The sequence below is a fragment of the Phyllostomus discolor genome, chromosome 6 (genome assembly GCF_004126475.2).
Source record: "Phyllostomus discolor isolate MPI-MPIP mPhyDis1 chromosome 6, mPhyDis1.pri.v3, whole genome shotgun sequence".
Lineage (NCBI taxonomy): Eukaryota > Metazoa > Chordata > Mammalia > Chiroptera > Phyllostomidae > Phyllostomus > Phyllostomus discolor.
The window spans coordinates 63,422,511-63,494,050 of NC_040908.2; the positions used below are offsets into that span (position 1 = coordinate 63,422,511).

Genomic DNA, 71,540 nt, shown 5'->3' on the forward strand with positions numbered 1-71,540 from the left:
CCTGTTCCATTCCATCTCATTTTTGAGTCAGTCAATGGATGACAAAGACTGTCCAAGAGATCGCATCTTCCAGGGACCTCCTGAGAGGAAGCAAGGGAGAGGTAGAACAGACTGATGAAACAGGGATTAGTCAAGATCATAATGGACATCCTACTCACTGGTCTGTTGAAAAATTCCTACTAAAAGGACTCACATTCTAGGGCTATGGGCAACCTCTCAATTTCTACTTCCCTTCCTCACAGAAATCCTTCTATGATGTAAGCTATAACCCACTTCCCAAGGACTGCATGGATAAATTCATGTTTCTGAGCACCTCTGAGACCTCTAAAACATCCCAGCTTACCTTCAAGGAGAGTGTGGTGGTGGTAGCAGCCAATGGGAAGGTTCTGAAGAAGAGACGGCTAAGTTTTAACCAGTTCATCACTGATGATGACCTGGAAGCCATCACCAATGATCCAGAAGAAGGTAGGGGGATCAAGTACAATAATATCCTTGTGTTCCTTTTTTAAGCAAATAGGGACAATAGAGCATAGGGGCAAATAAAGCCTAGGGTCAAAGTAACAAAAGCACAACCAGACATTAAACTGGTATCCATAAGTAAGGAAAGCAGCAGTGGCCTGAGTCTAAAATATGTGCTCACATGTTCATTTCCTGGCCATAATGTGAAGATCCTGGTGACTTTCAGCGCTTTGGCAGAAAGCATGTAAATACTAATAGTGGGTAATAATTTATAAGCTATGTCCCACCACATGCTAACCATGCCTCCTTGGCCAAGTTACTTGACCTTTCCATGCTCCAGTTTCCTCTACTGTAAAGTGGAGATGATCAGAGCCCCTACTTGTTGTGAAGATTAAATGTGTTAATACTTGCAAGCTTCTGGACTAGAATAATGTCTGGCATGCAGCAAATACCCAGTAAATGCCAGCTATTGCTGTTGTTGTTCTGATTACTATTACTACTGATGCTACTACCTTTGTTAATACTGCCAACAATACCATGTTATTAAGGGCTACATTATCTGTAAACTTTGAAACCAACTTGCATTTCCACTTTACATATGAGGAAACTGAGCTCAATGAAATAGTCACCTGCCCAATGTCACACAATGTTTAAATGGGAAAGCTGCAAACAAAATTCAGTTCTGACTATAAAAATCATGACTTTTCTCTCATGCCTCTACTCTCCAACCCACTATGTGAAACATAAACTCAGTATTTTTAAGGTCACAGCTAAACACTAATACATGTTCACCTAGAAAATTAAGAGATACAAGAAAATGTAAGAAAGAAAATAAAAGTACTTATACTACCACTAAGAGTTTACCACTGCCAACACTATAATATGTTCCTTAAAGTTGTTTCTATGTACTTACACACGTATGAACATGTTAGGATTTTACTATACACAATTTTATATATGGCTTTTTTTCATTTAGCAATATATAAAGGGCATTTTAGAATGCCAATTTTTCACCATCATAAGTAATGCAAAATGAACATCCATATCCATAAACCTTCATTTCTGTCACCATTGACTTCCTAGAATACACATCTAGAAGTAGAATTATGTAGAGCCATGAAAATTCATGAAGCTATTGATTTACATCACTGTTCAGAGGCATGACAGACATTTAGACCTGCTCCCTTAGTAAAGTACACAATTCTTAATGTATTTATTTCTTTTCTCAGAGTGCATTCATTTGAAGGTGTAAGTAGGGAATACTAGGAATCTTCCTGGTTACTTAGAAACCGCCAAACAACCAAAAGTGAGAAATTTGTACAACTAATCTCTTTTCTATAAAAATACTGAAGCCTCAAAGTTTAAAAAGAATAAGTTGCCACAGTAATGATCCAAGAACTCACTCTGCTACTGTTCAGTGATTCCACTTCTCTGTTTCCTCACCTGAACTGGAGTATTCTGAATCCCTTCCATAGCTACTTTCTGTGCTTGTGTTACAGTAGATATGTCATGTGTTCTCATCAAGACAATTAACTTCAACTTGTGCTAATGGTTGTAGAAATCATCCAGCCCAGGTTCGCAACTAACAGCTTCCAGAACAACATGAAGTACACCTTCAGTAGGGTCATCAAACACCGATGCACCCTGAATGACACCCTCCATCAAAGTATCACTCTAGACACGTCGGGCAAATACCTCATGGCCACTGCATTAAATAATCTGGACCAAGAAGGTAAATGGGCAACTCAGTCATCCTCCTCTCCTCTTATTTCTGTATTTTTTTCAAGTGTTCTGCTTTCAAAATATATACCTCTCCAGATTCCTGGCTTTGCACAATTCTTCTAAAATAGAATGATACACATCACCTTGCTAAAAAATCCCAGGCAAGGACAGGAGCCTCAGCTAAACCTGACAACCCCCCAAGAGAAACATTGACCCTGTCAATGAGAGACTAAGATCAGTATGAAGCTTTCTGATATAGTTTCTCCTTTGGTTCTCTCAGTCTTATCCTCTATTTTAAATTTGAGGAAGCTGAGATTCAAAAATATTAAATGACTCACCCCAATTTACCTAGAATCAATGAGGAGCCATCACGCTTCATTAGAAAACCTGCCAATCAAATTTAAAAATAACACAAAACTAGAAAGAATCATTATCACAATTATATAACAACTACATATAGGTAATTATATATTTATATGTGTATATATAATATATATTTTTATATATTTTGTGTGTGTGTGTGTGTATATATATATATATAGAGAGAGAGAGAGAGAGAGTCAAGTTTTCTCTAAGTAATTCTGTTGCAAATATCTTTGTATTCCTATGAGGTTATTTCTTTAGAAAATATCTCAAAAGTGAGACTCCTAAGCTACTAAGCATATATCATTTGACAACTTTTATTAAGCATTGTTCTCTAAGGAAAACTAAATACTTGTCACTGTCACTACCAACATAGGTGTCAGCTTTCCTAAACTCCTCCATTTTAGGTCATTATGAACTCATGACCTCACAAATTTCGGGGTCTTATCCCACTAACATAATTCAAGAGATTTAATACTCAACCCCTTAAACATTCATTCAACATAGAAAATTCTAAAGACATTAATCAAGTATCTACCTGCCTAGTGAGTGTGTCAGACATTGTGAAGCACACAAAGATGTGCCAAATTCCATCTCTAGTGTTTCTACCGTAGCCAGAGACCTGACTCACACGCACAGGGTGTCTGCATAAACACTTCATTTTATATAAACACAATGGATTTACTTTCTTTTTGGCTTTCCTCTTCCCCAGTGAAATTTGACATGGGTGCTTATAAGTCAAATGAAGAAACTAAATTTCCTGTGACCCTAAGAATCTCAGAAACACGGCTGTTTGTGAGTGCCCAAAGTGAAAACGTTCCTGTATTACTAAAGGTCAGTTGTCCTCAGACTCTAACTTACCTTCGTTACATCCCACACATTTGTCAATGACCCCAATAGAAAGACACCCCTAGCAGGGTGAACGGTCCTCTTCTCTTCCTACCACAGTCCCCACCTGCTCACCTGCCCCCATCCTGCTTCTCACTCAACCCCAGAGGTAGTACTAGGCAGGATCTGTGAGAGAGTAAAATGGAGATGCAAGAATATATAAAAGGTAAATTGCCATCATCCTTCTTTTACCTTTCCCTGCCTGATCCTGTTCACCTCCCATCCCAGGACACCCATTTATACCATCCATCTTTGATCCTTAATGACACCTACTAATTGACCTACGTGATAGTAAGAATTAGGATGATGGACTTGTCTCTGAGAAACTCAAACAAGTCCTTTAGATCAGAGAGAATTAATCATGTGCCAGAAGGCACAAAGCAAAAAGCTAGAGCCAAGACTCAAACGCTGGCCTTCTGACTCTAGTGCCTCTCTCTCCATTTGTCCCAGCATTATCCCTCATCCCAGCTCCATCTCCACTCCACTGTCCCCCACAAATATGCAAACACACACACACCCACTGTTGTCTTAAATGTTTTCTCCACTGATAAGTAGGTGACTTTTATTCAGTAGATGTATAATCCAGCCCCCCGCCCTACCTGTGTTTCTCTACCTAGATCAAGTGAAAGGAAAGTGGTGTCTGCAGAGTAGGGCAGTAACTTCATTCATGAATTCATTCAGTAAGTGTTACTTACTGAGAGTCTCTGTCTGTCAAGCACAGTGCAATAGCTGTGTAGATAGTGGTGTGCCAAAGTCCCTAGCCTTATAGAATTTAGTCTTCTGGGGGATACAGACAATAGACAAGTCAAACAGCCAGCCCAGTGTGCAAGATGCTGCAGAGCAAGTGAATAGGATGCTGCGATAGAGAAAAGTTGGAAAGTGTTGTTTAGGTAAAGGAGATGAAAGTTGCTGATGGGAGGGAGGGAGCGAGCCTGCCATCATGCAGGGGGTTGGATGGGAATAGGATATTCTAAACAGAGGGGTTTGACTGCTCCCAGGCTGTAGATCTTTAAGAGCTTAAAAGCCAGCTTCAAAGATCAGAACACTCTAGAAGCTGGGTACTGTGGGGAGGAGGGAAGATAGGCTGAGGCTAGTGTTGGTGAAGCCCTGCATTTGGATTTCATCTGAGGTACAATTTTTAAAAAACCATTAAAAGGGGTTCACTTGTATTTTCTAAAATGAAGAGTGGATCAGAAGGAAGGCAGTAGAGGAAGCAGAGGCCCAGGCGGGAGGGGATGACAGCAGTCATGGTATGGAAAGTGCTGAGACAGGTAGAATGCAGTACACAGAACCTCAGTACACTTTTTTTATTTTATTTATTTATTTCTAGAGAGAGGAGAAGGGAAGGAGAATAGAGGGAGAGAAACATCAATGTGCAGCTGCCTCTTGAGTGCCCCAAGCAGGGATCTGGCCCACAACCCAGGCATGTGCCCTGACCAGGAATCAAACCAGCGACCCTTTGGTTCATAGGCCCACACTCAATCCACTGAGCTACACCAGCCAGGGCAGAATCTCATTACATTTTGAAGATAGAACCAAAAAGAGCATGAGGAAAAACTCAGGTGAGAAAAATTAGGAGAGGAATAGGTTTAGGAAATAAAATCCTTATTAACATTGAAAATTCCAAGGAAATCTCAAGAGGATATTTAGTTGCTTTAGACTAAAGAAGAAGCCTCTCGAGTTGGAATTTGAATTTTACTTTTCCATGGAAGTATTGTTAGATTCTATTTATATCCACAGGAAGAATAGAGTCTAAAGAGGTCACAATTGTCACCCTGGCTGGTGTGGCTCAGTGGATTGAGTGTCAGTCTGTGAACCAAAGGGTCCCCTGTTCAATTCCCAGTCAGGTCACATGCTTGGGTTGCAAGCCAGGTACCCAGTTGGAGGAAGAGAAGAGGCAACCACACATTGAGGTTTCCCTCCTTCTCTTTCTCCCTCCCTTCCCCTCTCTCTAAAAATAAATAAAATCTGGTAAAAAGAGAGAGAGAGAAAGAGAGAGATCATAATTGTCAACAATTGTATTGAAAAGATTCAGTTGCTAATATACCTGGGAAGTGGGGGTGTGTGTTGGGGTTTTTTTAACTTTCAATCATTGACTTAATATGGACATAAGCATCTCCAAATTATAAATTACTTTCCCAAAGGTATGATTTGCATGCTTACCGATCAAAATCCTTAGATATCTTAGAATAACTAATACTTGGATTTGATGCAAAATACCCTATGCCTGTGTTGGAAGCAGAACAAGAATGAAGTTTGACCCCACCAGCCAGGATACAGGGAGACACTGGAGTCACTGGCAGTCTTCATAACTAATTTGGATTTCTCTCCAGTTAACCAAGGAAATCAACTATTAAAAAATGGGGCCATACATCTAATAGGCATGTGATAAATGCTTGCTGAATGAACAAGTGAACAAAGAACCTGCATCACATCAGAGTCATAATCCTGAAGTGCTGTGTTTCTCACAAAGGCTGCATGCCAAGGGATTGAACATCAGTTCTTGCTCTAGCATCTTATTCTCTAACACCTCTGTTCTCCTTATCCTAGGAGATGCCTGAGACACCCAAAACCATCAGAGATGAGACCAACCTCCTCTTCTTCTGGGAACATCATGGCACTAAGGACTACTTTGAGTCAGTTGCCTATCCGAAGTTGTTTATTGCCACAAAGCAAGATGGCCTGGTGCACATGGCAAGTGGGCAACCTTCTATCACTGACTTTCAGATAGTGGAAAACCAGTCTTGACTCTGGAGTCTGCTTACTTGTGAAATGTTGACAGTTGTATGTACCATGTACATGAAGAAGTCAAATCCTTTACTCTTAGTCACTCATTGAGCATGTGCTGAGCCTTTGTAATTCTAAATGAATGTTTGCTCTCTTTGTAAGAGAGGGAGTAAGGTCTAGTGAACCAACACTAAATATAATGTTGCTTGTTATTTAAGGAACACCCTATACTATGCAAACTACCAATCATTTTAATTATTCTTCATAACAATCTTGGGAGCACCAGGGCTCCTGACTATTAAAAAAACTCTACCCATATTACATGTGGGTTAACTAAGGCATAAGAAAACTAAGAAATTCTCGCAATGGCAGCTGGAATGAGAAGCGATAGACCCAGGATTTCATTCCAACTGTTTTGCCTTCTGCCTTTAAGTTGCTGATTAACCCTTAATCAAATACTGTAAAGTTTCTGGGACTTTAATTTGGTTGTCTTCAAAATGGAGGGAATGACACTTAAGTCCTTTCTGCCTCAGCAGTATTTTGTAACAGTCATTTCAGTAAAATGCTTCTTGAAGCTGAGCCTCAAGAATAAGGCAATGCATGGAATGTTATTTTAAGTTATTGTTTATATTTATTTATAAATATAATTTAAGATAATTATAACATATTAGTATATTTATGGCAATTGTTTGCAATCTTTGCATGTGACCGGGAATCCTCAACAACACACAATATTTTCCAGGCTGAGTGAATTTGATGTAATTACATTAAGGCACTTTGGTCCAAGCTGTGCTTTTTCCATTACCATGAGGCTCTGTGTTCTAATGTCTGGGATCCCTGTAATTATAATAATAAATTTATATTATTTACTTTGTTTGTTTGAGCTGATAATTGGCCAAAATCTTCCCCTCCTCTGTCTTTAAACTTGCTTTGTCACTCATGTGCCATTCAATTCCACCTTATCAAATCCTGCTAGCTAAAATGGAATGAACTTAACTTTGGCAACTGCGGAACAAATGTTATCTAAACTTTCTTTTTCAGAACATAAGTAATGTTCCTTCTAGGTTCTAAAAATTGAAATCAAACCATAATGTTACATCACTGTCAACAATGAAGATATACATTACCAATCACAACTGAATACAATCACAAAAAAAGTAAATCTGACACATAATTACTTATTGTCTGAATCATTATTTTACTGCATAGTAACTAGGAGCAATGATAAAAGTTCACATAAATAACTGTAGTATTACTTTACAAAACCAAACCAAGGTTTTATGGTTTTTCTCTCCCTTTTATTAGCTAGCCAGTGTCATAAATGGCAATAAGAATGATAATGTCCTTAGTAGCTCACATTATGCTCTTACAACACGTGCATAAATGTATAGTATCCACCTAAATTCACACATACACAGCCACATTAATAAGTAATCAATGCATTTAGAAGGCATGGACACAAGACATGTTGAATAGGAAAAAGTTAAAATCAAGGTAACTTGGAATTAGAGGTGGAAAATAATGGAAAAAGAATAGTCTTAGATCACACTCAGTTTCCTGGTACTGGAGAATGGGTGAGTGATTCTGTCAATCAGTACTTTTGGTAGAAATAAGTTCTTCTCACTACCAGGATGCTGTATGAGGAGTACCGTTTTAGACATGTATTTGAGCTATTGGCAGGATGCCCAAGTACACATGTGGAATAGGCAGATGATAATGTATCTGCCCAACTCAAGAGAAGTTAGAAGTAGATATAGATTTGGAAGACAGCAGGTGTATAGTAGGTAAAATCCTAAAAGTGACATCAGAGAAAGAGGAGAAGCACATGGTGAACACTGTGTTTGTCCATGCAGTTGTCATCTCCCCTGCCTGAAGGGTAAGAAGCTCACCATGATAGGGTTGAACAGTGTAGGCACTGAACTTTCTGGAGTCTGTTTCTTTTATGATGGTCTTTATACATCACTTTCCAAAATGATGAGAGGAAAGACAAATCTCCCCTTTTTAAGTATATTTTATTGATTATGCTATTACAGTTGTCCCATTTTTCCCCTTTTATGCCCCTTCACCCTGCACACCCCTCCCACCTGAACTCCCCTCTCCCCATTTAGTTCATGTCCATGGCACCTACACATAAGTTCTTTGTCTTCTACATTTCCTATACTACTCTTAGCCTACCCCTATTTTGTACCTACCATTTGTGTTTCCTATTCCCTGTACCTTTTACCCCATTCTCCACCTCCTCTCTACTTTCCTCGCTGATAACTCCCCATGTGATAATCTCCATTTCTGTGATGCTGTTCCTGTTCTAGTTGTTGGCTTAGTTGGTTTTTGTTTTTTTTAGATTCAGTTGCTGATAGTTATGAGTTTGTTGCCATTTTACTGTTCATATTTTTTATCTTCTTTTTCTTAGATAAGTCCCTTTAATACTTCATGTAATAAGGCTTGGTGATAATGAACTCCTTTAACTTGACCTTATCTGGGAAGCACTTTATCTGTCCTCCCATTTTAAATGATAGCTTTCCTGGACAGAGTAATGTTAGATGTAGGTCCTTGCCTTTCATGGCTTCAAATACTTCTTTCCAGCCCCTTCTCACCTATAAGGATTCTTTGGAGAAATCAGCTGACACTCTTCTGGGAACTCCTTTATAGGTAACTGTCTCCTTTTCTCTTACTGCTTTTAAGATTCTCTCCTTACCTTTAATCTTGGCTAAGGTAATTATGGTGTGCCTTGGTGAGTTCCTCCTTGGGTTCAACTTCTTAGGGACTCTCTGAGCTTCCTGGGCTCCCTGGAAGTCTATTTCCTTTGCCAAATTGGGAAAGTTCTCCTTCATTATTTACTCAAATAAGGTTTCAATTTCTTGCTCTTCCTCTTTTTCTTCTGGCACCCCTATGATTTGGATGTTGGATCATTTAAAGTTTTCCTGGAGGTTCCTAAGCCTCCCCTCATTTTATTGAATTCTTGTTTCCTCATTCTATTCTGGTTGAATGTTTATTTCTTCCTTCTGGTCCAAACTGTTGAGTCCTGGTTTCCTTCTCTTCACTGTTGGTTCCCTGTACATTTTCCTTTACTTCACTTTTCATAGCCTTAACTTTTTCCTGTGTTTTGTGACCATACTCAAACATATCTGCAGGCATCCTGATTACCAGTGTTTTGAACTGTGCATCTGATAGGCTGGCTATCTCTCCATTGTTTAGTTGTATTTTTTCTGGAACTTTGATCTATTCTTTCATTTGGGCCATTTTTTTTGTCTCAGTGTACCTGTTATGTAGTAAGGGATGGAGCCTTAGGTATTTGCCAGGGCAGGGCAACCCATGTGGCCGTGTTGTGGTACTGTATGTGGGGGAGTCCAAGAGGGAACAATTCTGCTTGTTCAGCTCTCTGTTGGTTTTCACTCAATTCTGCTGCTACCCAAAAGCAAATTTGGCTGTTCTGGTGCTTATTTCCCAGGGGCTGGTGGTTTGTGTCCATTCTAGGACCCTGTGGTTCTCTCCAGTGAACTCTCCTGTGAGGCTGGGAGTCCCTGCCACTACCTCAACACTCACAGGTTTTTCCAGTCAGAGATTTTGAGGCTTTATTTCCCCGCACTGGAACCCTTTGTTGCATGGTCTGTCTCGCTCCCCAATTGTTCCTTCTGGTTTACCCACATGCAAATGTGGGACCACCAGGTCCACCAGCCACTGCCTCGCCCACCCCAGTCCTCCAGGCACCACCTTCCACCAGTCCTTTCCACCCTGGCTGCACATCTCCACCTCTCCTACCTGTCTGGATGGATGTTTCTTCTTTAACTCCTTGATTGTCAGACTTCCATAGAGTTCAATTTTCTGGCAGTTCTGGTTATTTTTTGTCCTTAAATTCATTGTTATCCTCCTTTTGTTTGTGCAAGGAGGCAAAATGCATCTAACTATGCCTCCATCATGGCCAGAAGTCCAAATCTGTATAGTCGTGTTATAACCACATACTTTTGTCAAAATTGTCCTGAGTCATGACCAGTGTTGCCGATATCTTTCATAAAATTTATTGGTCAGAATTATGTATGGTACTCAAAATATGGTTATACCAGTAGAACCCAAAGTGGAATCTTGTTCTTTCTACATTAGACACCATGCTTTTGTTAGAAAGTGACATTAGCTTTTTTAAAGCAAGTGACATTATTGATTCATATAGTATTTGTAGGCAATTAAAACCTAGGCTAATTCTCAAGCTAAGTTCAAGCTTTAAATATATCCATATTAAATTTAATCTTCTTAATTTGGTCTCAGATCTAGGTTGCCTGAGTTTCTGGTTTTCTTTGTGCACTGGCTTTTCCTCTCAGCTTTGTGGCATCTGTAATTTGGTGGACATATTTTTTATTTTCTTCACCATATATTGTCAGGTATAAAGAATAGGTTACAAACATTTTACAGTGTGACACTGTTTTTATTTAAAATACATACAACCACCCTGACCAGTGTTGCTCAGCTGATTAGGTATCATCCTGCAAGGCAAAAGGTCACTGGTTTGATTCCCAGTCCAAGTACATGCCTGGGTTTTGGTGTGGGTCCCAGATTGGGGGGCCTATGAGAGGAAACCAATTGATGTTCATCTCTGATGTCAATGTTTCTCTCCCTCTCTTTTTCCCTCCCCTCCCCTCCCCCTAAAAATAAATAAACAAAATCTTCAAAAACTAATAGAATACCTACAGTTTACATTTAAATGGTTATAAAAAGGTATACATCAAAATTTTAAAAATCCTTACCTCTGAGAGATTGAATGATTTATAAGGGCTTTTGTTATATTTTTTTCTAAATTTTTAAATGAATGTACACTTGCAGAACAGAATAACAATTTACACTAAAAGTTTTTATGAATTTGACTTTTATTTAGATTCCACATATAAATGATACCATGCAGCATTTATCTTTCTCTGTCTGACTTATTTCACTTAGCATTATGTCTTCAAGGTCCATCCATGTTTTCACAAACATCAGGATATCTTTCTTTCCCATAGCTGAATGATATTCCATTGTATATACATATTTTATAATATATTTTTTATTTCCCCATTCACCCACTGACATAGGTTTGTTTCCATAGCCTGACTATTGTAAGTAATGCTGCAATAAACATGAGCATGCAGGTATCTATTCAATATCCTGTTTTCACTTCCTTTTTGATACATACCTAGAAATGTAAGCCTTGGATTATACAGTAGTTCTATTATTAATTTTTTTAGGAGTCTTCATGCTGTTTTCCATAGTGGCTATACCAATTTACATTTCCACCAACAACACACAAGGGTTTCCTTTTCTCCACATCCTTGCCAACACTTGTTTCCTCTTGTCTTTTTTACGACAGCCATTCTAAGATATGTGAGGTGATATCTCGTTGTGGTTTTGATTTGCATTTTTCTGATGATTAGTGATGTCAAGCATCTTTTCATGTATCAATTAGCATATGTATGGCCTTTTTAAAAAAATGTCTATTCAGTTCCTCAGCCCTTTTTTTAATTGAGCTATTTGTATTTTTTACTATTGAGATGTGTGTGTTCTCTATACATTTTAGATATCAACTCTTTATCAGAGAGATGGTTTGAAAAGATTTCCTCCCATTCCATTTGTTACCTTTTCATTTTGTCAATGGTTTCTTCAGCTGTGAGAAAACCTTTTAATTTGATGTGGTCTCACTTGTTTATTTTTGCTTGTTGCCTCTGTCTTAGTGTCAAATAAAAAAATAATAATAATAATTTCCAAGACTAACATAAAGGAGTTACCCCCTGTTTTCTTCAAGGAGTTTTATAGCTTTGGATCTTAAATTTAAATCTTTAATCCACTTGAGTTGATTTTTGTGTACAGTGTAAGGTAGGGGTATAGTTTCATTCTTTTGAGTGTGGCTGTTCAGTATTCCCAACATCATTGATTGAAGAGACTATCCCTTCTACAATGTATATTATTGACTCCTACATCAAAAATTAACTAACCATATATGTATGGGTTTATTGCTGTATTTTCTATCCTGTTGCATTGGTTTATATGTCTTTGTGCCAATACCATAGAGTTTTGAGTACTATAGTTTTGTAATATAGTCTGAAACAGGAAGTACATTGACTCCAGCTTTGTTCTTCTGTCTCAAGAGTTCTTTGGCTATTTGGAGTCTTTTGTGATTGCATACAAATTTCAAGATTGTTTGTTCTATTTCTGTGAAAAATGCCATTAAAATTTTGATAGGGGTTGCATTGAATCTATCAATCTCTTAGGATAGTATAGACATTTTAACAATATTAATTCTTCCAATCCATGAACACTGATTATCTTTTTATTTACTTATAGGTTTCATTGTACAGATCTTTCACTTCCTTGGTTAAATTCATTCATAAGTATTTTATTCTTTTTTGATACGATTGTAAATGGAGTTGTTCTCTTAATTTCCCTTTCTGATAGTTTGTTGTCAGTATATAGAAATGAAGCTGGTTTTTCGTGTATTGGTTTTCTATCCTGCAAATTCGCTGAAACTAATGTTATTTACTTATTTATTTATTTATTTATTTTTGGTGGAGTCTTCAGAGTTTTCTACATATAATATGTCATCTGCAAATAGCGACCATTTTACTTTCCCTTTATTATTTGGTTGCCTTTTACTTATGCCTAATTGCTCTAGGTAGGACTTGCAGTACTATGTTGAATAAAAACGATGAGAGAGGTCATTCTTGTCTTGTTTCTGATCTTAGGGGGAAAGCTTTTGAGTGATGTTAGCTGTGGGCTTGTCATTTATGGCCCTCATGATATTGAGGGACATCCCTTTTACACCCAGTTTGTTGGGAGTTTTAATCAGGAATACATACTGAATTTTGTCTAATGCTTTTTCTGCATCTATTTGGGATTTATTCTATTTTGGGGGGAGTCTGACAGGCGAGAGGTTACACAGCAGGGCTGTTACCGGAAGCTCTAGCATCACCACACCCTGAATAGAGCCAACCACAAAGCTAATTATTTTCTCTTGTCCCGCCCTCCCCTGCTTCCTATTGGCGGTTTCAAACCCTTGGCAGCCAATGCAAGCGGACGCAGGGCGCATCCCTACCTCCGGGCGCGGCCTTTGAAGATAAACTGCTGTAGAGGAGTCGGTATGGGGAGGTCTACGCTGGCGGCTGCTACGGGTGAGTGCTCTGGGACAGCGGGGTGCAGCGGGCTGTCTCTGCAGAGGCTAAGGGCTGCCTCGCTTGTCTCGGAGATACGATCGGGGTGTTTGAGGCCCAAAGGAGACATCTGCACGCAGGGAGTACCAGGATCCCGCTGACACTTTCCCAGCAGGTCCCGTAGCAGCTCTGCAGGGACGTCAAGGTCCCCTCCTTGGTTGGCCCAGGTTGCGAGTCCAGGTGGAGCCAGGAGTCCCCCAACCACCCCCGGCCCTGAGTAGCCCCTGCCGGCTCAAGCCTGCACAGCTGCCGGGGTGGATCCGGCCACCGCTTTAAGGGTGTGGGTCCCGGAAGCGCACCCCCCAGGTACTCCTGAATTTGGACCGTGTAGGTGATGACGTCTGTTTACGACACCGCCCGAGCGCTTCACTTAAAGACCCGACCCGTAAAGTTGGGCACTTCTGTCCCCCTGTTATGCCTCAGCAACGCTTTGCTAATGTGCCAGACGTCCCAGAACTGGGGTCTCGGCCGGCCTGTCAGACCCCACAGCCCCAGCTCTCCACTGCCTGGCGCTGTCTGGCTCCCGTGAGCATTGATAAATTCCCTCGTCTGAGCACTGATAAATTTTTTGCCCACCTGGGTTGCTAAACCTTTTTTTTTTTACAAAGTTAGCTTTCATCCTTTATATTAGTTTCTTTTTACTTTAGGTTTTTATTCAACTCTATTTCCTTGATTAAATAAATGTGGTGCATTTATTCAACAGATTTATTATTTAATACCCGTGTGCATCAGAGGGGGACACGGAGCAGCTCTGGTTAGGTGAGGTGGAGAACAGATTTACACCCTGTAGTCTTTTTTTCTTTCTTCTTCTTCTTTTTTTTTTTTTTAGCTATTGAATTTTAGCCTTTTCCAACCACCTACTCCCCTCTGCCCCTGCCTATAAATTCCCATAATTCTTTCTTTCACCCTCTCATGGCACCTAGGTTTTGGTTTTTTTTTTTTTTTTTGCCTTGTATTGTAATTATTGCTGTGTTTATCTCCACTACTGCACTGAAACTTGAAAACAGTAATACTGACTTTTCATCCTCTCAAGCCTTGCTTAGAAAATTACCATATAGATGTTTACCATGAATTCCCTAACCTGGCTTATTTTGTTCTTAGTCCCAAAGGTAACCAAGTAAGGGTTTGTAGGCAAATATCATCATCCCTGTTGGAAAAAATATAATAAAATCAGACCTAGCTCACCAGTTCAGGTGAACCAGTAACAGAACTGATTCATGCAAGCATGTGTTGTAGTTGTGAACAGTGCCTGCGAACAAGGGCTCTAGTGTTGAACAAACCTGGGTTCAAATACTGGCTTTGCCACAAATTAGCTGGGTAACTTTGGGCACATCATTTACCCTCTTTACATTTCAGACAGTAAAATACCTCACAGGATTGGTGTGCAAATTAGAGTAAATACTGTAAGTGTGAAGAGCTTAATATGGGACCTGGCATATAAATGATATGGTTAATGTTGATATTAATTTGGAGGCATGGTCCAAAGCTGAAATCTTTAGTGAAAGTGTATCCTTTAAAATATAAATGAACTGGTTAAAATCCCAAGCTGAAGTTCTGTTGTTTGCTTGCCTATTTTTCAGAAGAGCGGCAGAGAAAGCTCCAGGAGTATCTAGCAGCCAAGGGAAAACTGAAGTGCCAAAACAGCAAGTGAGTTTGTCTCCCACAGTTATGTGATTCTTGTTGCCCTGGTTGCTTATAGCTATTTAAAACCCTGTCAAGGGGGCATTTCAGTTCAAGCATGACAAAAGCCTCTGGGCAGTAGCTAATATACTGACAAAGATTTAAGCATTATTGTTGTGACAGTCTCCAAAGGAAGGAGGGAGGAATCTATCTACAATATTACCTACCATGGTGGAAGCTTTTCCTGTCCCTGCTTTTTTTCCTGGGAAAGTAATTCTTGTGAAGGCAACATTCAGTCTGCCATAGCTGCACATGAACATCCTTCCACCTGATGGTGTTCTTTGGTCATTCTCAGAGCACAGCGATTTTCAGCCTTTTTCCTCTCATGGCACATATACACTAATTACTAAGATTCTGCAGCACAACAAAAAGTATATTTTTCGCCAATCTAACAAAAAGATAGGCATAGTTTTGACTCATTCAGCTGACTTATTCACCAGACAGCTATTGTTGTGTTGGCTGTTGTCATTTTTTTATTTGACAATCTAAGGTAAAAAAGGTCAGCGCTCCTGACTAAATAGTCAGGTACTGCATGTTTTAAAAATTCTTGCAGCATACTGGATAAAAATCACTGACTTAGCACTTACTCTTAAGGTGGACATGATATGATTAATTCACTTTTATCTTTTGTCAACATCTTGCCATCTTTGTCATGTTATTTATCCCTCTTCTGAGCGTTGATAGATTTTCTGCCCACCTGGGTTGCTAAACTTTTTTTTACAAAAAGAGTTTTTACACAGTTAGCTTTCATCCTTTATTTTAGTTTCTTTTTACTTTGGGTTTTTATTCAACTCTATTTCCTTGATTAAATAAACTTAGTGAATTTATTCAACAGATTTATTACTGTTTATTTATTAACAGTAATATATCACTGTTAGTTCTGAAGACATGGTGCTTAACAAGATAGAGCAGTCTTGCCTTGGCCAGTGTGGCTTGGTTGGTCGGAGCACTGTCAAGTAAACCAAAATGTCACAGGTTCTATTCCTAGTCAGGGTACAAGCCTAGGTTGTGGATTCATCCCCACTCAGAGTGCATATGAGAAGGCAACCAATCAATGTTTCTCTTTCACATGCATATTTCTTTCCCTCTCGTCCCCTCTCTCTAAAATCAATAAGCATGTCCTCCGGTGAGGATGAAAAAAAAAGACAAAGCAGTCCAGCCCTCCCAGGGCTTACATTCAAGCTGAGAGAAACACACATCAAGTCATGGTCAAAGTGCCTGTTAGCCTTGCAATTGCCTTTGATCCATGGAGGTTAAATCCTTCCAAATTTTTTCTGTCTCACTAGCTAGATATTATATATGCCTGGGTTTTTTTTTTAAATTATAGCATTTTTCCCCTGAGAATTCACTATTTGAAGATACTTAAAACAAGTTTTGTTTTTTTTTTAATTTATTTGGTATTGTATCTTCAGTGCCTAGCACATTGCAGTGTTCCAGGAATGATGTTGCAATTAATAAGACTGTGCAAATATAAAGAAAAGACATTGTTAGAATACTGTGTCTGCATAGGACTTCTCTGAAGGGATCACAGACAAGTGGGTAAGAGCGGTGATGGTCTCCGAGGAGAAGAATAATGGGACTAAAGAAGGGAGAATAAGGAGACTTCACTGAATATTGTTTTGAATTATTTTACCATATACAGAAATTTTAATGATTTAAATTTCATTTTTAATCACTATACATCCCAGGTCTTGGTGATCCTTCTGTACTAAGAATTAATCTTATTTTGTCTTTTTATTTTTATAGGCCTTATCTAAAAGCCAAGAATAATTGCCCAAATCCTCTGCCTTCCAAATATGTAAGTAGAAATTAGACTTTTAAAAAATATCTATTTTGTATGGTTAGTAATAAAAATAATAAAGATGTTAGCAACCTAAAGAAAATGTTTTGCACAAATATTTTTTATAAATATTAGAACAGTTCATAGGGACAGAACTGTTTTTTGAAAAGTACAACGTATTATAGTTCAATTTTGATAACTCAAAAAAAGTCTTTAAGTGCACTTTGGTTTCTTCATCGCTAACATTTATTGAACACCTACTATGTGTCTGTACTTTTCTCATTTGTATTAACTCATTGAGTCCTTATAGCCTTGTGAGGTAGCTACCGTTAGTAGCCCCATTTTATAGTTGAAGGAACTGAGTCACAGGATAGCTATTAAATGATAGAGCTGATAGCTTGTAGTCTCAACCACTTTGGAATGCTGCTAAACAAGAACATATTTCCTCATCAGTTCCATTCAGCCAGATTGTAGATAGAATGGAACAGGATCCCAAAATATTTGAGGTCTAATGGAATATTTATTCAGCTATAAAAAGTAATGAAGTACATGTGCGGGCATGAGTTTATGGGAACTCTATTTTTTTTCACTCAATTTTGATGTAGACCTAAAACTGTAGTAAACATTAAAATTTATTAAATAAAAAATAAAGTAATGAAGTACTGATACATGCTATGACATGGGTGAATCTTGAAATGTAATGCTAAGTGAAAGAAGCCTGACAGAAAAGGCCTTATGCTGTATGATTCCATTCATGTGAAATGTAAAGAATAGACAGCTCTATGGAAACAAAGTAGATAAGTGCTGTCAGGATCTATGGAGACAGGGAAAAAGGGAGTGACATATAACGAGTACTGGATTTGTTTCTGGGGTGATGAAAATGTTCTGGAATTAGTGGCCATGGTTGTACAACCTTATGAATATACTAAAACCCACTAAATTATATGCTTTAAATTTTTATGGGATGCGAATTATATCTCAGTTTTTTTAATGCATAATAAAGAACAACTAGGGAACAGTATATTTTGATGTCAACCTCCATGCCTGAGCAGTAAGTGATAATGGAGAGGTCAGAGATGGATATGATCGTTGGGACTCAGAGGTACCCCAGCTGTAGCTATGTCTGGCTACACCATCTATCTCTGCCCCCTCCCAGCAACACCACAGATTGCCTTGCTAGAGTGGACATCGCCTTGCCCTTAATGCCAGGTGGCTCTGGTGACAGACTTTCTTTACATACTCACCAAGTTTACATAGTAATTCTTGAAAATATTGTATGAAACATAGAGAATAGTGGCTCCAGCACTCTCATGTCTTCCCCTGGAAATACATGCTCTACAAACCTCTGCCAAATTCACCTTCCTGAGTAATTGCTTTCAGTACTAATGCTCCTGTCCTTTACCATATCAATTCTTTTATTTTAACAAGTGAAAAAGCAACTTTGTTTTTATTTTTTGTATTTCTTTAACTTTCTTTATGTGTTTTTTTAATTGTTGTTCAAGTACAGTTGTCACCATTTTACTTCCACCCTAGCCATCTCCACTTCCTACCCTTGATCCTACCCGCCTTTGGTTTTGTCCATGTGTCCTTTGTAGATATTCCTGAAAACCCTTCCCCCTTATCCACCCTTATCCCCTCCCACCTCCACTCTGGTTACTGTCACTTTATTAATTTCAGTGTCTCTGGTTATATTTTGCTTGCTTGTTTGTTTTGTTTATTAGGTTCCACTTATAGGTGAGATCATATGGTATTTGTCTTTCAACTGCCTGACTTATTTTACTTAGCAAAATGCTCTCCAGTTCCATCCGTGATGTCGCAAAGGGTAGGAGCTCTTTCTTTCTGTGCATAGAATTCCAGTACATTATGTGTGAATGTATTATGGTTGTTTGATCCACTCATTTACTGATGGGCACTTAGGTTGCTTCCAGCTCTTGGCTATTGTAAATTGTGCTGCTATGAACATTGGGGTGCACAGGATCTTCTGAACTGGAGTTTCAAGGTTCTTAGGGTATAATCTAAACAGTGGAATTGTCAGGTCAAAAGGCAGTTCTATTTTTAGTTTTCTGAGGAAATTCCATACTGTTTTCCATAGTGGCTGCACCAGTCTGCATTTCCACCAACAGTCAACAGTGCACTAGGGTTCCCTTTCCTCCACATCCTCTCCAACACTTGTTTGTTGATTTGTTTATGATAGCCATTGTGACCAGTGTGAAGTAGTGTCTCATTGTGGTTTTAATTTGCATCTCTCTGATGGCTAGTGATGCTGAGCATCTTTTCATATGTCTCTGGACCTCCTTGGAGGTCCTCCTTGGGGAAGTGTCTGTTCAAGTCCTTTGCCCATTTTTTAATTGGGTTTTTTGTATTCCTTGAGTGGAGTAGTGTGAGTTCTTTATATGTTTTGAAATAACACCTTTGTCTGAGGTATCACTGGCAAATATGCTTTCCCATATGGTTGGTTCTCTTTTCTCATTTTAACGCTATTTTCTTTAGCTGTGTAGAAGCTTTTTATTTTTATGAGATCACATTTGTTTATTCTTTCCGTTATGTCCCTTGCTCTAGGGGACATATCAGTGAAAATATTGCTGTGTGGAATATCTGAAGTTGTCCTGCCTATGTTCTCCTGTAGGACTTTTATGGTGTCACAACTTATCTTAAGTCTTTTATCCACCTTGAATTTATTTTTGTGTATGGTGTAAGTTGGTGATTGACTTTCATTTTTTTGGATGTAGCTGTCCAGATCTCCCAGCACCATTTGTTGAAGAGGCTATTTTTACTCCATTTTATGCTTCTTCCCCCTTGTTGAATATTAATTGACCATAGAGATTTGGGCTTATTTCTGAGCTCTCCATTCTGTTCCATTGGTCTATGTGTTTGTTCTTATGCCAGTACCAGGCTTAACAAGCTATTTTGAGCACAGTGGCCTTGTAATACAGTTTGATATCAGGTATTGTGATCCTTCCTACTCTGTTCTTCTTTCTGAAAATTGCTGCAGCTATTTGGGGGCATTTATGGTTCCATATAAATTTTTGAAGTGTTTGCCCTATATCTGTGAAATTTGTCATTGGTACTTTAATAGGGATTGCACTGAATCTATAAATTGCTTTGAGTAGTATGGACATTTTGATGTGTTAATTCTTCCAATTCATGAACACGGTATAAGCTTCCATTTCTTCATATCTTCTTTAACTTCTTTCTTCAGTGTTGTGTAGTTTTCTGCGTACAGGTTTTTTACCTCCTTGGTTAGATTTATTCCAAGGTATTTTATTTTTCTTGTTGCTCTATCAAATGGAATTTTTTTCCTGGTTTCTGTTTCTCATATTTCATTGTTGGTATACAAAAATGCCTTCAGTTTCTGAATATTGATTTTGTATCCCACTATTCAGCCAAATTCATTTATTAGGTCGAGTGTTGTTTTGGTGGAGTCTATAGGATTTTCTATGTACACTATCATGTCATCTGCAAACAGTGACAGTTTTGCTTCCTCCTTTCCAATTTGGATGCCTTTTATTTCTTTTGCTTGTCTGATTGCTGTAGCTAGGACTTCCAACACTATGTTGAATAAAAGTGGTAAAGTGGATATCCTTGTCTTGTTCCTGATCTTTGAGGGAAAGCTTTTAGTTTTTGCCCATTGAGTATGATGTTGGCTGTAGGTCTCTCATATATGGCCTTTGTTATGTTTAGGAATGCTCATCTATTCCCACTTTGCTGAGTGTTTTTTCACAAAGGATGCTGCACCCTATCTAATGCTTTTTCCACATCTATTGATATGATCATGTGATTTTTGTCTTTCCTTTTGTTTATGTGATGTAATATGTTTATTGATTTTCAAATATTGCACCATCCTTGCATCTCTGGGATGAATCCCACTTGATCATGATGCATGATCTTTTTAATGTATTGCTGGATGCAGTTTGCCAATATTTTGTTGAGTATTTTAGTGTCTATGTCACCATTGATATCAGCCTATAGTTTTCTTTCTTTGTTGTGTCTTTATCTGGTTTGGGGATTAGGATGATGCTGGCTTCATGAAAAGAGTTTGGGAGTCTTCTGTCTTCTTGGATTTTTTGGAATAGTCTCTGAAAGATAGGGGTCAGCTCTTCCTTAAATGATTTGTAAAATGATTTGTAAAATTCTCCTGTGAAACCATCTGGTCCAGGGCTTCTGTATACTGGGAGTTTTTTGACTACTGCTTCAATTTCTTTTACTGTTATTGGTCTGTTCAGGCTTTCTGCTTCATTCAGTTTTGGAAGATTATATTTTTCTAGAAATTTGTCCATTTCACCTAGGCTTTCAAATTTCTTGGCATATAGTTCTTTGTAGCAATTTCTTATAATCCTTTGTATTTCTGTGGTATCAGTTGTAATCTCTCCTCTTTCATTTCTGATTGTGTTTATTTGGGTCCTTCCTCCTTTTTTCTTGATGAGTCTGCTTAAAGGCTTGTCAATTTTGTTTATCTTTTCAAAGAACCAGCTTCTGGATTTATTGATCTTTGGAATTGTTCTTTTAGTCTCTATGTCATTTAATTCTGCTCTGATCTTGGTTATTTCCTTCCTTCTATTTGTTCTGGGCTGTCTTTGTTGTTGTTTCTCCAGTTCTTGTAGATGTAGGGTTAGGTTGTTTATGTGAAATGTTTGTATCTTTTTCAGGTAGGCCTGTATTGCTATGAACTTCCCTCTCAGGACTGCCTTCGCTGTGACCCATAAGTTTTGGGTTGTTGTGAGTTTGTTTTCATTTGTTTCCAGAAACTTTTTGATTTCTTCCTTGATCTCATTCTTAACCCATTCATTGTTCAGGAGCATGCTATTCACACATGAGGTTTAGTTTTTTGAGTTTTTTCCTTGAGGTTTGTTTCTAGTTTCAGTCTTTTGAGGTCAGAGAAAATGCTTCGTATGATTTCAATATTCTTGAATTTGTTGGGGCTTGTTTTGTGTCCTATTATATGGTCTATCTTTGAAACTGTTCCATGTGCATTTTGCTTCTTTGGGATGAAAGGTTCTATATCTATCAGTTAAGTCCATTTGATCTAGGACATTGTTCAATGCTCCAGTATCTTTGTTAATATTTTGTTTGAAAGATCTATCCATTTTTGACAGTGGGGTGTTAAAATCCCCTACTATAATAGTGTTGCTGTCAATGTCTTTCTTGAAGTCCTCCAAGATTTTCCTTATGTATTTGGATGCTCCTGTGTTGGGTACATATATGTTTATAATGTTTATGTCTTCTTGGTCGATTCTTCCCTTGAGTATTATGAAGTATCCTTCTAGGTTTCTTTTTATGGCCCTTGTTCTGAAGTCTCTTTTGTCTGATATGAGTGTTGCTACCACAGCTTTTCTTTCCTGTCCATTTTCTTGGAATATTTTTTTCAACCCTTCACTTTCAGTCTGTGTATGTCTTTTGTTCTGAGGTGGGTCTCTTATAGGCAGCACATATGTGGGTCATGTTTGTTATCCATTCAGCTACTCTATGTCTTTTGATTGGAGCATTTAATCTATTGACATTTAAGGTTATTACTGATAGATATTTATTATGTTTTCCCCCTTTGTACCTGTGTTCCTCTCTCTCTCACTCTTTTCCTTTCTCTTCTTATAGTAGTCCCTTTAGCATATCTTGCAATGCTGGTTTGGTAGAAATGTATTCTTTCAGCCTTTTTTTGTCTGGGAAGCTCCTCATTTTACCTTTCATTTTAATTGAGAGCCTCACCGGGTAGAGTAATCTTGGTCACAGGTCTTTGTTTTTCATTACTTGGAATATCTCTTGCCATTCTCTCCTGGATTGGAGTGTTTCTGTTGAGAAATCAGCTGCTAGCCTTATCATAGCCCCTTTGTATGTTACTTCTTGTTTCTCTGTTGCTGCTTTTAAGATTCTCTCTTTATCTTTAAAACTTGGCATTTTAATTATGATGTGTCTTGGAGTTGGTCTCTTTGGGTTCATCTTGATTGGGACTCTGTGCTTCCTGAACTTCCATGGTTTTTCCCCTCTCCAAGTTCAGAAAGTTTTCTATCATCATTTTTTCAGACAGGGTTTCTATCCCTTGTTCCTTTTCTTCTCCTTCTGGTATTCCTATGATTTGAATGTTGTGTTTCATGTTTTCTTGGAGTTCCCTTAAGCTATCTTCATATCTTTTTAGTCTTTTTTGTGTGTGTGTGCAGTTGTTCTGCCTGGGTGTTTCTTTCCACCTTGTCTTCCAGCTCACTAATTCAGTTCTCTGCTTCATCCAGCCTGCTTGTAATTCCTTCTAATGTGTTTTTTTATTTCTGAAATTTTATTTTTCATTTCTTCCTGGTTTTTGTTTATAGTTTCTATTTCCTTTTTCATAGTTATCATTCTCACTCAGTTCCTTGTAGTTATCTGTGAGTTCCTTGAGCATCCTTTATAACCATTATTTTGAATTCTATATCTGATAGTTTGCTTACCTCCATTTCATTTGGCTCTTTTAGTGGGGGAGTCTTCCATTCCTTTTGATTGTGGGTTCTTTTTTTTGTCTCTCCATTTTAGGTGACTCGTTGTTTGTTTCTGTGCTTCCTGATATTCCACTTTGCCAGCTGTCTTTATAGAGTGAACTTCTATGGTAGAAATTCTGTGGGATTCAGGGGTGTGGTCTCTCTGATCTCCTTGTCTGAACGCTCTAGGTTTTCCCCTTCTTCTGTTTGTGTGGGCTCTCTTGTTGTTCTTGGGTTTTTGCCTGCTAGGGGTTCACTTGTTGATGGGTTCTCTTCTCCAGTGGGTACACTGATGTTCAGCGTTAGGCCAGAGTCGCTCAAGAAATTGGACGGATACAGCAAGCTAAGGAGGACAGGGTTTACTAGTAGGGAATAAGAGGGAAAGTGGAGCCAACCAAGGGAGGCTAGGACTCGCTTGGTTTTTCTTAGGTCAGGGTTTTTAAACACAAAAACCTGCGAAGGGTATCAGAGTTTGATTGGCTAGAGCTGGTTGCTGGGTGCAGGCTCAAGTTAAAGCTGCATCCTGTTGTGCCAGATAGACTGACCCCAGGCCGTAATCGTTATCTGTTTTTCCTGGGTAGGGTCTGCAGGCAGCTTCCCATGGTGTCATTTTCTAGCCTGGTGGTTTTCCATTCCTCATAGGCCTGCCTAGGTCTGTCACACAGCTCCCACCTAACCCTGTATGTGATCAGTGGCAGGGGGAAAGCAAAATGGATTAAGACAGCAAGAGAGTATTCTATGGGAATTAAAGTACCAACAAGTAGAGAAGAGATAGGGTATCCTTTGGGTAAGTATAGTGTTAACCATGATATTTCACCCAACTAGTCACTTTTTATAAAAGGTGAAAAAGACATAAGACTCTTGTTAGAGAGGAGGAGGATTGTGAGCTGGATCCAGAAAACAGAGTGCTTGTGCAAGGTTAGATGATGAGATAGTGAGAGTAAAGGATAGAAAGTAGGAATAGTGTGTGAGAGAATAGAGTTAGACAGTTACAACAGTAACAAAGCTCAGGAATTTAGTGAAATGGGTAAGATCAGGGAGAGGGGTGCTGTGTAGTATTTACAATTATATGAATCAACAATTATTTACAGTAGTACTGGAACAACAATAATATGACAAGAAATGTATGATTTGGATAATAAGAATAGAAAGTACACAGTCAAGAGTAGTGTGTTATTAGAACACTAGTGAAGTAAAAGAAGGAAGATTAAAACAATATGAAAGAGACAATAAGGAAAACCAGTCAAACAATGCAATTAAAGAAATAGAGTAAACAGAAAGAAGAGAAATAAAAAGTACTAATAAAAGTAAAAATTATTTAAAAAATAACAATGGTACAAATAAACAATAAAATGCAAGTTCTATAGGAGAGCAAAGTGAAATTTGTCTGAATTTCTCAGTTATTGGGGTTAGCCTTGTGCTCCCCCCTCTTTGGATCTGTCTCTGGGGCCTTTCATAGCTCCAGGTCTTATTGGGGGAAGGAAAACAAACAGAGGGTCGGGGGAAGCCTCCTGCTGACTTTAAACCCACTAATGAGTTCTACTGGTCTTCCTGGATACCATGGCGGAGCTGGGGAGGGGGCGCGGTGTGGGTGCTGGGCTTTGCTTTTCTCTCTTCCTATGGCTTTGCAAGGATTGGGTCCAGGTCTGGACCACAGTCTTCACAGTTGCCCAGCCTCCAGCCCAGGTCCTCTGTGAGCTTCGGCCCTCACCATCCATCTGGGCCAGGCTGGCACCTTTAATCTGCCAGTTGTCGTGCGATCCATGCAGTGCGCCTCCTCATTGCTCTTTGCAAGCCCGCCATGCTGGAGCCCACCGTTGGGTTCACGGAGCCGTATGAACAATGCGAATCAGCTGCCTGGCGAGCAGCTCCAATCAGTCTCCCTTTAAGCGGCGTGAGCCAGCCAGTGTGCGCGAGTTCCTTAAACAATAACTGAGAGCCTTTTTTTTCTTTTTTAGTAAAATCCTCTTGTTAAGCCCTGGCTGGCGTAGCTCAGTGGATTGAGCGCAGCCTGCGAACCAAAGTGTCGCAGGTTCAATTCCCAGCCAGGGCACATGCCTGCGTTGCAGGCCATGACCCCCAGCAACGGCACATTGATGTTTCTCTCTGTCTCTCTTTCTCCCTCCCTTCCCTCTCTAAAAATAAATAAATAAATCTTTTTTAAAAAATCCTCTTGTTTAAAGCCCACTGTTCTTAACAAGTGCCCAGCCATTCACACAGCCCTATTTTCTAACCAGACCAGAGACTATCCAGTCTGGGTCCAACAAGGCCCAACTATTCACCCTTCTCCAGGTGTCATCTGGCTCCCCAATTTCTCTGGTAATGACCTAGCCAGCATACAAAGTCCTAGCGGCTGAACACCATCTCTGTGTTTCTCCCACTTCTTTATTTCCCCCATCACCTTCAAGCATCCAGATCCCTGGTGCTGCACTGCCCTCCCTGCTTTGGTAGGGGAGGGAGCTGGTGATCTAACTCTCCTGCAAGGAACCTGCAGCAGGCGCCCAGCTAGGGACCACAGCAGCCTTAGTCCCTGCACAGATCTCAGGGACCTTACCATCTATTTTTCAATGTCCTCTACAATTTTTGGCCTCCAGACTTCATATAAGCTGGGATTGCATTGGCTGTTCACTCTGTTCCTCAGAAGATCAGCTAGGTGTCCCAGCTGGGCACAGGGGGAAGTGGGCTCCTCTCCCACCTACCTCGCCGCCATCTTTTTCTCTCCTCCTTTATCTACCATATCAGTTCTAACTCCCCTCCCTACTTTTCAGAGTTCTCTGTAACCTAGTCCTGCCTTTCTTGTCCAAAGGTAAATCACATGACAAACATTTGCTTGTTAAGAACAGAGTCTAACCTTAAAACCATCCTGAGTTTATAAATATGACTAACTCTTGTGATGGTAGATGCTTATGGAGAGCTGTTCTGAAGTCTGTCAGGTGTCCCAGCCTTTACCACCTGCCCTTGCTACTGATGAGACAAAGATTCTAGAGTGACGCGGTGACCTTTACAAAGGTAACAGCTTAAAAAAAAAAATTAGTGTAGTAGTACAAAGGACTAGGAGGAACTTGGGTGGTACCCTAACATAACTTTACTGTCTGTGTATCTTTAGAGGGTCCCACAAAGGGATACTTCACTGGGACATAAATGACATTTAGCAAGTACTTGTTCCGTTGAGGCAAATTTATTTTTTAAAAAGCAAGTTTTGTGTGTTCACTGCATCTCTGCTTAATTCTACCAAGCTAAAAGATTCTGATATTTCTAATAGGAACTCATTTTTAAAATACTCTAGACTTGGTCGGTGGCTCAGTTGGTTAGAATGTCATCCCATACTCCAAAAGGTTGCAGTTTGATTCCCAGTCAGGGTACATACCAAGGTTGTGGGTTCAAGCCCCACTCAGACATATGCAGGAGGCAGCCAATCAATGCATCTCTCTCTCTCTCTCTCTCTCTCTCTCTCTCTCTCTCTCCCTCTCCCTCTCCCTCTCTCCCTCCCTCCCTCCCTCCCCCCTCCCTACCTCCCTTCCTCTCTCTAAAATCACTGGACATATACTTGGGTAAGGGTTTTTTTAATACTACATTAATGAGCCTATATTTTCTCAGATTTCAACTTCCATAGTGAAATTCTAAGTAAAATAACTATTTTTTATTTTAAAAACAGTGAGCTATTCTTGTGAATTTACTTTTTTGACATTTGTCTTTGTATTTTTAGACTATTAAACCCAAAAAGGATGTTGCTTTGCCGGTCAAAACTACACGACCCATCAACATTAAACTTCAGCCCAGACCTGCCCATATCCCAGGGTCCCAGAAGTCAAAGTTGGAGCCACCAAAACTTCTGGGCAAAAGGCCAACTTCAGGATATGTTTCTTCCAACCCAAACTGTAAGCCTCCCAGTAGTCGTCAGCAACAGCACAAAGCTGGATCATCCACTGGAGATCTGTCAAGGAAGACTGAGGGGTCACCTAATATACAGGAACTGAAAGCTACGAAGCAGCAGGTGACAGATCAAGAAAATGCTGCACACACAGACTCTGTGGGCAATGTCTGTGCTGAGGGTGAGTCCTTACACAACTTTCTAAAAGAGACAAACAAAGAAAATTTGCCCCAAACCTTACTGGACTCTGAGGAGATGCTACATGCTGAATTATGTATCAAACATAAACCAAAAACTAGCTCTTCTAATCAAACCAAAAGCAGTTTGGCCCCTAAGCAAGCCTTGTGTAAAAGTTCATTGAATCATGCTGTTCTGAAAGACAGAGCTAATAAACAGTGTGTTGGGGAAACACAAACCAGGATTCCACCAGTAAAATCACAGCAGCTCCCTAAAGGAACGGCTCTTGTGAAACCGGGAGTGAAACGCCCAAAGACAGTTCCCTCTCACTTTGTTCAGACCCTTAATAGGAATCAAGCATCAAAGAAGCCAGGGGTCAAAGACATGAAGGATATAAAGGTTAACAATGGTAAATATGAGAGTCTAGGTGGAGCTAAGCTACCATTACACACTGTTGCTGAACAAAAAGTAGAACATACCAGACCTAGGACCTGCCCCAGTCCACTTCGGGGAGGACTTCACCACGGACGTCCACACAGTAAGCAAGACCAGAAACCCACGCAGCCTTGTTCTAGGCCCCAGACATCATGCATGCAGCAGAAATCCAAAGCTGTGAGCCACAGGCCTAGCATGGCAGTTGGTAGCTTTACTTCAGTCATTCCCAACACCCCAAGCATAAGAGCAAGTAGAGCCAAGGGGAATAAACACAACAGCAGCTATCAACAGAAAGCACAGACCCTGGACTCCAAGCTGAAAGGCACTCTTCCCCAGAATCGGTTTTTAAACAAGACAGCTCCCAAAACTCAAACTGGTGGCACAGCCACAAATGGAAAAGGAGTCCTAAATAGAACCCAGACCAACCCAGATGTTAAGAAGAAGATCACAGCAGAGGACCGAAGGTACATTGCTTTAATTCCAAAATTGCAATTTAGGGTGATTAGGCAAATTGACCATCAGGAGTACTTGGTCAGGCAGTAGGCCATAAATAATGGCTCCTCGGTCATTTTTAGCTTCAACCCTGAAAAAAGAAGATTCAAACCAAATATATCAAATATTAAGGCTTGGTAGAGCTGAGTGATACCTATGTGTGTTATAAATTACCTCTGTAACTTTCTTTGTGCTTGAAGCAGAAGGACAGAGTGAAGGTGTCAGCATTGCAGGCATAGACAACTCACTCAAGAAGTGCTTGCAGACTGAACAGCAAAGGAAGATGGCCAGGAGGAGGTGGGGAGATGCTAGTCCCTTGTCAAGCTGACCAGGAATTAAATCCAGAAAAATATTGAGGAAGAAAGAATGGGAAACTTTCATGAGTCTGAGCAGGCAAAGTTGTAGAAAGTCATTAAGGCAGTGAGGAGCAGTCATAGTATGGTTACATGACTTCATGCATTTGTCAGAACATAGAACTGCACTCTAAAATATGTGAATTTTACTGCATGTTATTGAACTCTTGTGTGTTTTAGGTACTGTGCTAGGACAGCCAAGGTTTTTGCCTTCCTAGGGTTTGCATCCTAGTAGGGAAGACCGGAAATGAACATTGGTTAACTAAGACAGGATAATCACAGATAGTAATTATCTTCCTAGTCAGGAAGGACTGGAGGCTGATAATGCCAAAGAGTGAGGCAGGGATGAGCTTGGTCAGGAGGCTGAAAGGACACCAGAGCTGCTGGAGGGTAGCGAGGAGAGGGAGAAGAGTGCGGCATAATCTTGGAGAGGCTGGCAGAACTCAAATTACACTGCCATTTGCCATAGAAAACATTTTCAATTTCATTCCTAGCAGTGACTCAGTCTGGCTTGCATCTTAAAGACCATTCTAATACTTGTGCACAGGCTGAATTTGCAGCTGCAGCATTTCAGGCAGAAAGTGGCAGTGCCATGAACTAGGACAGCACTGGTGGAGGTGGGAGTACTGTTCACATGGTGGTTTGCAGGATGCAGGGAAAGAAAGCACTACTCAAAGACAACTCCTAGTGCTAGGCCCTTGCAACTGGGTGGATGGAAACACTATTACCGATCAGGGGAAGATCTAGACATGAAAATCAAGAGCATTGTTTTAGACAATATTAAATTTGAAATGCCTTCTGGACATCAAATAAAAAATATCAGCAGGCTGCGGGTTTTACAAAATTTGGGGCTCCGGGGGGAGGTCTGGGCTAAAATATACATTTGTGAGTCATGAACTAGTTGTGCTTTAAAGAAACTAGTGAGTTTACGTCCACACTCGGGTCTGCAAGTCTTGATGGCTCCCCAGCAGCCAGCAGTCCATCGGCTGCTGAGAAGCAGGAGTGGAGACTGCAGTGTGGGGGCTGGGGAAGAGCAGGACTAGGACTTGTCAGCATCTTTCAAAAAGAAATTATTGGTCTTGTTTAGAGTAAATGTGGTCACGAGTGGACTAAGGAACTGGGTAAAGTGGGTCACTCTGAGTGGCCAACACCCTATGGAGGGCAAATGCAGGTTTGGAGGGTGTGGTCATTGGCGGGTAGAAAGCTTGTTGGTAAGAGAAGTGGGGTGCTGAGTTAGTGATCTCAGAGATGAAGGCTGGTGTCAGAAGTAGCATACAGGTGAGGTAAATGTTTTCAGAGAAAAAGAATGAATAATCTTGAAGTCAAAGGATTTGAAGACTGAGATGCCAGTCACCTCTGACCCTAGTAATGCCTCTGCCTTCTGAAGAAGGGGCAGCCACTGCTGTCTTGACCCATTTGTAAATTGTTTTCATTCCAGTCTCCTGGCTTTGTCTGTAGTTAAAGGTGCGCAGTGACAGTACTCAGTCTATGCTCCTCATAGACCTTGAAGCTTGACCACGTACCCAGAAACCTAAAACCATTCCTTCCGTATAACTGCATAACAGGAAACAGCTGGAAGAATGGCAGAAATCTAAGGGGAAAATGTATAAGCGGCCTCCAATGGAACTTAAAACAAAAAGAAAAATAATAGAGGAGATGAATATTTCATTCTGGAAAAGCATGGAAAAAGAAGAGGAAGAAAGGAAAGCACAACTTGAATTGTCCAATAAAATTAACAGCACTCTGACCGAGTGTCTGCAGCTCATCGAAGGGGTGAGTGAGGAGGGTAATCTCCAAAGCTTGACCCACAGACATTTTCTTTCATTTTTTTTTTCAGATTTTATTTATTTATTTTTAGAGAGAGGAGAAGGGAGGAAGGAAGAAAGGGAGAGAAACATCGATTTGTGGGAGATCAGTTGCCTCTTGCACGCCTCCAACTGGAGACATGGCCTGCAATCCAGGCTTGTGTCCTCACTGGGAATCAAACTGGCAACCGTTTGGTTCACAGGGCAGCACTCAGTCCACTGAGCCACACCAGCCAGGGCCATTTTCCTAAATATAGTTAAGGGGAGGTAACCTCTGTCAAAACAGAAACTTAGTTACTCACTGTGGGAGATAGTTTTGTGTATGTGTATCTTTTCGGTTTTGTCCATGGTCATTTGTCTACTTAGGGTTTGTATTTCTTGGGCCATTTTAATAATTCCATGCCTTTCGTTTAAATCAAACTTGTTAAAGAGTTCTCTCTTAATCTTTTGAAAAGGCCATCTTTGGGGTTTTATTATTTTTCCTCCTACATCAATGTCTACATCTATTTTTATGTTATTGTCCTTTTTCTCATTTTTTTCCATTGAAAGCTTAGATCATTTGTATTAGTCTTATTTTTTTTAATTCACTTAATGCTATCAATTTGCCTCTGAATTTAGCTTTGGTCATATCCTTCAGGTTTGATAGGTAGTGTTCTTTATCAATCAGTGTCAAGTCAGAAAAATAGAAACCACACCAGGTATCATAGTATCAAACCACACCAGGTATCTAGTATCATAATACTGGAAAGAATGTGGTGTTAGGATTGGTTTCACAGTGTCTTGTATGAGCTCCCTAGAAGCAGCCCCTAAGAGGAGAATTTGTGTGAGAGTAATTTATTGGGAACAGGATCCCAGGAAAACAGGGGAGAGGGGGATGTGTGGCCAGGACTGGAAGGAGGCCAAGCAGGGTGTGTACCCAGCAAAGTCCACAGAGGGTGACTGTGGCACAGTCCTACAGGAAGCTCTGGGTACACTGGGAGTCACACCGTCTCAGAGCTCGTTCTGATCAAGGGCACTACACTGATGAATGGGTGCCTTGGAGGGACAAAAAGTCCCAGGTACTTGTGAGTCTAACACATGCAGAGGTACAGAGGCTGGCTATTGGACATAACAGCATTTTGTGAGCATATGTGCACAAAAATGGTGAGGGGATCCTCAGAGGGACATGGTGCTATGCACAGTGCTGGCAGCCACAACCCTGGGTCCAGGAGAACCAGGAGATGTTGGGGGTATCAGATCTAAAATCTAGAAGAGCCCTGGCCAGGTGGCTCAGTTGGAGTGTTGTCCCATACACCAAAAGGTGGCGGGTTCGATTCCCAATCAGGGCACATAGCCAGGTTGTGGGTTCAATCCTTGGTCTGGTTGCCTACAGGAGACAACTGATCAGTGTTTTCTCTCTCTCTCTCTCTCTCTCTCTCAAATCAATAATTATATCCTCAGGTGAGGCTTTTTTTTTTTTTTTAAGTATAAAAGCTAGGAGAGACAAAGCCTGCTGGGAATGGAACTCCAGCTCCCAATAGGCATACTGCCCAGAAGAAGCTGGTGCAACAGAGCTGGAGGGAGCCCTGCCAGGCTGGGCTCAGACCTTGAGAAAAGAATGCTCCCCCATTGGTGTGGGCAGGGTCTTTGAATGCCATGGAAAAGGAGGGAGGTAGAACCAGTTGCTGCTGCTGGGGTGAAGGACCATAGCTGAGTGATACTGCAAAGCGGAAGAGGAGGACCCCTCTCCTCTCCTCTCCAGTTCCACAGTCTCCCTAGCGCCCCATACTGGCAGAGCCCAGCAAGGAGCTGTTGTCAGCAGAAGATGGTTTACAGAACTCTAGCCCCAGGGTCACAAAGCAGAGGACAAACAGGGTTTGGAGCTAAGAGACCATAAGCTTAGCAACTGACATACAGTTCTCCTTGTTGCTCATTTCTAACAAGTTTGAGGATTTCATTTTTAGTACTTTAACCCCAAAGTTATCTTCAAAAGTATCTTTTAACTTCCAGATGTGATGTTTTTCTCCTGGCTATTTTAATTTTTAATATACTGCATGGAATTTATTGACATTTTCTGGACTTAATGTTTGATCAGTCTTGGTGAGTGTTCCAAAAGTGTTTGAAAAGAATATGTATTCTCTGCTGAATGGACAACTCGATGTGGGTATCCATTAGAACAAACAGAAAATTTAAATATTCATGTTTGTCAGTTCATCTGTTGCTTTCCAAAAGAAATATGCCAAAGCCTCTCACTTGCACTCTGATTAGTGATTTCTCTTTGTATTTCTGTCAAACTTTTACTTCCTAATTTTTAATTAAATTAACAGGGTAACATTTAATAACATTATATAAACTTCAGGTGCACAACATCATAACACAACATCTGTGTATGTACTCCGCTGTGTCACCACCTGAAGTCTAGTCTCCCTCCCTCGCCATGTCTTTTGTTACGTGCAGCAGGACTCAGGGCTTGCTTTGATTTCTCTTCTATCTTATGTTAATCTTGCCACACCTACTTTTTATTTATTTATTTTTTTTAGCTTTTGTAAAGTAAATCTTTTCCTATGTCCATTTCTAGAAGTATGTCTCATGTGAATACATACAGTTGAATTGTTTCAACCAAATCTGGAATTCTCTACTTTTTCAACAAAACAAATTTAGCTCATACACATTTATTGTAATTACTCATATGCTTAAACTTAGACCTGGCATTTTTATTTTGTAATTCAATTCACATAAGTTCTTTTTTAAAATATTTTTTTAAATTTATTTTTGGAGAGGGGAAGGGAGGGAGAAAGACAGGGAGAGAAACATCAGTGTGAAAGAGAAACATTGATCTGTTGCCTCTCGCGCATGTATGCGCCCCAGTCGGGAACTGAACCTACGACCCAGGCATGTGCCCTGACCAGGAGGAGTCAACCAGCCACGCTTTGCTTTGTGGGACAATGCCCAACCAACTGAACCACACTGTCAGGGCTGTGCGAATTCTTTTTGATTTTCTTTTATTTCCGTGTTTGATCCAAGTTACTTTATTTCATAAAAAAGTATATAAATTAAAATCACAAAAGAAAATGGTAGGTATAAGTTCAAACATGGTACACAAGTTACATATATTTTTTGTCTAGTTACTTTTATTGTAAGTCTTCCACTTGAATTCTAAAGTTTATTCACTAGTCACTTCATGATTTTTGAATGGTGAACTTTCTGAGGCCTTTTGCTTGTGGTAGTGTCATCATTTTGCCCACATGTTTAAATTGTATTTAGTTTGGTTGGAGGAAGTTTCTAAATTCAAATTGTTTACCCTGGAAAGTTTGAAATTACTATTTCATTTTGTTTCTTGCATCTGAAGTTATTGATTTATTAAAGTTCCTGTCAATCAAATGTTTATTCCTCTGTAGATAATCCTTCCTTCCCTCTCTAGAGGTGGTCAGGATTTTCTTTTTGTCCTTGGTTTTATAGGTATGGTTTTCTACGTAAGGACCTTTCAGTCTGAACACTAGCTTTCTTGGTCAGTCCTTGGAAGTTTTCTCCTATAACTGCTTTGAGTGTGTGTTCAGCTTTCTTCTGTTTTTGCTTCTAGAAACTCTCTGAACTGATATTGAAATTCCTGCATAGTAGATATATCCTCCAGAACTTACCTTTCCTTGTATACTCTCCATTTTTTTTGTTTGTTGCACTGGGTTCTGGGAGAATCCCACTTCCGGATTTTCAGCTCGCTGTTTCTTCTTCAGCGGCGTCCAAGCCACTGTTTGCCCTCGTGCTGATTCTCTCCCGTAGCAGCCCGTTCTGGTTTCATGATAGCAACATTCTCTCGTCACCCTCAAGATTTCGCCTGCAGTACTCTTAAAACGTATTCCTCTTTGCTCCCCCACCTAGTGGCTGCAGTGCTTGTTCCTCTGGTTGGTGAGTGTTCTGCCTCTTCACGTAGTGTCGGTGCTTCTTGACATGAACTCACCTCTGTGTCCACCCCGTCTCACAAGGAGTTGGAGGTGCTGCTTGGCTAGTTCACTGGTACCTGGGCCACGTTTCTCCCTGTCCATTTCCTTGTCCTGCTCTGGGTACCAGCCTGGATGGCACCAAACCAGTGAAGCCACTTTGAAGTTCCTTTTTGTGAGATTTAACCCTCTTTCATATACTTCCGCACAGATCCCCATCACACACACACACACCCCTGTGACCTTGGCACACCTGTGCCACCCTTATGCTTCTGTTAGAGTCGGTGGAAAGCCTGGTCTGTCCCATGTGCACATTGCTGTGAATGTTGGTTACTCTGGGGCTTGGGTTTGGTTTAGTCTGGTTTTGTACCACATGAAAATGTAGAACACATTCCTTCCTTCAGCTATGATAAACATTTTTCTGTCTGTCTCATGTAACTCTTCAAATTTAATGGTCAGTGTCAAAGCTCATTGAAATATGCTACCTAAGTGAGGACATTTTATTATGTATAAACCATACCTTGGTGAAATCGTACTATTTTTAAAGTTCAGTTGTAAATAATCATTGATCAGACTGATTTCTGCATACCTGCTGTGCTAATAGTAGGAGACGTGAGTAGCAATGAGATGATAATAATTTCCTCTGGGTATTTTTTTTTCCAGGGTGTACTTTCTAATGAAGTATTTACCGTATTATCTAGTATTCCTGAGGCTGAAAAATTTGCTAAATTCTGGATCTGCAAAGCAAAGTTCTTGGCAAGTAAAGGCACATTTGATGTCATTGGACTGTACGAAGAGGCCATTAAAAGTGGGGCAACAGTGAGTATCTGTCTTGGGTGGGTGATTTCTTGAAAATTCTCTCTCACATGGGTTCTGTTGTTTGCAATATGGCAGTTATGTAATGTAACTTCTAATTCACTTCATAAAGTTATATATAGAATGTGACATACAGTATGACCTTTATGAATATTGTAATTAAAATACTTGGGCCAGAGAAAGCAGCATTACCTGTAAACTAATAGAATCACTTTTTTTGTCAAGTAAATGTGTCTTGCTTAGCACTTACTGTATAACTATGCACTTTTGGAAAGTCGTAGCATAGCAAGTTACAACATCAACATTCAATACTTATAAAGCCATACCTCACCATAAAGAACCTAGAAATATGTTAAACCCAACACATCAATATCCGTAAATCAGTAATTCAGAGCCATTGCATGAAATTCCTTTTAATTCTAAAACCTAGTAAAACTATCTCTGTATAATTTTTAACAAAAAAGCAAAGAGTGTTATAGCTCTTTTCACTTACATGTTGCTTTCTGTCATCAGGTATTCTACATACCATTTTTGATTGTTCAAAATCAGAGTTGTACATGCACAAAGTTTAAACAGGCAAATAGTTAGACAGGGTTCTTAAACAGAGCCTCTGCTCCCCTCACCTCCCATTTCTCACTTCCCAGAACAAACTGATTATCTTTCTGCTTACCTCTGTAGTTTCAGATAACGTGTTTGTATTGCTATTTCCCTGATTTTTCCATTTTAGACATGGTTTGTGGGCTTCCAAATATGCAGGATTAGGATTTAACCTCTTTCACGCACACCTGCACAGACCCCCAACACACTCACACCCCCCTATGACCATGGCGTAGCTGTGTTGTCCTTCATGCTTCCATTCGAGTCATGGACATAGCGGTCACCACTCCATGCTCCCATTGTTATGAATGTGTAAGGAATGCAGGAGTATGTCGAGCCATGTGGTTTATACTATGACTACTTTGTCTTTCAAGAATAACTTGCTGCTTTTCCTGAAATTGATTGTTTAGTTTTCTGAGTGCTTATTGTGTAATTAATTGCAAAACTCTTCTCTAATTGTCTAAATTTCTTTATTCTTTCAAAACATCAGAATTGTATTAATTTCTTTTCTTTTCTTTTTTTTTTTTTTTTTTTTTTGAGGCCTTTCTCCCAGACTCTTGTGATCTGTCCCAGTCCCGACAGGTCAGCTCTGCCCCAGTCCTCACTGGCTGTCATGGGAACTCCTCCCCCCTTCACCCTCAGGTTCCCTTTCTGCCCTTAACTCTCAGTTCCTGGAGGCCGTATCAAATTTACTTCCCACATTGTCTGCTTCTTCTCTCCCTCTTTCTCTCTCTCTCTGGTTGTCTGTTTTATTTTGTTCTGTTCTCTATTGTCCATTAAAGGCTTTACTCAGATGCTAATGAAACTGGGCTGTTGGCATATAAAAGATGCTTATTAAAAGATCTGAGCCCCTGGATGGGGCTTTGCCATACATAGTTGATCTGGCTGGGTCAGTTGGTTGAAGACCCCCTTGGCAGCAGTATTTTTGGTCCTTCCTCTTAGACAAGGCATGTTCTCTAGAGAAGACTCTTCCGGTCTCCTTCCTAGAGCCAGGAACAGGCCACCAGTGTTATGGGGGGGGAAAACAGAATGGGATTCTTGACTTTCAGCAGGAAACTTTCCTTAATCCCTTCTTTTCAGTAAGTGTCCCCACCCTTTGTCATGCAGGATGTTCCCCAGGCCCCTGGAGAAGGTACCCCGTGTTCTGTTTGGGGTGGGGCACAGGCACCAGGCTCCATGGAGCTCAGGGTGCAGGGTGGGCTGGGAGACCTGGCTGCTCTCTGAACAGATGCTCAAGGGTCCTCCTGATCCTGCCCGCCATCCATCCCTGAGCCTTTCAGAGGCCCTGGGGTTGGATCAGGTTATTTCTTGGCCACACTGCCAGCCTTTGAAGTTGGTTCTTTCAAGTTAATCCAGTTGGTTATCGCTTCCTTTGACATTCCAGCTCCCAAAATCTTGTTGCTGTTTCTTCTCTCCTGATTTTTGTAGTTATTTCCTCCTTTTAATCCCTTGTTTTAAATCAGAGTTTCAGGAGGGATTAGAAACAAATCTTTTTCTAATCCATCATCTTTAACTAGAAGCTCATAAAAACATAAAGGACACAACGAATATTTTAATTCAGGTTCTTTACAATATATTCTGTATAATTCTTTCCATTTCCTTCAGCTTCAAGCATTTTAGATTTTATAAAAATGTGTGGATACCTTTGCTTTTCTGCTCTGTTGTCAGTTTATACCTATTATTTATGCGATGCGGAATTCAGGTCAGCAGACCAGCCCCCTGGTGCAGCGCTCCTGTGAGAATGTGCAGCTCATTTGTGATGTGCTGCCCGAGGGCCTGGCTTTCCTGCCTTGGAAAAGGAAGGTGCTCTCAGCTAATTTTGCAGAAAAATTACTTTTTTGTAATTTTTTAGTTATATTCTGAAATAAAAGCTGAAGGAATGAGAAGCCTGGGAGAAAATTGCCCAAAATGCTAACTAAAGATTGTGTTTGGGTGATGAGATAATGGGTGATGTCTTTGAAGCTTGACCTATTGTTAATTTTTTTGTTGTAATGAGGTATATGACTTTTATGATAAAAACCAAAATTAACTAAGACAATTCTTACAATGTATGCCACATTTCCTGGACAGCTGTCTTCATCTCCTTGGGCCAGGATCTTTATGTGGGAGCACATCTTCAATGGGATCACATGAGTCAATAAGAAAGTAAATTTGCTTTAGAGAAATTTCATTGTAGACAATTTTCCATCAATTCATCTTTCCATTAAAGTTGAACATTGCAGCATTTAACCACCATTTTATTTGCTCCTTTATTTTTTCTCACGAAGCTATAAGTTTGAAACTTTTTAAATGTTATTTATATTTAGACAAGAGATTTTAAAAAAGCAAACATTTTTATTACATAAGGAAGTTCATTTGATGTTATACAGAGTTCCTTAGATTATTTTTTTCAGGAATGTTTTTAATACTGTTCATGTCTTTTCCTTCCTTCCTTCCAGCCAATACAAGAGTTACGAGAAGTTGTTCTTAATATTTTGCAAGACCCAAACAGAACCAGAGACGGTACTGCTGTTTTGTATTTAAAGTCATTCCCCTTAGTGATACAATTAAAAGTCATTGAGGAACACCTAGGAAAAAGAAAAGAAGTCCTCTGAAATGCCCCTCTCCCTTGGCTTCTGTGGTCTGGGCCTCTCGGCCAGCACCATCAGCTGACTGACTTTTGTCGTTACCAGCAAACACACTGCTCAGCACTGAGCAGCCTGGACAAGAGTGTCCTGCTCCCCAGGAGTCCCAGGTTACAGAAGACAAGTGGCTCTTCGGAGGCAGAAGGGAGAAGTGCCTCAGCTTAAGTCATGTTTACTCATAACAAACCCACCAACGCTTTTACATCTAAATTCACGTTATCTCTTTAAAAGTAGCCGTGGCAGGACTCTGCCGTGAGGTCAGCATCCTGTCATTGTCAGAACCTCTAGAGGACTCTGCTGTGGGAAACACTGTGCCGATACAGTGAGTGGCCCATTGTAATTGCTTCTAGTGTTTGTTCTGTGAGCAGAAAGAAAACAAGCTACCCTCAAAAGAGAAAATGGATTATTTTTATGAATTTAGAAGGTGACAAATCTTTTTTCTCTAAGAGTAGATTTAACTTTGGGGAACAGTCACGTGAAATTACAGCTACTAACACATTTTGAGAATAAGGTTACACAATAGTTATGCTGAGTGGCACTCTTACTAGGAATGATGCTAAAATTCAAATTTTGTTTATAATATATGGCAATATTCTTCAAAGGATAAAAAGAAGAGACAGGAATCCATGTCTTACTGCTTGTTCACTGCCTCAGTCACAGTATCTCCCTGTCTCAGTCTAATTTCCTTCCTTTTATTTTGGTTATTGTGGTCGGGCTAGCATGCAGATTGGGTTAACACAAGACTTTTCTCACCCACTGCCCAAGGCGATAGCCATGTGGTCACCTTGGGTAAGGAGGGGATCGAGTCAACTGAGTCCACCCTAGTAAGTCAAGAGAAATGGCCCCCAGGGTATGGTGTAAAGGTAAAAGGTCAGTGATCAGTCCCTAAGAGAGCTAGCTCTCTGGAGAGTGAATAAGGGACTGGGGCTCTGTTCAAAGAGGCTGGTGGGGGTGGGGGTCCTGGTCCAGGGGCAGCCTGGCGCAGCAGGGCACTGCTGCGGGGCTTAGCAACAAAACGGGTTGTAAGTCCTGCTTCCAATCATTTTATCTTTTTTACTATCTGGAGTCAATGAGGAAATTATCATATAGATTTGGTTAAGCACTAAATAGTTAAATCTTGCTTTCCTCTTGACCTTGCATACACAGGAATTACCTCTAATTCTGTAGTCACTGAAACTAATATAACATCCACAGAAGAGCTGGCCAGGGACATGGAATCTGGAAGAAAGTCTTGTCTTTCTCCAAAAAACAGGGAACAATTTCCAGCAACACCCCAAATAACCAAAGCAGAAGAGGATAATCACCCTGGTATCAAATTACAGGTCGCTCCCATCCCCAGGTAAGCACACTCTACAGCTGGCTTCGTGATCACAGGTCCAATTCATGTGCACAGATCCAAGTACCAGCAACGTTTGGGTACCTTCTGCCTCACAGGAGGACCAGCTGGTCTAATCCAATCTTGGCATTAAGGGAAGGAGCTGCGGGTGAGGGGAGGGTTGATATGGATGGAGATCTCTGCCCTTTCTCTGCACCCTCACCACCCCCTCCCACATTCCGCAGGAGAACTGGCCTACAGCAAGGAGGTGCTGCTGGAGTCGGGTCAGTTTGGAGTAGGTTCTGCTTCACCCTCACTGGTCCCGCACTTGCAGACCCCACCTTCCTTTCCCGACAGCCTAGCACAGATTGGGTGGGTAGGCAGAGCACAAATGCCAACAAGGGCCACCTCTGTATCGGTGCAGAGGAGGGGCAGTGAGCGGCCCCATAAGAACAGGGAGGGCGGTTGGGTGTGTACGGTTATAGACCTCTCAGAGTATCGTCTGGCTTTTTAACAAGTGTAAGTTTAAGGCAGACTCCAGAGTAATTTAAGGAACCGTGTCAGGGTATCCTTGTCATTTTCTAAACATTAATGTAACGTGAATCTCTGTTCCTGATCTTGAAAGGGGACTTCTAGGCAGGAGCACCGGGGCCTCTTCCAGTCCTAACCTCCTCTCAGACGGGGCCTGTCCCCACCACAGTCAGCTCACAAGTGGGGGCAGGCCGGGCCACCACCTCTGCGCAGGCACCTGCAGCCAGTGGTCTCGCGGTGCGCAGAGCGGGGTCACTGCCTGGGCCTGTGTCTGCAGCCTCTCCTCAAGGCTACTTTTTATTGGAATGCTTCAGAATTTACAGGGAAGGTGCCCAGTTTGTTTCAATTTGTGGTCTGGTTCATCATCTGAAAATATGTTTTTTTAATAATTTACTGTCAAAGCTAGAAAAAAATCTTAGTTTTTATTAGTCCAATCCCATTTGATGTTAGGCCCACTCTCCTCAAAAACCTGTCCATTCTCTTGAAAGTTTATGGAATAAACACCAAGTGCCAAGTAGTTCACTGCAAATATAAAAGCCACACTTTACACTTCGTTCAGTATCTCTGTCTCCTCACCCCATCTGAGAGCAGGTGGACACCACCGGTTCATTCTGACAGTCAGGGAAAGGCCACCTTAGGGTGAGAGCTGCTCTAGACGTAACTCCTGTATTAACCTACATTTAAAAGTCGATTGTGTTTTATTAATGGAATAAGAAAAATAAAGAATAGGTGCAGTTTCAAAAGACATGATCAAGTTTTCCGTGCACCCCTTGTTGTCTCTCAGAATAAGTGGGATGCCAGAGGTGCAGGACATGAAGCTGATCACTCCTGTGCGGCGGTCGGCGCGGATCGAGCGAGCGGTGACCCGCTACCCGGAAATGCTGCAGGACCACGACTTGGTGGTGTCTTCTCTCAATGAGCTGTTAGAAGTGGAGGAAACAGAGTGTTTCGTATTCCGTAAAAATGAGGCTTTGCCTATAACGTTAGGGTTTCAAATCCTTGAATCATAATTTCTGGGTGACTTTTATTAAAGAGGTATTTCAGGTCCTCCATGAGACGAGAGATGCCCTCACCCAGATGCCCGGAGCACGCTGTCACGGACGCAGACTCTGGACTTGGACAGCAGCTCGCAGGGCTCGCTCTCAAACTGCGTATCCCGCAGAAAGGCCTTCGGCTTTTTTGTTTAAAGTTGTAGTTTGCCAGTTTAGCAGCATGCAGAAATTTCACACTGTGGAGTGTGAATTTACCCCACAAGTATGGTAAGGATATTGGGGGCCGGGTGCCACAGTGTAACCGCTCTTCCTTCCTGCGCCCACCTTAGCAGACAAGAAAGTCCTCCCAGCACGGACCGTCTGAGCTTAGAGCGGATGGGACATGGCGGGCCACCTGGCCAAGTCCCCTGTTTTACAGATGAGTTTATACTCGCTATGCCTTTGCTCGGAGATTACATATGACTTACATGTGACCTTTGCCTTCTGTCACCGTGTCCTTGTGGTAAGGGGTCATTCACGTCCTTTCTGTCCTAGTGAAGCAGTCCTGAATTGGGATGGTCACCTAGCTTTTCATATCCAAACCTAGTGTTTGCATTTGTTATTCAGAAACACTTTAAATAAAAACAAGGAGCGGGTGGGGAGGGGCGCTTGCTCCCGCACTTCAGTTCTCTGCGCTGCCGGGGAAGCCGCACACTCTGCAGGCTGCCTCTCCTCCTCTCTGGGCAGCAGCTCTTGGGAAGGGAAAGTCAAAATCACTATGTAATATTTAGGTATTAACTAAAAGAGTATTAAACATTTTTTTCCTGCTTCTTCATTTACCTTATTTCAAAAACCAGCATGATGGCTTGGCCTAGAGAACTAGGGGCCTGTCTGGGGAAACAACAACAGGCCACTCCCGAGGCCTCTCGGGACCCCGACTACCCTGCAGAGCTCACCTTGATCATCGGGGTCATTTATAATAAGGTTCACAAGAAGGAGCTATAAGACTGGAATGCGAATAGACTAAGTTTCAGTAAGAAGTAGATTGTTGCCCAGCCCAGATCCAGGAGCGCACAGCCAGCCCTTCCCTCCCTTTTGCCTGTGACATCCCCGAATGCCCCCAGGGCTGCTCAGAGATCACAGAACCTGGGATGGGGGTGCGAGAAACCGAACACCAATACTTAAGATGAGGCAGAGGCTGAAGCAGGCCCCTCCGAGTTAGAAGTGTCTTCATCTCAGGGATCAGCACCCACTTCCTTCCACCGACCGGGTCCTCGGGATTGGCCATGGGCGTGCACCACCATTGTCACACATTCGCCCTTTCTTTGGCTTCCAAAATGGTCCGCCCCTGCCACCTGGCCCCACCCCCACACAGGCCCCTGGTGATTTGACATTTTTTCTCAAAACCACTGTAACTAATAGCTCAAAGTGATGGACTAGAGATTTTGAGCACCTGATACAGAAAGGTATGGATGTGTACAGCCCAGCAGCTACAGAAAACCACCCTCGTCCTGGAACCTTGTAGAGTCTCATGACTGCTGTTTCATAAACAGCTGTCCCTAGAAATGGAGCGGGAGGGAGGGAGAGTGGGCAGGAAGAAGACAGGCTCTGGTCGCAGGAGGAAGTTCGTGGGGGTGTGACGGAGGTGGGGCCTTGGCAGAAATCAATTCTAACGTGTAGGGATGGCTTTTTGGCACACTGAGCGGAGGGGCGGTTTAAAGGAGTGTAAACGAGGAGGGCTGTGTGCTGGCGTCACTGTACGGAACGACGGTGCACACTCGTCAGTGTCTGCTGGCTGCTGTGAAACATCTGTTCTTGCCCCGCACATGGTCCTCATGAAACCACCCCAGTCTCCTAGGCCCACCTCTCCCACTCACAGTCCAGGGTTTAATGGGCATGGGCTGCACCACAGGGTGAGCACAGGACCCAGGTCCGGCCGGCCAGAGCCCAGCATCTCCTGGCCAGTGGCCCTGGCTGGAGGACGGGGCCATGTCAGAACCAGTGAGATTCCTTCCCAGACTTTTGTTGGAAAGACACTTCCTGATAGAGTTGCTGAAAAGATGGAGATCGAGTCTGGGGTCAGCTGTCTTATAAACATGTAGGAAAAAACCTGCCAGAAAATAATGCCAATAGAGAACAGATATGAGCAAGAGAACACGGTTACATCCGGTGACTTCATTCGATCCCCGAGCTAAACCCTGGACTTTACAATGATGAGAGGCAATGAATTCCCTTTTCCTATGCAGTTTAATTTAGGGTTCTGTTATTTACCAGGAGAAGCCCCAACTGGCACTCCCGCAGTGGGACAGGAGGCTTGTTCAGGGTGAGCTCTGGCCGCATCAGTGAAGGTCCTTTCACTGCATCCTCACGAGAGCCTTATGACACAGGTGTGGAAGCAGAGTAGTTGGCAAAGCGACAGAGCTGCCAGGCTCCAAATCCAGAGTTTTGAGTTTCTGTTTCTAAGGTAAGAAATGAGGGCTTAGGGTGGTGATGAGGAAAGAGCCAACTGAGAAATTCTTAAACTGCCCCTAATTTACCAAACTGTCATTTGTTATACAAACGGGCACCTGATCACCTGCGTACTCTGAGATCAACACCCCAGGGTGCCTCTCTGTTCTTTTTCTGACTGTTCAGGGCTGGGCTCACAGAGATGCATCCCCCTGTTCACAGTCTGTGGGAGACAGCCCAGAGCTCATGGTGTCAGGCCCAGCTTGTCTGCCGCGGTTCTGCCCTCCTCACAGCCCAGGATGGCCACCGGCCACCACCACACTGCAGCCAGGGGAGAGGGGAAAGGCAGTGGAAGGCACACCCTGTCCCCTGCACTTCCACAAGCTGGCCCAGGGTAATAGACCAGGTGTCACAGTTCCCTCAGTAAAACACAGGACACTGTGGGTGCAGATGCCAGAGATACAATGATGAGCCAAGTGACCTGACCTCAGGGAGCCAGGAGTCTAGTGAGGATGCATGTTAAAGAATCACAAGTGTAAAGGTGTGACAATCCTGAGAAAGAGGTTCCTGGGAGAGGGACTAAGAGAGGGAACTGGCGCCCTCAGGGAGGTGGGAGGCCCCTTGAGACCTGAAGAAGAATAAGTTTAAGGGGAAGAGGCAGGGTAAGCTCAGGGGAGCCTGGGAAATGGCCTCTGCCCCCTCTGCCCTTGCTCCCACAGCCTCCCCTCCTGCTCGTCTGCACTGCACTCACTTTTCTTCAGAGCCCCTCGGGCTGCTTTGTCAGGCTCTTCGTCCCCCGCACCCCTTCTGCATTCTCTACCCCAAGAGGGAATTCTAAGAGTTGATTTTTGTAGATTAAGCTACTGAACATATTACGGAGCCTCTGCAGAAAAGCAGGACCTTTGGTCTCCCCTGATAAAATGCCACCCTGTACCAGTGAGTGGGAATCTAGTGTTCAGAGACACAGGCCAGGGACACGTGGTCCCCGCCTGGGCAGGCCCAGGGAGCCCAGGACGAAGGAAAGGCCTCAATGGCTCCAAACCTGAAGTGCAGATGTCACACTTGACCGAGAGCTCAGAGCACCTGGCTGTTGCCCCTTTTCTATCTTCAGATATGCCAAATGTGTCCCTGGTTCACCCACCAAAATGCCACCAGTAAGCTATGTCACAGACCTGTTCCTTCAAGAGTTTTGTCATTTCAAACGCAAATGCACTCATCCTAAGCCTCCGTGTATCCCAGATGATGCCACTAACAAGTGACAGTGCCATCAGAACAAGGATAGGCTGGGGTTTAATACCACACAGAGCAGCACCTACCGAAGTAACAATCACGTTTTAAATCACGAGCATGACTTACATGTTTCAATGCCTTAAGTTCAAGGACATCTGAGCTATCACATTTATTGTCTTCCTAGTGACCTAGAATGAGGTCATCTACAGCCAATTAGGTATTATTGTTATCACCAGTAATAGAATCAAGAGTGCACAGAAATGCTATTTTTTAAATAAATGTGCAAGGAGCCCCCTTGTGTGCAGGGGAAGCTATACGTACCAGTTGCTTCCTGCGTGGTCTCCTCCCCCTACTGTTGCTGCCGCCACCCCTCCGTGTCCTGAACAGCATGCTCAGCCTGGAGTCTTTCCTGCCCTCCAAACTACCCAAAGCAGTCTCATGGCACCCCCAGAACCAGGATGCACGAGGGCAGGGTCCACTGTGATGAGGCCCTGGCATTCACCTTGCTAGACCTCTTACCAATGTGCAGGGATGCAAAGATAGTGCAGACCTGGGACCCCCAAAAACTGGGTTTTTGCGATATTGCGATAGACGTGCGTGGTGAGTACATCCTCAGAGAAACAGACATTAGCATCCCCAGAGGTCGTTCACAGAGGCCATGAGCTTCCTGTACCCTGGAAAGCCATGACCGACCAAGCTGAGCAGCACTGGACTCATCTACCTGCCCTTCGGACACAAGCTGCTGGGCACTAACAAAGGAGACAGCAGGGTGGGCGCCCTCTATGACAAGATGTATGAGAACTTCATGAAGGAAGTGGTTGCAGCAGGGAATGTGACCTCCCAGTGGGATAGCCTGGATAGAGCCGACCCCTGCGCTGAGGGAGGGGGTTGCCCAGCAGAACCCATCTGGAACCAGCCCAACCAACACACCGAGGAGGGGTCAAGAGGAATTTCTGCAGAGGCTACACTTCAACCAGCACAGCCGCTGCCAGTGCAGGCCTCGCTGGAAGAGGCCCTGGCCCAGCAATTCCAGGTGGACCCAAGTGGGGAGATAATGGAACTGGCAAAAGGTGGATGCCCCTGGTAGGAGCACCTCTATGACCTGGAATCCGGTCTGTCACCCCCAGCAACCACGCCTTTGTTAGCCACACTAACCAGGCTGGGCAGTGGCCAGTGCGGTGTGTGCCCAAGGAGCTCTCCATTCATGCCAGGGCAGGCTGCCCCTGCCGTGCCATGGTGCATCTTCGGGAAGAGGCCCAGGCCCAGGTCCATGGCACACCTGGCTGCATCTTTGTCCGTGTCAGGGGCTTCACTGGTGGGTCCACACAGAGAGTGTACCTCGAGCATGGCCCAGTGTCCAGCACTTAGGCCTCCCACAAATTCCCTCACCCAATAAAATTTCTTCCATTTCAAAAAAAGAGGGAGTAAAGGACAGAAAACTGTACTTAAACAATAATTAAAATAAAATTCACAAAAAAAGAAAGAGAAATAAAGAAATGTGTATTAAAAAATTGCATGTGAAACATTATGCAATCAGGGAACTTGTTACATACATTTCCAGTGGCTCAAAGGCCAGGCGACAGCTTCCAGACTACGCAGTACTTCCTCCCCCTAAAAGAAGTTCTTGGCTCCAAATCTGTCACATCTAGGAGATATCGACAGGGTGCTTTTTCTCTCTTCCATACTTTTCCTTTTATCTGAAAAATATCTCGAGCAGAGGACAACCCATGGTGCCAACCCGGGTGCAGGACTCAGCCAGCCTCAGTGCAGCTCCCCTGGCCCTGGACGCTCTCTGTGTCTTGTCAGGAACAGAGAAAACCGGTATGGACCCTCTCCTCCCGAGCTCACACAGTGACTCCCAGCCAGGGGTACAAAAGGTGCCAAATGCCCTCCTCTGGGCTGCGATGGAGATGAGGGGCAAGGAAGCCAAGCCATGCACCCCCAGAGAAGCCCCAGCTACTGACAGGAGTGTGTGCAGCCCTCTGCTGGTTGGGATGGGAAAGTAGCTCAGTAAACACCAGCTAAAGGGAACTTATGAGAGACACTTTAAACACAAGCCTGAAGACTGCCAGGGTAGCCACAGGAGCCAGCCTGCCACTCATGACAGCCAGAATCTCAGGCCGAAGGAACTCAGGCAGCACACGTGGCAAAGGGGTGGAAAGCAGGAGTCCTGCCCTGGTAATTCTGCAACCTCTCCCACAGCAGGGATGGGTTAGGATGGCTCAGCCAAAAGTGGGCGGGGCACCAACACGGTCAGCTGGGCCCGGCTGAGCAGAACTGCGGATCTGGACTTAGAGCCTTGGTTCTTAGCCCTGTCGGACCCAGTGCCCCAATGAAAGGTATTTTTTAAGTATAGTTTATTGATTATGCTATTACAGTTTTCCCAATTTTCTCCCTTTATACCCCCTCTGCCCTGCACCCCACAACCTTCCCTCATTGCCCCCCTCTTAGTTCATGTCCATGGGTTGTACATATAAGCTTTTTTATTTTAATCATTGTTCAAGTACAGTTTTCTCCCTTTTACTCCCAACATATAAGCTTTTTGAATTCTGTTTCCTATACTATTTTTGGCTCTCCCCATCTATTTTACGCCTACTAATTATGCTGTTTATTCCCTGTGCCTTCCCCCCCATTCTTCCCTTCCCCCTCCCAACTGATAACCCTCCTTGTGATCTCCATTTCTCTGATTCTGTTCCTGTTCTAGTTGTTTGCTTAGTTTTTGTTTTGGAGGTTTTTGCTTGGGTTTTTTTGGGGGGGGTGGTTTTAGGTTCAGTTGTTGATAGTTGTGAGTTTGTTGTCATTTCACTGTTCATAGTTTTTTATCTTCTTCTATTTCTTAGATAAGTCCCTTTAATATTTCATATAATAAGGGCTTGGTGAAGAGGAACTCCTTTAACTTGACCTTATCTGGGAAGCACTTTATCTGCCCTTCCATTCTAAATGATAGCTTTGCTGGATAGAGCAATCTTGAATGTCGGTCCTTGCCTTTCATGACTTCAAATACATCTTTCTGGCTCTTTCTTGCCTGCAAGGTTTCTTTGGAAAAATCAGCTGAGAGTCTGATGGGCACTCCTTTGTAGGTAACTGTCTCCTTTCCTCTTGCTGCTTGTAGGATTTTCTCTTTGTCTTTAATTTTGGGTAACTTAATGATGATGTGCCTTGGTGTGTGCTTCCTTGGGTTCAACCTCTTTAAGATTCTCTAAGCTTCCTGGACTTCCTGGAAGTCTATTTCCATTGCCAGACTGGGGAAGTTTTCCTTCATTATTTGTTCAAGTAAGTTTTCAATTTCTTGCTTTTGTTCTTCTCCTTTTGGCACACCTATAATTTGGATATTGGAACATTTCAGGTTGTCCCAGAGGTTTGTAAGACTCTCTTCACTTTTCTGAATTCTTGTTTCTTCATTCTGTTCTGGTTGGATGTTTTTTTTTGTTCTTTTGTTCCAGATTGTTGCTTTGAGTCCTGGTTTCCTTACTGTCACTGTTGGTTCCCTAAATATTTTCCTTTATTTCATTTTGGGAAAAGCCAGTTTCTTTAACTATTTCACTTGGTTCTTCCCTGTTTCCTTCACCACCCTCTGGTCTTTATTTTAGCAGCAACGTCTGGCAGCACAGAGAACTCTGCCCAGACCCTCGGCTTTGCCCTCAAGAATTCTCCAGTCCTACTCACCTGGAAGCCCAGAGATAGAGGCTGCACTGTGACAACTCAGTCCCCAGCATGTGGCAGTGTGGCGTGGCTGATAGAACGAGTCCCTTGAGGTCAATAGCACTAGGTCCAAATCCTGGCTTTCATCTGCCAGCAGCATGACATTGAATTACATATCCCTCTGCACGTCCCTTTTGCCAGTGGTGAAACCAAGATAAGGGGACCAGTGTGCAGGGTTCTTTGGAGCACTAAGCAGAAGAAAGCACTGAGCCCAGTGCAGGAAACAGGGGAGACACTCAGGCACACCTTTCCTCAACCATGTGGTCAGCTGAGGGAAGCAAGGGAAGCAGGCAGGAGTCCCGAAAATCAGTCCAGGTCCAGGTCCAGGTCCTTGACCTCAGACGCCACATCTTGTATGATGAAAACAATGCCACTTGGCTGGAAGAAGTCCCTGCCTGCTCAGTGCGGCTCTGCATTGACCATGCCCCTGCTCCTTAGTGGTCTCCAGGGGAAGATCGGCTGCAGCAGTCACTGGCGCATCTGGTGCTTCATATGTCCCTCCGCAGTTCTCATGTGTGGACTGTGGGGAGAGGGACCCACTGTAGCCTTCCTCCTGCAGCTGCCATCATCACGTCCACTACAGAATAACAAGATGCTGTGGTCTCAGTTTAAAGCAGTGATGAGGCTGGCGTGAGAAAATCTTCCCCAGCAGAGCCTGGGGCCCACGGGGTCCTTCCGGGGTGGAATGTCAGAGTCGTGGGGAAGTTCTGCAGGGACCCACCAGCTCCAGGGCCTCCCAGTACAGCGAGCTGAGCAGGCAGAGCAAGAGGTGGAGGCAGACAACCATGTAGCGGTCTTCACGGCCAGTCGGCTGTCTGGACAAGAGTGGCTGGCGGAAACCACAAGGGAAAGGCTGCCTATGGCGCCGTAGCACAGGTCCAGCTCCTGTGTGACTCTCTGGCAGACAGTCCATCACGCCTGGGCCTGGGTCACCCATGGGCAAGCCCACCTGCTGGCCAGGGTCTGTCGCCTGGGTCTATCACCAGAGACACTGAGGCTTCACCCACCACAGGGAAGGAGCTGTGTTCCTCAAGCCCAGTGGCCGCACATGTGACGGGCTGGCAGGGGCCCTGGGAGGTGAGCGGCTAGGCACTTTGCCAAGGGCCTCACTCCCTGTTTTCCTCCCCGTTACCTGCCTGGCCCTGGAGAATGACCACCCTGGACATACCCACAGAGGGCTTTCAGAAGCCCGCACCCAGCTCACTGCTGCCCCCTACTGGCCCCTCCTTGTCACTAGGCCTTGCTTTTAAATAACTGGTCCGACATTTACTCCCAGAGCGACAGAAAGCATGCTGTTCTCCTCTCTGAGCCTCAGTTTCCTCCTCTGGAAAATTAAGGTGACAAGCCCTGCCCGACCCATACCCTGCCGCTGTGGTAGGGTCACATGGTACACAGCACTTCAAACTCTTCACTGTTGGCCCCAGCTGGCCCTGACTGCCAGATGCCCTGAATGTCCTTGGCGGTTGGTCAGTAAGCCACAGAGGATGTTTTCCTGCCTCCTCTTCCCAGGACCCATCATCTCAGGCCCCTTGCCTGACCACTCCAGACACTGATCAGCTGCCCATCGCCCGCAGAAGGCCCCACCCAGCAGGTAGGTGCTTCTCAAGGAGCGATAATGGTGACAATTGGAAGACGGAACCACGTTTCACAAATCACCCCACAGCAGAGCACATTGCTGCCATTTGGAACATGGGCCAGCAGAGGGCGCTGCCTGACAACGTCAGAGGGAAGTGCGTGGAGGCTGGGAGAATCAGATGACTGGGCTGGGGCCTGGGATAGAAAGCTGCGAGGCCCATACCCATCCCACCCCCACTTTCCCATTCCCCCCACCCCACCCCTCACTGGGGTCTGTTCCCTCCTCACGGGTCACCTGCTCTTACCCAAATCTCCCTCTTGGTGGAGCTGATGACTTGCAGCCCATGATGGCTCCGGTGTGTGACTGGACCTCCCAGCTGCAGGCACAGCCGCCCTGACCCCGTGGGGGTGGGCGCACCCAGTGGGGCCACTGAGCTGGGTGTGTGCACACGTGTGAGAGGCAAGTGACCTGAGTCGTGCTGGGTGGCTTAGGAAGAAGGACTTAGAGGTCACAGTGTGGGTGGCCCCAAGGGGATGAAAGCAGTTCCAGGGTCCAGTTCACTAGGAAAGCACAGCATGAAACAGGTCTTGACTCACGACAGCCACGGCAGGACCTAGCTGCCAGGCCTGCACGTGGGCCAGCACCCTCACCCTCTCTGCTCCCCGTGGGGCTGCAGGCCTCTCACCAGTGCAGCTCTGCCAGGTGCAAGTCCAGCCCCTTCAGCTCCTCTATCCACTCTGAGAATGGATGGGGACAGTCGGGTGAGTGACAGCCCTGCACCCTTCATCTGCCCCAGGCCCCACTGAGCTATGTGGTGAGGATGGTGAAGGGTCACCAGGGGCCTAGGCACCTGCTTGCTCATATCAGCGACACTCTGCCCAGAGCAACAGGGACAGCATAAGCCCCGTGGACAAATATGGTGTCAGTCAGGGGACCAGCTCACACACAGTGACTGTTTGGGATCACAGCAACTCCTGACTCCAAGGATACTTCAGGTCATTCTGCGTGGAGAGAGTACCTTCCACTCACTACACACCCTCAGAGCAGGTGGGGAGGTGGGGGTCAGGTAAGGGAGGAAGCCCAGGTCACAGAAACTTCTCCCTGCTCTGGAGTCAGGAGACAGGGGTTTGAGTCTCAGTTCTGCCCTTGCTGACTGTGTGACTTTAGGCAGGATGCTTAACTTCTCTGGGTCTCTGTTTCCTGGCGCATAAAAATAGATCTGCTCGTGAATCAGAGGGGACAGTGGTCACTGCTAACCCCCCACAGGAGAGGGGACAGTGACAATGGGACAGCCTCTGTGCTGGAGGCAAACTCCTCACCTGTTCCCAGCCCCAGGGCTCACCCTTCTCTCGGGCCCAGATGCCCAGTTCCTGGGATAGCTCAGGAACCACCAGGAAGCCCACCAGCCCAGGTCTTGAGGATGTCCCCAAAGATGTGGTGTCCAACGTACAGGATGTCCTTTCCTCGCACTCTGAGAAGACCACACACCATGTCCAACAACCTTGCCCACAGTGGAGGACAGACTTACTCACAACCCTTCCCTGTCCCGATGGTAGGCTGGAGACATGGGCCGCAAGTCAAAGGACGGGATGGGTGGCATCTGGTATCTCCCGAGTAGACAGTACAATGCTGATGGGGCCCCATGTAGGTGCCCACACCGAGCTCGCCTCTCGGAGGGCACTGGTCAGGGAGGGCGAGGGCTGGGGCAGCAAGGGTGATCGCAGGCATAGGAGGAAGGGGAGGCCAAGGGCCCTGATAGATTCCCCTGTTTCCTGCCTCAGAGACAAGCCACAGTCAAGCCTGACGGTGGGCTCCCTCCCCCAGCCTGGTCTCAAGGTCACGGAGGCAATGGCTCCTGCACCATTCCCTACAATGAGGTCTAAATAGGACTTCCAGGGCCCAGCTGAGGCCTCAGCCTGTGGAGTGGGCATAGGGGCGCATGCAGACATGCACCCAGTCAGGAAAACCTGATCCTGCCACGGCTCACACATCCTCATCCAGTAGGTGCTCCTGCCCACCCGGCCTGGCCTGCGCCCACCCAACCTCAGCCACGCCCTGGGCTGCTGAGGGCATCCAGGCCTTGAGTTACAAGCCTGTTACCGTGCTCTCCTGCCTCCCAGCCAGATGAGAACCAGGGCACTTAGCCCTCAACACACCAGCCCCATGGGCACAGGAAAAGACACCTGCGAGGCGTGGTGTCAGATACCTTGTGGGCTCCGCAGTAGCCTCCAGAGCTCCTCACAGCAAAGTCGGTTCCCAGGGACACCTGACAGCCATGGAGTCGGAGCCCATGACACTGGCTCACACACTGCCCCCCTCCCCCTGAGCCAGGCCCACCACAGACTATCTTGCTCTCAAGCCCCTTCCCATTGAGCCCCTTCCCAAACCTCTGATTTCCTCCTCCCCCTCCCGCCATGGCCTGGGGCAGGGTTCCAGGGAGGCCCACCCATGTGACACACCCCTCTCACACTCTTGGTTCTTCTTCTGAGGGAAGAGTTGGGCATCGGAGGCCCTGAGCACCCCAGCCCTCCCAGGCGTTGGCACAGCCCACCCAGCCAGGCACAAGGCACTCACCTCACCAGTGCCAAACAGGTAAGCATAATGGCCTGACAGGGGCAAAGCAAAGGCCAAAGTACCCAGCTTGGCTAGGCCAGGGGCTACTGCCTGCCTCTGCCCTCATCCCACTGGAGACCACAGGAGCAAAATGATGAGAAAATTGCTCATTCCACTGAGACTCTAAAAGGCCAAGAATTGACCCTGGCTGGGTGGCTCAGTTGGTTGGAGCATCGCCCATACACAAGGACGTACACAGGTTGTGGGTTTGATCCTAGTCAGGTCACATGCCTGGGTCTCAGGTTCCATCCTCCGTCAGGGTGTGTATGGGAGGAAACCAATCAATGTTTCTCTCTCGTATTGATGCTTCTGCCTTCACCCCTTTTCTCTCTCTCTAAAATCAATAAACATATATCAGATTAGGATTTTTTTACAGATTTTATTTATTTAGTTAGTTAGTTAGTTAGCTAGTTTTAAAGTGAGGGGAAGGGAAGAGAGAAAGAAAGGGGCAGAAACATCAATGTGTGGTTGCCTTTTGTGCACCCCCTACTGGGGATCTGGCCCACAATCCAGGCATGTGCCCTGACTGGGAATCTAACCCATGACCCTTTGGTTCACAGGCCTGCACTCAATCCACTGAACTACACCAGTCAGGGCAAGGATTTTTTTTTTTGAAAGGCCAAAAATTTGACCCTGAAATGCCAACCAGATGGTGGGGGTAGCAGGCAGGGTCTTGGTTCTCCCCTGCCCCTCACTGTTCCATGCAGGGTCTCAGTTTCCCCCAGGGCTGGGAAGGAAATGAGGGCCCCACTCCTCCATGTGCGCTCATGCTGGTGTAGCTGTAGCTGCCGGTGGCGGCCAGGAACACTTCCCCAGCCTCCTTCATCCTGCCCAGCGGGGCAGGGATTTGTTCCTGGAATAGAGGCAGAGCAACTCCCCGGTCGTTGCCTCCCAGAGGTGCCCTGGGAGCCCCTTCTTAGGTCTCAGCCTCTGGGAAGGGGCCCCGTCCAGGCAGGAAGTCCAAGAGCAAGGCCAAGGTGTGGGCTCTGGCCAAATCTGGAGGGAGGAGGCCAGGGAAGGGGAGCAGCCCCACTGCCATGGGGATGAGGGGACAAGGGGACAGGCCTGGTCATGACCCTGGGTCTTTGGCCACCCACACCCTTCTCCGTGTAATTTTTCAGGTCCTCCGGGATCTTCTCCTTAAGACAGAAGTGCAAGTGCACACACATGCATGTGTGTGCACATGTGCATGTCCAAGATGGGGGAAGCCCAGGCCACAGTCCTCAGTTGGAAAAGGAGTGGAAACTCTGGGACTGAAACCCCCAGTGCCCTGTGCTCCCACCCTCCCTACTGGCCAGAGTGTAATCCGTGTTGAAGCCAAGGCAGCAGATCTTCCTCAGGATTAGGCTGTGGTTGACAAAAATACTAGGGGGCAGGGGAGGAGGACGTTGGGATAAGCCCACCAGCCCCCAAACTCTAAAAGCCAGAGCCATGTCCTTGGGTCTGACTGTGTCTGAGCACATGCATGTGAGCACGTGTGTGCACATATGTGCTCACACATGCAGAGAAGCTGTAGCTCATGTCTCACCATGGGGAGTGTGTCATGGGCATCTCTGAGAGCAAGGCCTTGATTGTCAGGGGCTGTCACTTTCCTGAAGTGTCTGAATTCCAAGACGACATGTCCATCACACCATGTGGAGGGAAGCGAGGAGCATTCTGCTCCCCCAAAGTGTGTGTAGTCAGTGTGTCCATCTGACACATCACTGCCCACCCTCGTAAGGACAGGCGTCTGTCTGTGGTTCGAGTGTCACCATATCTGTCTATTTAATGGAGCCACTCTCGGGGCTGCTGTGTTATGTGGAGTAGGTCAGGAAACAGGGTGCTTACATGCTGAGACCCCCGCCGCAGCCCCAAGTGCCTGTCTCACCGCTGGTGCCAGTCCCCTCCAGGCCTTGAGAGATCAGGCCCCTCAACTTCCCTCTGGGGTCCCTTGGCTCTTCCCCAACTACACTGGCCATCGCCACCAGAAGTCCCCTCCCCAGCCACTGCATGCTATCTGTGGGACCCAGCATCTCCCCTCTCCCTCAAACCCTTGGAACACCACAGATCCAGCCAGCCCCACCCTGGGCCCCCCCGTCCCCTGTGGGGGAGGAGCCCGCCAGGCCCACCTCTGAAAGAAACTATGATTAAAGAAGAACAATTCATCTGTAGTACACCACCTCCATTCTAGGCCTTATGCACCCAAGGACCTTAGCCACCTATGCAGCCAAGAACCCAGAATGAAGCCAATGTGTGGGTTACAAAAGCAGAAGACTCAGGTACTTAAAAAAATAAGAGTCGTAAATCAATCAATCAATCAATCAATCAGGGTTCTTACTTTACATTGAATTTTGGCATAGTTGTTATCAGCCCAAGGCCATTTAAAAAAGTGTCCAGAAACATACCAGAGCTATAAGAAGTGGCAGACAACTAGAATCTCAGAATCAGGAAAAAAGTACCAAAGCAAGCAAATTGGAACTATTTGCTCTAGAGCTGAGGACTCACATTACTGCCTTTACAACAAAGCATTATGACTTCCATTAAGAGTCTGACCTGAATCATCCAGAAAGAATTCTATGATGTGGCATATCCTTTTTCTTTTAAAAAGACAAGTTAATGGTGCATTTTAGAAAACTTTCTTTCCAAAATGGCTAAACTGAATGAAGTTAGGCAATCTTAAAGGAGTGAGAATTATTTGGGGGAAAGGTAACTCAGGGAAATAGTTCCTTGGCAGTGCCAGATGAGTAATTGCTACGATGATGAAGCAAGAGTTGGGAGGCTGCAGGAGCTGTGCTGCTCACTGAGTGGGTGGACGGACAGAGGAGGGGACGGATGGATGAGTAGATGGATGGATGATTGGATAATTGGATGGATGATTGGATGGTTGGATGGATGATCAATGAATGGTTAGATGGGTGGATGGATGGATGGATGGATGAATAGGAAACTGAATGAACAGACAGATGGAATATAAATAACAACCTTTATTGAGGGTGTGAGAGGAGAATCAAACTTCAGCAATCAGGAACATTTCCAGAGTTCATTTCATCTATGATTCTGTGCTTTCTGCTCATCTCAGGGACACTTTTTAAAAAGTGCCTTTTTCCATATTGCATGGTTCCTCCATATCAGAAACAGAGAAGGAGGGGAAACACCTGGTTATGAGAAGTCACTGGGAAGTTCCTTATCCCTCCCACTGGGGGTTAGCATGGCAAATGTGCAAAAATGAAACTTAATTCTTTTTTTTAATTTTTCATGTATTTATTTGTTTATTTTTAGAGAGGGGAAGGAAGGGAGAAAAAGAGGGAGATTAACATCAATGTGTGGTTGCCTCTTGCATGCTCCCTACTAGGGACCTGGCCCACAACCCAGGCATGTGCCCTGACTGGGAATCAAACCAATGACCCTTTGGTTCACAGGCCAGCATTCAATCTGCTGGGCCACACTTGCCAGGGCATTACTTCTTATAGCTGAATTTGAGGGTCTACCCCAAGCTTCCCTTCACCTGAGGACAGGGAAGTCATCTAGTGATGTTCAGGTACACTCAGTCACCTCAGGTGATGAGGTGTACCATAAATCCTCAGGTGATTTCTCCTGGTCTTCTCCTAGCCGTTTCCTAAAGCTAACGAACAATATGGGATTTATTTATGTTCAAACTTGCACTTGGTAGCCAGTAGGTGGCGATCGCTTCTTGGAGGGTCCTGGTGGGACCTGCACTGGCACTGCTGGGAAGGCAGCACCTACTCTGTGCTGATCTCTGCTGCTGTCAGGACACGGCCGCCGCCGGTACACTCCAGAGCCGCTTGGCTAACTGCAGGTCTAGCCAGGGAGAACCTCAGGCTGTCACAGGTCCTCTTGGCCTTTAACCCTGTGCCACCGACACACCTGTGGGCTTGCTCCACTTCAGAACCCCGTCAGGAAAATGCGGCTTGTCATAGTAACAGTAAGTGAATCCGTGCCTTGCTTATCCCGTGTGCCCTGTTACAGCCCCATGAGGTGGGCCTGCTGTTATTCTGAATTTACAGATGCCGGAACTGAGGCACCAAAGAGTTAAGCACATCAGCCACTGTTACAAACTAATGAGTGGCAGGGTGGGGACTGTACCCAGAAGCTGGGCACCAACATCTGTACTCTCATCCACTGGTGGGAGCCACCTCTGCTCAAGGTCCCTGGACTTTTCAGTGTCATAAAAAAACAGAGAAAGGTTGAGGAGGTGTCCAGATTAAAGGGGGCTAAAGAGACAGGACCGAGCTCTGCATTTAGACATTGAATCAGGGAGTTGGCTGTGATGCTAAGGACGTTATCAACTCGTAAGACTGGACTGTGGATGGTGGGTTAAAGTGCTGTCTCCATATAATTCTGTAAAGCTGACACTATGCTCTGGTGACATCAGTGTTTGGAGTGTTGCCCGGTGTGCCAGGGTTGCTGGTATGGTCCCCGGTCAGGGTGCAGGTGGGTGGGAGGCCGCTGGTGTGTGCCCAAATGAGTGGAATACAGGTTGGCGCTTCCTTCCCTTCCCCCCTTCTTTCTTCTCTCTCTAAAATCAATAAAATATACATACATATATTTTTAAAGCAAAAGCTTTGTTCTTGGAAAATACCTAAGTATTTAGGGTAAAGGTCATGACATGTGCAGCTTCATCTCAGACAAAAAACGTGGATATTCAGTGATCACACCTGTGTGTACTGGGCTGGGACAAGTGAGAAAGCACGAGTATAATGAACAGACATAAATCTTGGTCAAAGGTATAAGAATGCATGTCCTTTGTACTATGTTTTATTTTCACAACTTCTCATAAATTTGAAATTGTTTTCTAAATGTAATGTTTTTAAATGCAGGGTCTGTGTCTCAGGCCCCCACACGGTGGGCCTGGAGCTCTCTCTTCTCCTCCCACCTCCCCCGAGCCCCCAACTCAGCACCTCCAGTCCATGGAGAGCGCGGTGGCCCAGGAGCAGATATCCTCTTGACTCCTACGCCTCCACTGTGTCTGTTCAAAGGGCGGCCAGGCCCAGCACACGATGGCTTGGTTCCCATCACCCCTCACACATCTCCCTCCACTGACAGTAGGAGACACTGTTCCAGATGCCCACAGCTGGCCCACAGCTGCCTTACAACTCAGGACCTGAGGCCTGGGGCTGGAAGAGCCCTCCACCCCCCTGTCAAGGCCACCAGAAACCTCCCCAGTGAGGGGCTTCCTCGCACGCAAGGACAGCTGGTACAGGGGATTGACGTGTAACAATGCACCAAGAAGGCTTTTTAACAGAGCACAGGCTTGGACAAGGTCTTTAAAGAAATATACGGTTGCCCTGGCTGGTGTGGTTCAGTGGATTGAGTGCCGGCCTGCGAACAAAAGGGCTTCAGGTTTGATTCCCAGTCAGGGCACATGCTGGTGTTGTGGGCCAGGTCCTCAGTAGGAGGCACACGAGAGGCAACCACATGCTGCTGTTTCTTTCCCTCTTTTCTGCCTCCCTTCCCTTGCTCTAAAAATAATTAAATTTAAAAAATATACTTTTTAAAAAAAGAAATGTAGTGTTTTTATTAGTGTAGAGGAGAAGGAACTTCATGTAGCAGCAATGAGCCCAGTGCTGAGGTGTGGAAAGAAAATGCCCACAGTGGCCTGTTCGGAGGTGGGGCAGTGACTCAGGCAAGGGATGCTGGGAGCCTAAACCAGCCACTAGTGGGGGTGAGAGCCCGGAAAAATATACAGGAAATAAAGCACGTTGCTTACAGACTGACCAGTGACAAGGGTGAGTGGGGGGAAGAATTAGGGACAGAGGCTGGCTGGCTACAGGGGGCTCAGCATCACTACTCCTGGGTGGAGCAGAGCTGGGAGACAGAGCTTTGCTGCGGACACAGGCAGTGAGAGGCAGGCGGAGGAAGGACTGTCAGAGAAACTTGCTGCAGGCCGGGGCTGGAGGTCGCAGTCCTGTGTTGCCGGCATCAGTTTGGACGAAAAGGTGTTACACAGCTTGGAATGCTATACTGGACTCAAGTTCCATCACTGATTCCGGGACAGGACAGTAACAGCTGTAAGCACAAGTGTGACCTAACCCAGAGCCCCAGCCGCTGTGGGGGGTGGTAGGGAAGCAGTGGAGGGCAGGAAGATGTCACTCCCTTGAACTTGAGTGAGGAGTCGCATAAGAAGTACAGCTTTTACTAGACTATTCCATCACAGACTTGGGACTTTTGGAGCAAAATTTAGAAGCAGGACAACAGAAGGGTTCTGTTTCACCAAAAACAGGCCTTTTGTAGGGACAGGACTGTGCTTGCTCTCAGTCCCACTGCAGGGAAAACCTCAGCCAAGCACAGAAACTGTGGCACCAAACAGGACAGCAGCCCCACCTCGCACTGGCTGCACAGACTGGGAAACAGCAAAGCTGAGGCAGCTCCCTTCCTGGTGACCCTGGGCTCAGGGGCTTCCCGTGCTCCTCACCTAGGGGCGTGTGGCTTCCTTGTGCACTCTCCTAGTAGCACCTGGATGGACTAATGCCACTTTGGGCCTGAGGCCTAGGAAGAGGCTGCTCAAAGGCCACAGCTGTGCAGCCTCCAGCCCCCTTTTCGGGTTCCTGAAGGGCCCTGGAACCTGAATTCCAGAGGAGCAGTACCTTTCACCTACCTGGGATCCATATCTCCCAGACCCACAGAGGTTCTTACAACACTTCACCGTGCATATGAATCACCCGGGGTGGGTCTGGTTAAAATGTAGCTTCCGTTTCAGCAGGTCCAGACCTGGGGTAGGGCCAGTATTCTGCATTCCTGACATGCCTAATGCATCAGCGGTGTGGTGCCCACCGTTTGAGGGGCAAGGGTGGAGCATCAGTTTGCACAGCTGAACCGCCTGGACAGCAATCCAACACTCTGACACGTGAGAACCAGCCAGGCAATGGCAGGGAGGGGAGAGGGCCATTCCAGCCAAGGAGGGCCATGACCAGTGTGAGTGACAGCCTGGTGGGTGGACCTCCCTCCTGAGATTTATGTGAAACTGTCCCCAGGAGGACCCAGGAATGGGCTTCTTCTCTTCCCTGGGTGATTGTCAGTACAACAGTTTTAGGACCTCAGCTTTAAAAAGACATTTGACAAGTCATGCTGATGCTGGATCTGGTGGGTGCACCAGAGGCTGCCCCCCTCCTGCGCCCCCATCTCAGGCCCTGGGAAGCTTGTGTCTCAAGGGAAACATCCAGCGTTTACTGAGAGCAGACTGTGTCCTCAGTTCCCTTCGTCACAGGATTCTCACCTCAGCCCTGGGATGCAGACGTAACTCCTAGGCCTAGAGGCACAAGAGTTAGGGAGGCAGGAGGGTGGTAGTTCCCTCGGGGTGACAGTTCGCAGACTCCTCAGCCGACAGACTGAGCTAAATGCAGGTGCACAGCCCCTCCCAGGCCCCTCCGGGCAGGGGCAGCACAAGCGAGGCCCTGTGCAGGGATGGATTCTAGGTCGGCAGGCGAGTGACCTAATTAAACACACAGGCTTATTCTTAGACAAGAGCCCAATTAAGGTCCCTGGGCAGCCACAATGCAAAGGCATGGCCCTAGAAGTGACCGGGAAAATTCTTTTTTTGAAGTAGCAGTTATTTACTTCTGATTATAAAAGTGGTACATACTCATCATGGGCCATTTGGAAATACAGAAAGTACGAAGAAGAAAATGCTGCCTAGAGAGAGATAACCACTGCTTTTGCTTATTTCTTCTCAGCCCCTTTTTACACATGCTTACATATTTGACACTAGGAGAAAATGCTTGTTCACATAATGTAAGTGAGAAAAAGATACAAATTATCAACAGCACAGTCCCAACTGTGTTACTTAAAAGAGGACTGTCATCCGTTACATGTTCAGCTACTTGATTCCTCAGCTGCATAGTGTCCATCACATAGGATAATGCACATGCTCCGTGGCCCTGCAACAGGGCACTGACATTGTTTGCAATTTTCAAATCACTCCACAACAACCTCCCTGTGCATCTCTCATTATTTCCTGGGGCTAGATTTTCGGGAGTAAAAATTGTTAGTTTCCTTGTTATACATTGACAAATGGCTGTCTAAACATTCAGAGCAATCGTCCCTGCCACTCAAAGTGTGGGCTGTTGTAGTGCCCCTGGCATGTCTGGATTCCTAAAACAATCACCAGAACTGTTTTTATTAGTTGGTGGTAGATCCAGATCAAACACAGAAGCCACTGTTCATAGACACTGTACATTGGCACTCAGAGCTGTCTGGGACTTTGTGGCTGAACAAACCCTGCATCAGTCAGCTTCCATTAGATGCAGCTGCTGTAACAAACAACCCTGGAATTTTAGGGTTTATAACTGCAAGATTTGTCTTTCACCTGTATTACTCAAAAGATGTAGGTCAGGCTGTGTCTTTATTTCAAACATCTTGTTTTGGAACCCAGGCTGAATGAATAGCCCCCATCACCAGTCTCATGGTCAAGGACAAAGAGACACAGCAGAACCCATTTGCCTTTTCAGGCTTTGACATGATGTCACTCCCACTGTGGAGTGAGGTGATGTGGCCAGCGAGAGGAAGGAGCCCATGCCCCCCCACAGGGATGCACAGGGCCACATCCGGGTGCTGAGCCATCACAGAGTGGACAGAGATAACAGGAACAATCACAGGGGCCCTCAGGACACCTTGTGTACACCATCACCTGGGTCCCGACCCTGCCCAGGTCCCACGCCATCAAAGCCTTCCCCTCAGCTTATGAAGGGGTCACCTAGACTTGCTTTTTGTGCAAATATAAGAAAAAATATGCATTTGTATGTATGTTTACATGCATATAAGTAGTCCCATTAAAAACGGTAAAGAAATATTGTCAAATTTTTAAAAAACAAAAGAAAAGGCATTGTAGAACATACTATCATTTACTTGTTAAAGGCAGAGAGTACATACACATAATACATGTAAAAAAATCAGTAAGAAGCTGGTGACAGTGGTTATTTTAGGGAAGTGAACTCCATGACGGATGGTGGGGGAGAGGCTTGTTTTTCACTCTATTGTCCTTTCTACAGTTTGATTTTTCCCTTGTGTTTACATTGCCATTTCCAAAAAACAAGTAATTAAAAATGTAAAAAGTTGCCCTTTCCTAATCCTTTCCCGCTGATGTCACAGTGTCCCTGCCTCATCCTCCATTGCTCCCACACTGGGACTCGCCCTGATTCCCATGCTGAGTGCCTTAGAACGCAGACTTTCCAGAAAGCACTGGAAAACCCAGAAGAACAAATGGAAGAACTACTAAGCTAAATAAATAAATAAATAAATAAATAAATAAAAGTTTGCTCTCCAATCATGCTCTGTGTGGCCTCCCAGATGAGTTCCCTCCAGTGAGGTGAGATCGAAAGGCAGAACTGAAGTCTCTCGCATGAGTCAGGGGTCTGTTCCTGAGAGGGAGGTGGGGGGTTGGGGAGAAAGGAGGAGACACCGTGAAAGCAGCCACACAAGCAAAGGAAGCCTGTGGTTGGTGCCCCTGAAACAGGGCCCTGGGACACTGGGGCTGCCTCTGTGTCCCCAGCTGCCGAGGCCCCTCCTCTGCTTCCTCACATCCCCACGTTTGCGCCAGATCTTCAGAAAAGCCCCCAATGCCCCACAAGCTTGTGTGGGCAGGTCCCTTTGTAGATGTCTGAAGGGCTAGGACTCACCATCTGAATGCATGGAACCGAGACAGCACCCGTGGGAACAGGAGCTAAAGACATGAGAGCATAGTCACCAGGGAAATGGTGGGGGACCCTGGGGAGCTCTTCGGATGTCTAGGTGCCATGGAGCACAAACCAAGCCTGGGTCTGTGTGAGCCTGGAGTCCACGGAGCCCACTGGGTCACACAAGCAAAGGTGCTGAGTGTAGACTATCCCCGAGTGAGTGGCGGTGGTGAGGGTGGTCACAGCCGAAGCAATGTGAGCAGCAAAATAAACAGTAGTGTTAGCTTATAACCCAAAGCATAGAGTAAATATCTGCAAATTCCTATTGACCATGACCACATAACTTCATAAATAAATAAATAAATGGGGCAGTAGGGACAGCTCTTTCTTACAGAAAAATTCCAGTGAATAAATGTAGAAGTAATGAGGGAAGTAGAGACTCCCACAGTGGTAACTGAAGTCCTATGCTTAGTTTAATACTCTACTTCACCATCTTGAAATTCCAGTTTTTGAAAAATGGGCCCTGCGTTTTTATTTTATTCTGGGCCCCACAAGTTACATAGCTAGTCCTGTCTGTAAACGAGATCCACAGATGAATGCTAAAATTAGTGAGTGAAAGTTTAAGGAAAGATAGGATGTTCGCATAACCTTAACACATCTCCCTACACACTTGTCAGTTATAAGGAGGAAAACAGCAACTTCACACGAGGACACCCCGCAAACGCCACGTTAACCAAATGGTCAGTGTTAATAACAGGTGCCCCATATGATGGACTCAGAAAGCAAATCCGTTCTGTGTTGTTCTCCCAAAATACACAACTTTAATCTAATCATGAGAAAACATTAGACACATCCACATTGAGGGACATCCCATGAAATACCTGACCATGACTGTTAAAAATTGCCAGCATCATGAAACACATGAGAAGAGTGAGACACTGTTACCAGTGGAAGAAGACAAAGAAGACGTGGCAAACAAAATGCAAAAGGGGTCCTGAGTTTGATCGTGGGACAGAAAAAGAGGACTAGCTGAGAAACCTGGGAAACCTGAATATAATTTATAGATTTCTTAACAGTACTCAATCAGTATTAGCTTTCTGGTTTCAGTAATTGTACTATGTTATGAAAGGTGTTAATAGTAGGGGAATCTGGGAGAAGGCCACAGGGAAAGTCTGAAATTATTTCAACTTTTTAAATTTGAAAGCAGTGATAATTAGGCTGAATGAAGTGGCCAACAGCCTGCAGGGTGACGTGCCCAAGTCATTCTAGATACTGCATAACACCTGACCCATGACCATCCGGCTGTGAGAAAGGCTCACTGTGCAGGGATTGTGAAAAGCTATTGTCAGAAATGGAAGGAGCAGCAGGCACAGAGCCTGACTGATGAAACAACCACAGCATTTCAACATGGAAAGATACCTCCTGCTCCATTCTCTGCTCTGCCTGCTGCAGGAGCAATGATCCCACCGCCCCTCACCCCAGTCTTCCCGGTCCTCCTCGCCCTGCTATTCTGCCAGCACCCTATGCGAGGGTCCTCCCATGGTGCCAGTGATGGGCCCTCCTCCTCCTGGGATGATGCCAGTGGGACGCACTCCTGAAACGAGGCCACCTATGGAGGCCACATACCAATGATGCCTGGGCCCCCAGTGAGACCTCCTGCCCATCCCATGATGGTGCCCCCTGGGCCAGGAATGATTCAGCCAGACAGATGAGGAGAGTGGAGTCTCTTTCTATCAGTTTCACATTACTTGTTTTACCCCACCATGAGATCATGGTGCTGTGACTCTGTGCGTTCTCTACAGCATGACAAGGAAGATTCAAGCCCTCTTCCTATCAAAGAGATAATAGTTTTGGAGGGAAGTAGTGGGACAAAAAAAGAGCAATTTTCATTTGCATTGTGTCAATCGATGGTCATTGGTGTCAATTCAATGCCAACAGGAATCCCCAATTCGGGATGCAGTGAAAAAGAAACTTTATTCAGTGTACAGCAGCTCAACTGGGATACAGCGCAGCTCTGACGCAGCCCTGAGGCCAGGCACTTCTCCAGCTACACAGCTCTGCTCTGTGTCAGTCTCCTCTGTGCTCTGCTGTGCTGGTCCGGTCCGCTCCACTCTGGTGAGACGACTTCGGTGCGACTTCGGTGTTTTAGCTGCACCCAGGAGATGCGGTCTTCAGTTTTCAATGGAAAGGGAAAATGTGGTCTCCCAGCCAGAGAGAAGCTGGCTTATTTGGACAAAAGTCTTCCTGGTTCCTAGTTGGTCCTTTCTCATGCAAATAAGGGCTCCAAATCCTCTGAATTTGATTGGCCCAAAAGACACTGTCCTGATCAGTCAGAATGGTCACTTTGATTGGTCAGAGCTGTGCAACTCTAATTGGATGGGGAAAGCCTCGATCCTATTTGTTGAAATAGGGTTCCAGAAAACCTTATAAGGGCTGGCTCAGGTGGCAGGAACACAGTGTAGGCAAGCAGTTCAACACAGGTTTCTCCTTGGAGTGCACTGGTAAAAGAGGCCCTTGTGTAGAAATGGCAGCTAAGCTCTGTTTTGTTTTTTGTTTTGTTTTTTTTTTTTAATTTGAGTCCAGTTAACCACCAGGGACCCTTCTTAGTAGGTGCCTTTTTGCCCTTAAGTTTCACAATTGTGAAATGTGAAAATAAAACAGTCAATTCTTTCAGTTAAAAAAAGAAAAAGAAAAAAGAAAAGAAAAGAAAAGAAAAGCAATGACAATTAAAAGCCAACAATGAAATGCACCACACACAAAGCTAAAAGACATGATGAACTGCAGGAGAGGAGGCTTGCGATTCATCTCACAAAGGTGAACTCTCCCCACTACACAAGGAACTTCTAGAAGAATATCAATAATATGATAAGAGGGAAAAAAAGAAATAACTCAATGAAAAAGAATACAGTGGACTTCTGGCCAAGATGGAGGCATAGGTGGACATACTGTGCCTCCTCGCACAACCAAGATAGGGACAACAATAATTTAGAAACAAAATAACAACCAGAACTGGCAGAAAATTGAACTGTTCATCCAGACTGGTAGGAGGGGCAGAGTCGGGCAGCTGAGTAGAGTCAGGCAGCTGGGCGGAGAGGGGTTGAAGCACAAAGAGTGTCAGGACCAGGCACATAAGACCGCCACAGGCAAAGCCTGGGTGCACAAGCAGCAGCTGGCAGACCTCGGCTGAGGGGTGGCAACCAGCAGACCCAGCAAGGCAGTGATTGTGAAGCAAGGCACTGTGCACAACCCAGGATCCCAGCGCTGGGAAATAAGTGCCTTGGGGCACTGATTGAAAACACCTGTGGGGGGCGAGGCGCAGGGAGAGACTCCCAGCCTCACAGGAGAGGTCATTAGAAAGACCCACAGGTTGCACAAGTCCACCCACACAGGAATCAGCACCAGAAAGATTCCATTTGCTTGGGGGAAGCAGTGGAAGGGACTGAAACTGGCAGAGAACAGAGCAAGCGCCATTGTTCCCTCTCAGAATCCATCACCACATACAGCATCACAACCCAGCAACTGGGGTGCCCCGCCCTGGTGAACACCTAAGGCTCTGCCCCTCATACATAACAGGCTCAGCAAGACCAAAAATAAGAGAGAGAGATGGCTCAAACAGAAGAAAAAATGAAAGCCCCAGAACCCATCCTTTTAAGCAACCAAGAGATAGCCAACCTATCAGATATACAGTTCAAAGCACTGGTGATCAGGAAGCTCACAGAATTGGTTCATTTTTGTCACAAATTAGATGAAAAAATGAAGGCTACCATAAGTGAAATGAAGAAAAATACACAGGGAACCACTAGTGATGGAAAGAAATTTGGGTATCACATCAATGGAGTGAACCAGAAGGAAGAAAGAAACAGCCAACCAGAAAAGAATGAAGAAATAAGAATTTTAAAAAATGAGGATAGGCTTAGGAACCTCCAGGACATCTTTAAACATTCCAACATCCGAATGTTTAAAGAGGTGCCAGAAGGAGAAGAGGAAGAGCAACAAGTGGAAAACTTATTTGAACAAATAATGAAGGAGAACTCCCCAATCTGGCAAGGGAGATAGACTTCCAGGAAGTCCAGGAAGCTGAGAGAGTCCCAAAGGAGTTGGACCCACCAAGGGAGGAACACACCAAAGCACATCATGATTACATTACCCACGGTAAAAATGAAGGAGAAAATCCTAAAAGCAGCAAGAGATAAGGGGACAGAAATCTTCAAGGGAGCTCCTATCAGACTGTCAGCTGATTTCTCAAAAGAGACCTTACAGGCAAGAAGGGGCTGGAAGGAAGTATTCCAAGTCATGAAAGACAAGGACCTATATCCAGGATTGCTCTATCCAACAAAGCTTTCATTTAGATTGGAAGGGCAGATAAGGTGCTTCTCAGATAAGGTCAAGTTAAAGGAGTTCATCATCACCAGGCCCTTATTATATGAAATATTAAAGGGGCTTATCTAAGAAAAAGAAGATAAAAAACATGTATAGTAAAATGACAGCAAACTCACAATTATTAACAACCGCACCTAAAACAAGAACAAACTAAGCAAATAACTAGAACAGGAACAGAACCACAGAAATGGAGATCACATGGAGGGTTAGCAACAGGGGAGTGGGAGGAGGAGAGAGGGGTAAAAGTTACAGGGGTAATAAGCAGCATAGATGGTAGGTAGAAAATAGACAGGGGGAGGGCAAGAATAGTATGGGAAATGTAGAAGCTAAAGAACTTATGCACATGGACATGAACTAGAGAGGGGAATGTGGGTGGTGGAAGGTGTGCAGGGTGGAGGGGTAATGGGACAGCTATAAAAGCATAATCAATAAAATATTTTTAAAAAGCCAAAAAAAGAGAGAATACAATGGCTATTAAATGTAAAAAAAATCATCAAACTTACAAGAGAAGTGTAAATTAAAATACAGATACCAATTTTCACCTATCAGGTCAGCAAAAATCCAACCAGTTGATAATGTACACTGTTAACAAGGCTGTGGAGAAAGAAATCTTCACACAGTCTTTGTAATAGTGTAAACTGGCACAGTCCCTTTGGGAAGGTAGTTTGGCAGCCTCTTCCAGAAGTCAGATAAACCCTTTGACCCGACAGTTCCACTGTTCCACTTCACATGGACTGGTGCACACCTGAAATGACCACATGCCCGATGGTGCTCATTGCAGCACTGTTTGTAATAGTGAAGTAAATAGTATTTATCAATTCTCATCAATAAAGGGCTGGGGAAATGATGAAGGTCCCTCCCTAATGCGATACACTACATGCACACAGTTTTGAAAAAGAGTGAGGAAGTTCTCCATCTACTTACTAACAAGGAAAGACCTCCAAGGTGGCAGAACAGATGTCACACTCCATTCTGTGTAAAAAAGAAGGGAGTAAGGATCTATAACCATATTGGTTGTATTAATATTTGCATAAAGAAACTCTAAAAGAATCTATAAGAAACTTTAAAACAGGGTTTCAGAGGACCAGGAAGATGGTAGGAACTATAGATGGGAAATAAGGGAGAGACTTTTCACAGTACACGGGCTTATATTTTTGAATTGTGAGCCATGTAAATGTATTACTTGCTCAAAAATTAAGTTAAAAACTACAGGAGACAAAGTGTGATCATAACCAAAAATAAAATTATACCCTGAATACAAGAGTCATTCCTTGGAATGAAAGAAGTATTTTTAACTCTGTATTGACAAGACAAAAAACATGCATAAGACCCAAACATTTTAAGATAATTTAAGTCATATAAACACACAAAATGTTAGACTAGTAAGGTGATGTGACACAGTAAAACCAAGGCTGTACCCAGTAGCTGGATGCCAGAGAACCAGCTGACTCACCTGAGAAATTGTAATGTACATTTTATTTTTATTCCTGTTTTGTTACTATGGAAAAAGTAAAGTTTTTGCTTGTCCTTATATTCTCTTCACACAAATAGAATATGCTGTTGATTACACTGCATAGTTGTTTTTTCACTTGTTGACATCACAGCCATCTTTCTGTTTCAGTCCATACTGAAATCCACCTCATTCTGCTGAGTGCACATTTAGGGGATCACTGTAATTCAATCCATGTTCTGATGATGAACATCTGTGTAGCTTCCATATTTTTGCTCTATAAACTATGCATTAAATATCTTTATATGCCACATTAATTATCTGTTACATAGCTGTGAGAATGTGTCTGTTGAGTTCACCAACATCTGTCAATAATGGGTAACTCTGAGGAATGAGGCCAAGGGTGGCAGTGAAAGGAGGAGACAGGGAAAACCAATTGGAAAATGTTCACTTTCTTGGATAGATTATGCTTACAAAATGCATGTATTATTGAGTTGGCCAAAAAGTTCATTTGTTTTTTCCATAAGATGGCTATAGTAGGGCTTAGTTGTCTTTAACTTCATTTGAAACAATTTTGTTAGGTTGTATTGTAACAGCTGTCAAAACAGTGTGTATTTTTTTTAAAACTTATCAAAATTGGTGAATTTTTGTGTAGCCATTTTAACACTGAAGACGGAAGGAAATGAGCAACACTTTTAGTGTATTATGCTTTATTAATTCAAGAAAGATAAAGACGCAACTAAAATGCAATAAAAGATTTGTGCAGTGTATAGAAGAGGTACTGTGACTGGTCAAAGTTGTCAAAAGTGGTTTGTGAACTTTCGTGCTAGAGATTGCTTTTTTAAAAAGAGATTTATTTATTTATGTATAGACAGAGGAAAAGGGATAGAGAAAGAGAGGAAGAGAAACATCAATGTGTGGTTGCCTCTTGAGCACCCCCTACTGGGGACCGGGCCCACAACCCAGGCACTTGCCCTGACTGGGAATCGAACTGGTAACCCTTTGGTTCGTAGGCTGGTGCTCAATCCACTGAGCCACACCAGCCAGGGCCATACTGGAGATTTCTTACTAGATGATGATGCTTCACAGTTGGGTAGACCAGTTGAAGTTAGTAGCAATCAAATCAAGACATTGAGAACAATCATCGTTCTACCGTGTGGGAGATAGCCAACATACTCAAAATAACTGAATCAATAGTTATTCATGAAAATGAAAAATACATCCTTTGTTTTATGGAAAAAACTAAACAAATTTTTGGCCAACACAATACTCTGTCTTTATTATGGTAAAATATAGATAACATAAAACTTGTGTATTTAATGATTTTTAAATGCACAATTCGGTACACTTATATTAAGTACCTTTAGATTGTTGTGCAACCATATTAACCACCCACCTCCAGAACATTTCACCTTCACAAACTGAAACTCTGTCCCCGTTAAATACCAGCTCCTCGTTCTTTCTGTTCCCCAGTTCCTGGTAACCTCTATTCTATTTTCTGTCTTTGTAAAGTTGCCTGTTCTAGGTACTTCATGTAAGTGGAAACACAATATCTGTCCTTTTGTGACTGATTTGTTTCACCTATAATGTTTTCCATGTTGTAGAATGTTTATTTATGTTGTAGCATGTGTTAGAATTTCATTCTTTTTAAGGCTGAATGGTGTTCCGTTGTAGGGCTGTGCCACATTTCACTTACCCATTCGCCTGTGATGGACACTTGAATGTTTCCATGTTTCAGCTGTTGTGAATAATGCTGCTGTGAATGAGGGTGTGAACCTATCCAAGCCTCTGCCTTCAAACGTCCTAGCTACCCACCCAGAGGCTGGATCACATGGCAGTTCTATGTATGCATAATGTTTTGGGGAACCACCACACCATCTTCCACAGCAGCTGCACCACTTCACACTCCCGCCAACAGTGCACAAGCGTTCCAATTTCTCCTCATTGCATGTATTGCATTACTTTTGTAACTAAAAATGTGTTGAATATTTTTTAATCTCACATTGTGACATCAATGAGAAAATTTTTTCTCATTAATGATGTTGTTAGATTACAAATTACTGGAGGGCAGGGGCCTTTTTTAAAAAATGCAGTAGCCATTTGTTTTAAAAAAAAAGCTGCAGTCAGTGGACTCCTACAGGTTGACAATGCCATAAATAAATCATGTTTCTTTCATTACCCAGCCATCAAAAGCATAAGGCAATTCTAGTTCTCTATTTGTATCAGACAGAATGACCTCCAGTCCTCACTGGTAGAAAAAAGGAGCCAAACACTGTGCAGAGGCACCCCCACTTTGCGTAAAACTTGCACACGTATTTTGGTACTTCTCACATGTGTGTATGGCAGGGACAAATCATTATAGTGTGTTTGACTTTCCCACCACCCCGGGGAGAAGGGGCTGCACAGGGAGCAGGAGAGGAGGGTGAGCAAGGTGGAGAGTCAAGGAGACAGAGAGGGGGCAAGAGAAATTGGGGGCTCGGATAAAAGATGAACTTTTTAAAAAAATATTTTATTTATTCATTTTTAAAGAGAGGGGAAGGGAAGGAGAAAGAAAGGGAGAGAAACATCAGTGTGTGGTTACTTCTCACGTGGCCCCCACTGGGGACCTGACCTGCAACCCAGGCATGTGCCCTGACTGGGAATTGAACCAGAGACAATTCGCAGCCTGAGCTCAATCCACTGAGCTACATCAGTCAGGGCAAAAGATAACCTTTTAAAGGAGTTTTGCTGGGGTACTGTAGAAAGTGATTTCATTCCTCAGGCTGTCCAGCACCTGAACCTCTGACTCTGTTAAGGGAACCCCCTCTTTAGAGAGCAGAATCCCTTTCACGACAGAAGCAAAGATCCAGAAGCTGGCCTCCCCAGGTCACCTGACAGGTAGGGTACAATCACATGGCTCCACCAGTGGGGCAGACTCACCCAATGTTTGCACCAGAAAGTGGTGCCATGAAGCCCTCTATAATAAAACCCTCCCCATCGGTTTTAATCTGGGGGGTTGTCTCTCTGCAGAGCCCCCCAGCTGTGAGCTATGCAGAGACTATGTAAGCACCCAATATTGTCCAACGGAAAACAGAGCATCCCGATGGAGACACGTGTGTGTCATGCGCCTGGCTCCTTATCGCCCTCAGACACCTTCAGAGCAGACCAAGCAAAGATCCAGACTGTTGTCAAGGTGTGGCCAGATATGTTTCCTTTGAACTTATCACTGAGCTGAAGCGAGGACAGGAAGGCACAGCTCTGTTAGGGTTTCAACAAAATGCACATTAGACATTGAAATGCCGGGGCGACTCTCACCCACCTGCTCTCAGCGGCTGCCCGAGAAATGAGAAGGGCAGGGGAGGAAGCTGTCTCCTTCCATTTTACGATCTTCTGTACTGTTTGAACCTTTTTTAAGCCATATTCAT

At 44.1% G+C, this 71,540-nt stretch overlaps 2 protein-coding genes and 2 pseudogenes across 2 annotated transcripts in view; all 4 read left to right on the forward strand.

Annotated features, from left to right (window-relative positions):
* Positions 1–7,033, forward strand: part of IL1A (interleukin 1 alpha) — an 11,401-nt gene extending 4,368 nt beyond the window's left edge. Inside the window, exons 4-7 of the mRNA XM_028516532.2 lie at positions 243–465; positions 2,018–2,191; positions 3,257–3,378; positions 5,983–7,033. Coding sequence (XP_028372333.1) covers positions 243–465; positions 2,018–2,191; positions 3,257–3,378; positions 5,983–6,180 — 717 coding nt within the window. The 3' untranslated portion in view covers positions 6,181–7,033. The remainder of the gene's footprint in view (positions 1–242; positions 466–2,017; positions 2,192–3,256; positions 3,379–5,982) is intronic.
* A 6,181-nt stretch (positions 7,034–13,214) lies between these two features.
* Positions 13,215–41,395, forward strand: CKAP2L (cytoskeleton associated protein 2 like). The gene is made up of 9 exons (XM_028515621.2): positions 13,215–13,289; positions 14,909–14,975; positions 16,755–16,806; positions 26,935–28,175; positions 30,122–30,329; positions 34,939–35,094; positions 38,127–38,190; positions 39,459–39,651; positions 40,943–41,395. Exons 1-9 carry the CDS (start codon positions 13,259–13,261, stop codon positions 41,166–41,168), a joined length of 2,238 nt encoding a protein of 745 aa, XP_028371422.1. The 5' UTR covers positions 13,215–13,258; the 3' UTR covers positions 41,169–41,395.
* Positions 41,396–44,334: 2,939 nt separating this feature from the next.
* On the forward strand, positions 44,335–46,175 carry LOC114498459 (annotated as a pseudogene).
* A 17,411-nt stretch (positions 46,176–63,586) lies between these two features.
* LOC114498458 lies at positions 63,587–64,104 on the forward strand (annotated as a pseudogene).
* Positions 64,105–71,540: the final 7,436 nt, after the last annotated feature.

Excerpts from the sequence above, each read along its gene's own strand:
- CKAP2L (XM_028515621.2), top strand. The coding sequence starts at position 13,259 with ATGGGGAGGTCTACGCTGGCGGCTGCTACGG. Across the intron at positions 30,330-34,938 it reads GTCTGCAGCTCATCGAAGGG|GGTGTACTTTCTAATGAAGT; the intron begins GTGAGTGAGGAG and ends TTTTTTTTCCAG. Across the intron at positions 35,095-38,126 it reads CCATTAAAAGTGGGGCAACA|CCAATACAAGAGTTACGAGA; the intron begins GTGAGTATCTGT and ends CCTTCCTTCCAG.